Source organism: Cavia porcellus, unplaced genomic scaffold, assembly GCF_034190915.1.
Source record: "Cavia porcellus strain 051 isolate PalLab524CR breed Dunkin Hartley unplaced genomic scaffold, mCavPor4.1 scaffold_1, whole genome shotgun sequence".
NCBI classification, from domain to species: domain Eukaryota; kingdom Metazoa; phylum Chordata; class Mammalia; order Rodentia; family Caviidae; genus Cavia; species Cavia porcellus.
In genome coordinates this window covers 30310550-30382638 of record NW_026947484.1, presented here as the reverse complement: position 1 = coordinate 30382638, position 72089 = coordinate 30310550, and the positions used below count along the sequence as shown (strand labels likewise).

Below are 72089 nucleotides of genomic sequence, written 5' to 3'. Positions count from 1 at the left end.
TTCCTACATTTTTGCAACTCAGGAGCTAATGTTGGAGATGAAATAGTGAACTTTGTTAACTTGAGTATATCGACTGCTGAATGTGTAAATTCATCCTTTCTCAGATAGTCAGACATGACTAGCTAAGCAGCTTCCAAAGGAAAAATGGGGACATGAATAATTCTGCCTGGAAATAAGGTCAACCTTTGTTCTCATGAGATCTGCACTGTGAGCAGAGAGCTACATAAACCTTGTACCTTGAATAACTGAAAATCTGTCTTCCTCCTTCTCCCTAGTACCTAAGCACCCAAGAAATGTAATAGAGTGCTGGAGATTTAAAACTCTTGAGTTTTGCAGAAAGATCATAGCGTATTAAGTAAAAAATACTTACCATATGAAACCATTTTGCAAAACCTAGGGTTCACGTAAATACATAAAATTAGGATATAAATATATATATATCCTAGTAGATATCATAAATATATATATTTATGTCACAGTGGTGTGAATAGTGGTTTTTTATTGATAATTATTGGATAAATATGTTAAATTTTTTCTTTTTTATATTTTATTTTTTACAATGAACATATAATATGGAAAAATAATAAGTTGTATTTCTGATGCTTTTACTGAATTAAAAGGCACAGTTTTTAAACGTTATTAAACTATCAGAATGAAAAATAAATTTGGGTGAGAAATCCAACAAAATTACTTCAAAAATTTTCAAACTTCTAAAACTTTAAAGTTACCATCACAGTCAGTCAGCATATTAATGGTAGATTATGACATAGCATAAACTATATACCTTAGGACTGTTTCAGTTGTATCAGCTTAAGTTAGCCATTCGAATTAGCTTACGTTAGAAAGCAGCCTTTCCTATAAGCATATCAATAGGTTTGATGGTTGGTTGCTCTTGTGTGAGGACATCAGTTGTTTATATTTTATTTTGCTTATATCCCTCTGAGACCTCCAAGTGCTCCACTCAGTGCCTCAACTGGCTCAGCTCATCCCTCCAGGGATTTCTGAGAACTCTGTGCTTCAGAACAAAAGAGATATGCTTGGAATGGCAGTGGACTTCCAGGCACATGTACAGCTGTCTGGTTCTGTTCCCTCCCATTCTACTGACTATTTTGACTGTTACCCTCAAGATACATAATACACCATGGAGTCTATGGGCACACTCTTAGCTGAGCATAGGAAGGGACTAGATTTAGGCTTTTGGAAGCTTTCAGGTCTCTGCTCCTTTCTCATCCCTGTGCATCTGCTCTGTTTTCTCTTACCGCCTTCTCTGCTCCCAAGTTCACAGGACAGAAATACAATCTTCAGCTACTCTCAGGATTTTCACTTGGCAAATCTAGCCATTTGGAGAAAAACTGATCACCCTCAGCCACCCTTCTTTTCCTTTCAGTTCAAACATCTGGAAAGGGAACTGAATGGCCAGTCATTCACATGCTCATTCCGGTGCTAAACATTTATGATTCTATGGAGGCAGAGAGTCATAGTCTCCAGCTATGGCTTCTCCAATTACAACAACAGAATAGAAGCACTGGTAATCTCTCTCTCTCTCTCTCTCTCTCTCTCTCTCTCTCTCTCTCTCTCTCTCTTTCTCTCTCTCACACACACATACACATACACACAAAGATAGACAGAGAGACAAAAACTATTCAAAAATACAAAAGACATACTCATATCTGGAGCCATTCTTTCATAAAAATGATTAGATAGTTCCTAAGACATGAAATTTTGAAACTACTAGAAGAAAACGTTAGAGAAACAATTTAAGATATAGACATAGAAAACAGTTTACAAAGATAGACAGAGAGACAAAAACTATTCAAAAATACAAAAGACATACTCATATCTGGAGCCATTCTTTCATAAAAATGATTAGATAGTTCCTAAGACATGAAATTTTGAAACTACTAGAAGAAAACGTTAGAGAAACAATTTAAGATATAGACATAGAAAACAGTTTTCTAAATTGGACTCTAGAAGCTCAGGAAATAAAGGCAAGAATTGACAAATGATGTCACAATAAATGGGAAAGGTTAATTACAGCAAAGGAAACAACCAACAGAGATCAGAGACATACTACAGAAAAGGAAAAATTCTTTACCAGCTAGTCCTCCGATAGAGCATTTATAAGAACTAGGAAGTCAATCAAAAACTGGGTAGATGATCTAAGTAGACATTTATTAAAAGAGACACAAATGGTCAATAAGAATATGAAAAATGGATATTATATAAAACAAAACATAACAAGTTCTGCAAGGATGTGGACCGAAAGAGACCTCTATGCATTGTTGGTAGAAATGTAAATTAGTACAGCCACTATGGAATTTCTTCAAAAGACTAAAAATAGAACTACTATATGATCATAGGTATGCGCTATTCCACGCCTATGTATGTATCTGAAAGAAATAAACTCAACATATAACAGATATCTGCTCAACCATGTTTATTGTGACCAGGATATGGAATCAGCCTAGACGGTCATCAGCAGATAAATGGATAAAGAAATTGTGTGTGTATATATATATATTTTTTCCACTATAAAAGATGAGATCATGTCTTTTGCAAGAAAATATATGGAACTGGAAGACAAAGTAACTTTTTAAATAAAGTAAACCAGACAAACAAAGATAAGTATTGCATGTTTTCTCTCACACATTGAAACTGGGAAGGAAATAAAAGACTTGAAAGTTAAAAGATGAGGGAAGGGAAAGTGAGTGGGGAGAAAAAAGAAAACAGAAGGAGGATGGGCATGATCAAAGCATGATAGAGCAATGTCAGAGTGAGACCCAGTAATTTTTATAATTAATATGTGTTAATAATTATAATAATAAAACTAACAACTAGATATTTAATTAGCCTGAAGAATCATTACTGCAAGAAAGTATATAATTATTCGCTTAATAACTACAGCCCTTCATTTTAAAAGGTTATGTTCATTTATCCTATTTAAGAAGATTGAGAAAACTTTAGTGCATTTGAGATCTTTGAAGAAGTTGAAGTTAATAGATATTGCACAACAATCTATCTTTGTTTCTGTTTTATTGAGCCAGAGACTTGCTGTGAAGTTTAGGCTGGTCTTGAACTCACTATGTAGCCCAGGCTGGCCTCAAACTCACAGCAATCCCCTGACTTCAGTCTCCTGAGTGCTAGGGTTACAGGCATGTGCCATCACACCTGCCTTCTATTTTGGTTTGTAGGAAGCACTGTACTGGTGACAAATTTATTTCTAATGAAACATGAGGGCAAATGGGTTATTCTGCTCTGGGTCTTTATTAATCCATTTGATAGCATCATTTACTTAAATCACATCTCTTTAGTGCTCGATCACTTGTCTGTGGTTTCTATTATCTATATTTTGGTTTACAACTTAAATACAAAGTCAGATTAATGGCTTTATTTCATAAACTACAATTGCTTAAGTCATGTTTTTTCCTTTCATGTTGATTATAAAACAATAAAATATTGCCTCATAAAATTCAAACTATGGAGAAAATAGTTACACATAACCACATTCCCTACATAAGTGTAATAATTTTCCATATAAATGTATGTCATGAAGTTTCAGTGGTAGTTATATTCAGTATAGTAGTCTTCCTTTTCCATTCTGTCACTTGTTATTCTTGTTAGTAATTGCTACCTCTAAAATGTTTATAAAATTCTGAGTGAATGAACTAAAATAATGGAATATTATTTTACTAATTTTACATATTTAGCTTTCTCTCTCTCTATTATAAAAAGTACATGCCTTCCCAGATTATGTAGTTCCGTATAATCCATGATGTTCTAGGTGCCTGCCATACACAGAGTCTGCCACTGAGGGAAGTAACTGCAGATAATTATGTCTTCATCAGGTTATATAATATGTCATCCCTGTAGCTACCAAGAATCCAGGCATTTGTGCCTTAGCCAAGTGGCGCCATGTGTAACAGAAAGGCCCATGAGATGGGGCTGCAGGGAACTGTCCCCCACTAGCAGGGCACCATATAGGATGGCAGGGAAATGATCCAGTTATCTTCACAGTCTTGGTAAATATAAAAACGAGACCACACAGAGATGTCAGCATGCTAAGTGCATCCCTCTGGAGAAAGAAAAAGATTATCAGGACACCAGAGCTGTCAGCTCACCAGAGCTAGAACCACATTATTAAATGATATGCTCTGTCTCTAGTTCAGTGTAACGCATGGTTGGCTGGCCAGTGTCACACGGCCAGGACTCATAGTCACAGTCTAGCTCTCACCTGTTCATGTCCATCTCACTTCCTCTTAGAAGTGAACCTCCAATATATAGAGTATTTTTTCTTCTTTTCAGTGACATCCTTGGGATGAAAACCAAACTTCAGCATATAAATTTTGTGAAACATTCAAATCCATTCCATAACAGATGACGTCTGTATACTTGAAACTCAGTTGTATCTACAATAGTTTTCTGCTGCTGCTGTAAAACTCCTTTCACAAATTTAGTGTCTTAAAACAACGTAATATATTGTCTTACAATTCTTTATTTTTGTACCAGGAATCGATGTCTTACAATTCTTGAAGTCAGAAGTTCAACCTAAGTTCCAGGAGGCTAAAATAATATTTCTAGAAGTTCTAATGGAAGATCCATATTCTTGGCTTTTCCACCTTGTAGGACCTGACTGTATTCCTTGGCTTGTGGCTCCTTCCATATTTGAAGCCAGAAATAGTCCATCGTTCCTATTTCCCAGCATTCTGAAACTTCCTCTCTTGCCATTCTCTTTTACTATAAGGATGTTTGCGGCTATGTTGGGCTCACCCAAACAGTCTGACAGGAGCACCTCACCTCAGAATTCTTATTTTGTTTTTGTTTTTAGTTTTTTGAGACAGAATCTTAATGTGTAGTTCAGGCTGGCATTGAACTCATTATATAGCCCAGGTTGGCCTTGAACTTGTGGCAATCCTCCTGCCTCAGCCTCCCAAGTGCTGGGTACAGGCATGTGCCATCAAACCTGACTCGGAATTCTTAATTTCATTATATCTACATGGCCCTTTTGTCATGTGAGGTAATATATTCACAGGTTCTGGGAATTAGGATAAGAGTAGCTTTTTTGGGAGGGAGGGTAAGGGTAGGGGATTATTCTGCCAACTACAGTTTCCAAAACTAAATTCATGATATTCTTCTTTGATGAAATTCATTCCTCCTTCAGTCTTTCTGCCTCAATGATTTAAACCACAGTTCATCAGTTATTCACACCACAAGGCTGGACATTATCCTACAATCGTCCTTCTTACTCACTTCCCACAGCCAATCAATCACCACGTTCTGTCATTTCTTCCTCCAGAAGAGCACATCAGTCTTCTTAGCTCTACTTAAATTGTCACAGCTCTGGGCCGGATCCTCATCATCACCTCTTACCTGTTTTCCCGCCGCAGCCTCCAACCCGGCTCCCTGCCACCAGAAGTGATTTATCTCAAAGCACACTGCAGTGCAATTTATTAGCAGGAAGTTTACATTTTTAACACTTCTTCTGCATCATGTGCTGCTGGGAGGAGAAACACGCAGTGAAGGAGAACGTCATGCACTCCCAGGAGAGTTTCCCACGGTCTTACCACAGTTACTCAGCTCCACACTCCTGTGGGTCAGCTCCTGTCACCTTGCTAGTGAGTTTAAACAACTTAGAGTCAGGATTTGAAGAAAAGTCTCATTAACTCCTCCAATTGGTCCTCTACCATGTTATCACCGTACACTCTGCGCTCACCCTTGACATTCAGCATGTCCAGATCTTTCTACAGCTCCCGCTTTCTCTCATTGGTCCTCCCACCTCTCATTCACCTCCCTTCACACTTGCCCATGACTTACCCGATCCGTAACTTCACAGCTAGCCAGGTGCCAAGACTGGTGGATTTCTCTCTCTCTCTCTCTGTCTCTCTCTCTCTGTCTCTCTCTCTCTGTCTCTCTCTCTCTCTCTCTCTCTCTCTCTCTCTCTCTCTCTCTCTCTCTCTTTCTTGTTCTTTTACTGATGGCAGGTTCTGGAGGTTGAATCCAGGACCTCTGTACTGCATACATTGATGTACTGCTGGACCTTTTTAAAAAATGTTTTACCTTTTTAAAATATTGAGACAAATCCTTGTTAAGTTATTGTCACCCAGGCTAGTCTGAAACAGTGCTTCTGCCTCAGGCTTCCAGAGTACTAGAATTATAGGTGTGTGCCATCGTTTGAATTTTCTTAAGAACTCTCTCTTGCCTGTCTCCACAGACCTCACCATGGCCAAAAAGTTCTATTTTACCTCACAAATAATTCAGCTGCTTTGTTCCTGGTCATAGTTCATCATAAACAGCACTGCCAAAACACAGTCTGGAAACACTATTTTTATATTATTTCCTAGATCAAAATCCTTCAGGAGCTGGGCATAGTGGAACATACCTATAATCCTACTACTTAGGAAACTGAGGCAGGAGGATCACAGTGAGTTGAAGGCAGCCTGGGCTACATAAGTGAGTTCAAGGCCAGCCTGCACTACAGAGTGAGACCTTGCTTAAAAAAAAATCCTATCATATTTACCTTGGGCTTCTCTGTGTGGGCCTAAAAGCCCTCCATAATTAGGCTCTTTCTGTCAAGTTCAGGCACTTCCCACAAGTGCCCTAGGTCACGCCTATCTCTGTTTTACTACAAACACCTGCCTTCTCCCTCTGCATTACAAACTTTATTCTCCTTTAACACCTAGTTTAGTTCACCTCTTCCCTGAAGGCTTTTCTCATTAATCAACCCTTAGGGCTCATGTTCTCCTTTGAGCTTACCCTAACCTAACCCTAACCCTAACCCTAACCCTAACCCTAACCCTAACCCTGACCCAAACGCAATAAAATGTCTCACAGTGGGTATTTTGTCTCAAGAACATTAGTCTTTTTGCCTCCAACTTCAGCCAGCTTGACAGGAAGGCTTATATTTCCTGTTTACTCCTTACCATAAATAAGTACAAATTCTACTTGTACTCTTTGGATTATCACCAAACCACAAACTCATTTCTTGTTTGGAAATAATTTATTGGTTTAATTACGTTCAGTTATTTTCAACAATAAATAATTTCACACCTTATTGTATCTTAGTCACTTTCTTGCTGCTGGGACAAAATACTTGATACAACTTGAAGGAGGAGAAGTGTAAACTGGTCAGTTGGCTTTGAGACAGGAAGGTTTAAAATGGCCAGTTGGCTTAGAGGCAGAAAGGCCACAGTTGATGGACCTGGTTGTGGAAAGCTGCTATGTTGGGGTGGCCAGCAATTGGGGTGGGGGTGTTCTGGGGAGAGAGATCCACCCTTCCAGGCCACACTCCCAGTGAGCTACCTCTAATGGCATACTCAGAAGGCTGAACTCCTTCATGTATGAATGAGTTCTGTGGTGAGGTCTGTGGAGCACTGATGAGTGTAACACCCCCAAGGTTCAGGCACCTTCCAAAGCCCTGCCTCTAAGTGTGTTAGAGTTTTGGGGATCATTGATCTAAACCATAATACGGGGTCTTTTTGACAAGTCAGCTTTTGCGTTGATTGATAGCTAGTTCACATAGCTGAAAACCGTCCACAATTTTTGAAGGGAGACAATATAAAAGGTAATATAAACTAAATACAAGCATCTTGACAGCTGATTCACAGACCCTTTGGTGAGCACTTCTCTGTGTCTCAAGGGCCAAATGAAACTGAAATGTTGGAGAAGATGGAAGAAAATGAAAGAGGATCTGACCCACTCCCTGAAACTCAGGAAATTTAGTGAGTTTAAAAGAGTGGTGTGCAGAACAGTCTAAGGGCAGATCAAGACAACGGGCACACAGAGAAGGCTGCGGAAGGTAGTGGGGAAGTGGAATCTGTCGGTGGAGAAAATGTTTGATCAATTCACAAGTGAAGTTGCTGCTCTGAAGACAGTGGTCACATTTTTACAAAGGATAAACACCAACCACAACAACGTGAAGGCAGGTAGTCCTGAACCCTGAGTTCCAGTGTCTAAGAGGACCCACTTAAAACACATATACCAACACATTATCAACTTGCTAGTTTTGCGGATTTTTTTTTCTTTTTACCAGTACTGGGGATAGAACTCAGGGCCTTGTGCATGCCAGACAAGCCCTGTACTGCTGAGCTATATCTCCAGCCTTCTTTGTTTTATTGTATGTTGAGATTGGGTCTCCCTAAGTTTCCCAGGCAGGCCTTGAACTCTTGATCTTCCCACCTTTGCCTTCCAAGTAGCTGAAATTACAGGTGTGCACCCCCACTTCCTGTTTCAGTTGACTAGTTTTGAAGCCAAGTTTTACAGTTTGGTCAGATAAGCTATTTTTAGATTTTTATTCTGAGAAGAGACATGGTTTTTACCCAAACAGTGGTTTTTTAAAGACAGTGCCCCTCACTCTGGAACACACACACACACACACACACACACACACACACGCACGCACGCACCAGTACAACAAACTCAAGTTATTAGCTATTTGAACCCTAAATGTGGAACAAGGAATTCCCCGGATGATTTTTAAATTCCAGGGCAATTACTATGTACAGTTTCAGAGCCAGAAGGGAGAATCTACCTGCCAAGCAACTATTAGTGATGGAATTGCTGTTGCTTCAAAGTGTGTGCTGGGTTAACTCCTAAAGTAGTTAATTACTTTTTCAGATCATGTTATGGTGTCACATGCTAAAGAGAAAGCCACAGCCATCCCAACCTAAGGAGGTGGAAGAGAAGGCAGGTCACGATTTCTCTTATCATTTAGGCTTTGTGTAATGGGACTGGTTTTAAAGAAGAAGCCTGTAAAAACACTTTTTCTTCTCAGCCAAAACAATAATAAGTAACATTTTTTTCTTTTAAGTGAATCTACTCATGGTTGTTTTGATCATTATAAAACATGACCTACATTGAAGCGGCTTGTCAACGACTCAATAGCTAATTTGTTGTTGTTGAATTAATTGCCTTTAGGTCAAATACTGAGTTGGTAATGGGTAAAATTTTCCTTCGTTCCTTTCATTTGAGAAGTACCTAGGGGCTGATGACGGGAAGACTTGATGTAAGGGAAGAAACTGGGAATGGGGATGGGGCACAGGGCCTCTGTACTGTTACTTCCTTCCAGAACCAAGATAATCAGTGCTTCTCAGTTGTGACTCTCTTGACTCCCACCAAGGTTGGAGCTGGCCTCAGAAACCTTATCAACACAGTGCGTTGGGAGGCCACTGCTAGTCGAATAGGATTATACCTGAAAGATAAAACTCATTTGGACTCTGATCTAGAGAGAATATAAACCCAGAAAAAAAAAATCTAGAATTTACACTTATCTTAAGAATATATCTGCCAAAACTTAGAGGAAGAACTCAGGATATACTTAATTTATAGATGATGATTGGCCTCAGGACATTTTACCAAGATATTAAAGTCAAAGGAACCAAAGCCACCTTGCGTTATTGCTTCATTTTTGTAGATCAGGAAACTGTGGAGCTTACTCTGGTGGTCCTTTTTCATCCAGGCAGGTCCTCTTCTACTGTGCTGATCACGAGGCAGCCTCAGCAGATTTTTATCACCCTGATTGTATCAACTATACGCTTATGTGTAGACTTCCATAGATTATTACGTGGGCGATTGTTGCATGAAAATTATTCATCAAGCAATCTTATCGGGCAGTCTAATCACAGCTTACTTCAGGGGTTAATTTAAGGTCAAAAATACAAGACAATTGACAACTGATTTTTGAACAAAGTAAATTTAGTATCTACTTGTAAGAATAAATGTAATTCTACTATAGAGGAAAAGAAGATGAACTAGATTTTATAGTGAATAATATTAGGTTAGATAGGCGGAAAATATAGCATAGATGAAATGATTTATATAGAACAGTTTCTTAGGATTTCAGCATTTCCTGTGCTCACTGAAAATTCCTGGAAAGAGAACCACTAGTGCTTTTTAATGACTCAAAAGAGAATATTTAAGATTCTCCATAGGATCCTTACAGGAGACAATGCAGACACTTGTCTAACTTTATCTTTCACCAAGGGAATTGTCCCAGTCTTGACAGTTTACTTTTTCCTTTTTTACCAGGCTACGTAGGTTGACTTTTCCTTGTTCTGCTGAAAGTCAATAATAACACCAGCCCCCTGTCACATAAATAAGACTTCTCTTACTTTAAACCAGTGGTTCTCAGGCTTGACTCTAGAGAACCATGCCTCTAAAATCATCTGCTTTAGTATATACAAATTCCAGTCAATTGAATCAGAATCTCAGGCTGGGGCCCAGGCATTGCTAGTTCTTAAAACACCAAGTGTTTAATGTGGAAATAAATTTGTCAACCATTGCCTTTAACCAAAGGATAAAATTTAACTGCTCTGGCATCATAAATCAGATGAATGTGGGTCCACCACTATAGTTCAGAGGTCACCAGCACCACCCTCAAACACTGTCTTTACTGTTCCTGATGCACTTCACTATCAATAAACTTCCTTTCCTAGAGCATAATCATAAAAAGAAATCAGAAGAATGCTGGGCTGAGATCCTGGGCTTGTATAGATCTCAGAAGTGTTCTGGAATTGGATAGTACTAGATGGCAAGAAGTGATTGTGTCACATCAAGTTGCTAATTTAAAATCAGCCATGGAGAGAGTATTTACAGCATGAAAATTGACAAACACTACAAATCAGGGCTGATTTTTCTCTAGTGGGGCAGTTGTTAAGCAGAATAGTACTGAATAGAACTCTAGGTCCCACCTCTGGCTCAGCCTAAGAGATGGAAACTTAAAATCATAGTTGACTCATTGGTGATTCTGAGCTGATGACTCTATCATTTCTTTATTGGCAAATCATGACTGGATATTAAGCCAAATAGCAAAAAGTAGGCTACTGCCATTATAATCCTGGTGGTATCACAGGTAAATAGGAGAAGATAACAGGAACTTAATATGAACTAATACATTCCTCTTCCTCATCGCTTTTGCCTCTGTACCTGTCTATTATTTCCTTGGGTAGAGAACCAAGAAAGAAAAGTTCAACATGTTATTGTAGCAAAATCACGGAGATCGTCCTAAGTTAGAGACATGGAAATTCAGTGACTTACACAAGAATGAGATTTATAGCTCTTGTGGAAATTTTCAGAGATAGATGGTCCAGCAATGTCACAGGAGCTGTCCTCTCCACCTCCTAATGTTCTGTTCCCGTGTCCTATCACATCTACATGCCAGCCACTGAGAAGTGGAGGAGCAGGGGAAGTGTGCATGCTCTTGTTGAGCACACCGATAGGAATGACTCATATTATTTCCGTTCATACACTACTGGCTGGAACTTCATCTTATGGCTGCATCCAGCTCTGAGGGAGGCTGGGAAATGTATTCTTAACTGAGAAGGTGCCCAGCTAAACCTCAGAAACATTATTAAAGCAAGAAGGCAAGGGTGGATATTGATGGAGAATGGGAAGACTTTGCCACAACTTGCTCCTCGTTTAATTGCAGGTTTGCGTGTTGTTTTGACTGGGGCTGGAGGCTTAACAGGGTAATGCTTTATAATGTTTTATAGACTACAGGAGCTCCTCAGGCTATTTAGGTCTTCACCTCCCAGAAGTTTCTTGTGTTAATAGAAAATAACGTCTCTGAAAATCTCTTTATATGAATTGGAAATAGTTTTTAGTGTGCAGTTCAATATTCCATGTGAAAATATTGTGTGGTCTAAAATAAATTTGAACTTTCTAATGTAATCCTTTATTTGATAATGCTGTCAAATGCTATTTTATTGAGACTTAAAAAAACGGTGTGTGTGTGTGTGTTGCTGTGAATTAAACTCAGGGCCTTAACGCTGAGTTGTATCTCCAGCCCCTATACTCCTTTTGTGCCACAGGGTGTTGCTAAGTTGCTGGGGCTTGGTTAGAACCTTTAATCTGCCTGCACTGGTCTCCTTGAATGCTGAGATTACAGGCATGCACCACCATGCCCAGCCCCGTGGAATATCTTAACAATAAACATAAAGCTCTGTACCATAACTGTGCTAATTGTAAATAAATACGAAGCAATATAATTTCTAGTCTTTTCCTTTCCAATTCATTTTACAAATAGTAATCACATAATCATTCTTGAAAAATCACTTGTCTCATCACATTCCCCTGCTCAAAAAACTTGGTACCTGTTGTTAGAAGTACAAATGATTTTTCTTGGCAGCTTTTCTTTTGTATGCATGCCCTGGAGACCAAACATCATCTACAGCAGAAAACAGAACTAACTTGGACCCATGGAAATTGGATTCTAGTTCTAATCCTGCCGTTATCTAGTTGGGTGACACTACACCCACCCACTCTGTAACTGATTAAAGCTAACACTCAAGCTGAGATTCAAGATAGGCCAACTGGAAAAAGAGGCTTTCTTACGGTTGCTATGGAAGCAGCTTCTGCCATGACTCTCAGTGAGTCATTCTCCTCACACTCACCATCGTCTCATGGGATTTTCTCAAGTTTAATGTGGGCTGCACAGGACAGTTTGGTTCTAACAAAGCACAGCAAAGAGAATAGCATGTGACTTCTGAGACTAGATTACTAAAGACTGGGCTATTTATTCACATTTTCTCCTTGGCTCTTCTCGCTTCTGTTTGATAAAACAACACGCCATGTTTAGAGAGGTCCATGTGGAAGGCACTGAGGGCAGTCAGTCAGTATCTTGTGAGTGACCCACTGGAGAGGCCCCCCTGGCAATAAATGGCCTCTCTGGTGAAAAGTTAGTGAGGATGTGAGGCTACCAATAGCCATGTGAGGGAGTTTGGATATAGATATTCCCAGGGGAGCTTTGAGGTGACTGCAGTTCGGGCTGATACCTTGATGGAGCCTCTGGGACATTCTGAGGTTAGAGACCCAGCTCAAATGTGTCAGATCCCTAAGTCCCCATGAACTCATAAATGTTGATGTTTTAAGCTACTGCACTTTGGCATAATTTGTTATGCATCAGTAGGTAACTAAAACAGTAACATTAAAGTTCAGGTATCATCTGAAGAAGCGGGAACTTAGGGAAAGTACTACTTGTAAGTTTAAGCTATTACAACTGAGAAGGTGGCAACTGAAATGAATTTAATTTTGAAAATCACAGTCATGGCTAAAGTAAATTTTCAAGTTAAATTAACACTACCAATAAGTCTTGATCAAATGATAAAGATTAATTTCCCACTTTCGACTGAAAAAAGAACCCATTTAGTTTTCTAGAGAAATAAATGTTTTGCCATTATTTAGGAGCCTCTTTTCTCAAGAACTGGGTGGTAAAAAATCAGAGTGTAGACCAAAAATCATTAGCTTGAACCAACTTTCTAATAATTGTGATGGAAAAGAAGAGGAATTTCATTTTTGTGCAGATTATGATGCCGCACTGTTCATACAAGGCAGTAGAGACATCAGGCCTGTGTGCTGTCACTGCCTTCTCTAACAGTATTTGACCCGTTCTCCACTGCCCTGTGGTTATTCCATGTTGCAGTAGGGCTAGAATGCTTGAAATTTTCCTGAGCTACTCTCTTCTGGAGGGTAAGAAACAGTTGCTGCAGTTGAGATTGCTTTAAATGTATTTGCTCATTGCCAGGACCAGCTGCTCCTCTCTGGCTCTTTGACCCAGAGCTTGCTCCCGAGTAGGGGTGAGAGGAGCTCCAGCACCAACATCTGACCTCACACCTCCACCTTCCCTCCTTTGCCCATTCCACCGCAGGTCTAATTGAAAATGCCTCTGTCTTATCCTCCTCTGCACATCGTGACTTTTTAGAAAAATTGTTCTTCTCAGGCACTTTTTAATAACTTTTTTTACTTTTTTATAATTCTTAAAAACATGCACATTTTTAAGTTGACAGCAAAAATTTGTTATCACATGTTTAGGAATTACAAAAAATGTAATCTGTAGTCTATTTTATACTGTATATGTGCTCAAAATATATTTTTGTTAAAACCTCAGAACATTCTGTTTTGCTCATTCAATATTTGGGAAATCTGTGCAGAACCTAGCTAGCAGTCAGTTCTCATTGTCCAGCCAATCAGTTAACTCAGATACCCTTTCGGTTAGGGTATGTCTTTGTGGGATTTTTTTTTGTTTAGTTTTGTTTTGATTTTTCTAATACAGGGGGATTGAATCCAGGACTTTCACACTAAACTACCTCAGAGCCCCTTTTTATTATTTTAGATGAGGTCTTCATTAAATTGCCCAGGCTAAACTTGAATTTATAATCCTCTTGCCTCATCCTCTGAGAGCACTGGGATTACAGGTGTGTGCCACTATGCCCAGTCAGATCATTCTTGATTTAATTTTTTATCTGAAATTAGTATTTCTACATGGGTCATCATGGCAACCGTATCACATCTGAATTTCAATAGTATATAGAAACAGTGATCAAAACTAAAAAATAGATTTAAAAAAGACAAGCATAAGCAAACCAGGCACAAAGCAGTGTGACTCAGCAGCCTGGATGAAATAAGGTCCCCTGGCCCTCAGAGACCTCCTCCGTCAGAGACAGAGGACGGGCATCCTTCTTCTTGTCCGCAGCTCAGTGCCCTAAGGCTTTGTCCTTGCTGTGGGGTCCTGAGTGCACTGCTTGGGGAATGTGGGTGGTGAGAGGACTGACTTTCTTTCGTAAAACAGGAGATCCAACCTTTGAAAAGCCAGGTGTGATGAGGAGAGGACTGGAAAATCACAGCAAAATTTGAGGCAGATCTTTTGAGGAAAGAATACAGATGGAAATCAGCAAACCACAGACTGTTGCCTTGAAGTTGCCAGGGACCCTGTACCCCTTCCAAGGTCTTCGTGCACTTCTGGGCCATGTGGGGAGCACAGCCTTGTAGTACAGCTCTAACCTTAGACCTTCAAGCCTTGTTCTTCAAGAGTTGAAAAAGAAAGTTTTTAAATTTCTCTCACAAAGCCTGGAATTATCTTGCTGTGAACTTAAGAGATTTAGTTTGACCTTCTGCCTGAGTGACGGCTTTGTTCTACTTAGGTATTCAGCCTTTCCCCGAAGGGCTGGAACCCATCCACTCAAGGAAGGAGGGGTCAGAGGACACCAGCACTTGTGGGGACCGAAGTGACAGTGGCTTAATGTTTCCAGGGTATCTTTCTTCCTTTATCTTTTGATTTAAACATGGATTAAACTGACTCTGTTGTAGGACCAAACCAATGGAGATAAACAGAGACTGACTTTTGACAGAAGGAAGCAGTACTGAAATAGTGAGGGATCCGCCTCTTGTAGCCCACATGCTACCTGGAGCCTCCGTCTGACATCTAAATGAGACTGACTGTCTTTTATCCCCTGGTTTTCACCACATCAAAGCACAGAGCTGCCCCCAAGATTCTGGCAAATTGTTTTCTTGTGATTAGTGAGGACAACCTATGCCTGCTTTATTTTGGTGGTGGAGAGGCTGGAGGTTGAAACCAGGTTCTCATGCAAACGTTTGACTACTGAGCTACAACCCCAATCCTATCTTATGTTACATTTTATATTTTACTTTATTATTTTATTTTATTTTTGAGACAAAGTCTCACTAAGTTGCCCAGGCTGGCCTTGAATTTGCAATCCTCCTGCCTCAGGCTCCAGAGTAGCTGGGATTGCAGGTATATGCCACCACACCCAGCCAGGTGCCCAATTTTAAACTGTGTTTTATGTCTTGCACATCAATCCAGATATAAAACTCATCCCCAACTTTGATTTTCACAAGGCGAGGACAAGTGGAGCAAAGGCAACAGGAGCCATCAATGTCACAGGAAAACAATACAGAAAAGAATCCAGTGGAGTCTCAGCAGAAAGACTTGCAGCCTCACTCAGAGATGGTGGCTCTGGGCTGAGCCTTTCTCTAGCCCAAGAAATGTCCTTTCCCTTCACCTTCCTCTGCATACCTGTCCCCTAGTTCTTCATGAAGGACATGTTAGGGTTTTCTGGCGCAGTAAGCAAAAGGAAAGAAAAAAGAACACTTTTATTGAGGATTGGAGAGGAGTGCAGTACTCATGGAGTTGGGCTTTCTCCTCTGCTGGATATAGAGGGGGATAAGGGTAATGTGACTTCTGCCTGCAAGCGGCGTTTGTGGCAGGCATCAGTGACACAGGAGGAGCTGATTGGAATTATCTCCCCATGAACAGGGAAAGGAAAGAGGAAGTTGTAATCAGGGCTGAGGGGGAAGGAGGAGGAAATGGTTGTCAGGGTAAGTGTTGTTTTATTTTGGCCTTCCTCCATGTCAGACCACCGCCATAATGTCCAGTAATTTATGCTAAGGCAGAAACCTTTCAGGACACACAGTATTCGCCTTTTCTTGGACACTTTGGGATGAGTGTAACACCATGTTTCAGAGTTTCGCTGTACCCAGAATCCTCCAAAGCATTCCACAGCTCTCCAAACTCTATTCCCTTTCTAAATTCTAAATGGAATTCTGCTGCCCGCAGAATTATCTTGTTTACTTGAAAAGCACTGAGTGCCCTACTAATTAGGTATGAGCCACCATCTGAGAACCCTCCTGAATGGACTCCAGCGCTGGCAGTAAAGGGATCCTGGAGGGGGTGGAAGTTGGATTAGGGAAGCATCTCTTTTCCTTTCTACATCAAAACTCTTTGAACCTATCCTTCAAAGAGAATTTTTTCAAAATGAAAATATTGTTATTGGTTCTAACTATGAAAAAATATAAGCAATGTATTAAAATCAGATAATCCAAAAGTATAATACAGAACTTGAAATAGTTTCAGCACTCAAAGAAAAGCACCACTGTTCCATGTGATATTTTATCATTTGATATTTCAGATTTATAAAGTATTTATTTACATATTTTACAACAGTGATACTGAGACCTGCTGCTTTCTAACCTCTATTTTTTCTCACTGAATGTATTTCCACGTTAACAATTATAAAGCTACCTCATCACTTCGAATAGTTGCACTGAATTCTGTAGTTTATTTAACCAACATGCTATTAGTGGGCAGTTAACTTGTTTCTAATTTTTAGATAATGCTGCAGTCTGCATAGTAGCACATACATCTGGTAGAATTTTTAAATGTTCCCTTACTCAAAAACTTTTGAAATTAACTATTGTACTACATACTTTATACTTCTGGGAAATTTTCTCCACATTCTTTAGTTCTTTAAGATGCAGTTGAGCAGTCATTTTAGGAAATGGTGGTTATCAAAATAGTCCTATGCGACATCATTAAGTAAAAGCAGTTTTTGAGAATTTAAATAAAGATTTTTATTTACATGTAGTCCAGGATAATATGGCAAGTTAGAAAAATATTTCTCATAATTATTATTGGTAAATCCTATGAGGATAATTTGTATCAATTTGTGGCTCATTTTACCACACTGGGACATATGGACTAATTTAAATCTCCTATAGAGAAATCCAATTTACATCAAGTTATGTATCCATAAAAAAACCAGCTGGACTGTGATCCAAATGAGTGTAATGCAGTTGGTATGGTGCTTAACAATGTAGTTTTACTGAATCAAATTGATGTGAGCTCCAAAAATTCTACCTAGAAAAAAAATTCTTGGATGCCCTTAAAAATGTTCTAATCGTGGGATTTCCTGCTTGGAATGGTGAATTCTCTTTATCATGCTTTTGGGTTAATTTATCTGAGCTTGCAGTGACGTGGTGGCTATAACTAACAGGAATACTTTTCTGTGTAAGAAGTATCAGAAATAAGCTCCTACTACTGTAGGCTCAAGAAAAGATTTGCTGTGTGGGTACTGTGGTGTCTTGTCAATGGGATTTTCAGGAGGGGGAGTTCTGACACAAAGACCAGGCATCTATTCTGTCTGTTGGTCACCTCTGCCTTTACCTGCACACCCACCAGCTCTTCTGTTTCCCTGTGTACTGATTTGCCTGTCCCATAAGGAGTCTTGCCCTGCAATTCAGCTCTCTGAGGAAGGTTAAGGCAATGAATTTTCTACTTTCTCTCCTAATTCTAAATTAATCAAGAAGGGGACTCTGACTGACCCACCCTGGTTAGACCTGACCCAAATAGCTGGGCCTGAGAGGCAGGAACACAAAATGGCCAATGAGGTCTCTGCTGTGATGGAGGGAGGCAGTTAGAGGTTATCATGTGCTGGGAAATGCCTCAGAAACATCTTAGTGAGGTTGAGGCATGGTTGAGAAGTGAGTAGCATGGGAGAGAAATACAGTTGAAAATCTTTCCATTGTTGGTGTTGTTAAAAAATTTGGAAATGAGACCATGTGGTTAATTTTTAACTGTGTAAAATAAGAAGAGAAGGGAAGGAGAGAATCCTGAAGAAATTACATGAAGACTGAACAGAGGAAGAGGAACCATTTATCTCAGGATGAACCTCACACATCAATGAAGAGAACTCCAGGAAAATTCCTGTAGGGAGCTCCAGGAAGGACTGCCAAAACCATGTGCTTTTCTCCCTGGAATTTATCAAGTTTACCTCTTGCTTCCCCAAAGAGAGTTGTTAGATCTGTAACATAAAAATTACCTTCCCACCCATGTGGGCTCTCACTCCCCATCTTAGGTATGATGACTTGGTTTATATTTCCTATTGTATGTTGCCTTCTGGGTGAATTAGGGTTTAGAGCTCATATAAAGGTAGGAGGCCCATTTTAAGAAAAAGGATACAAAATTATAAATACAGGATTAGGCACACAAATTTTATTTTGAATGAGAAAATAAATGACCTGAATTATAAATTTTAAATCACTAACTTATACAAACATCACGAAATCTAGAAAGTCACAAAATTTTAAAAGTGAGCTGTTTTAAATACCTCTAAAATCCTTTCCCCCTGAATTTTTGGCTTTGCAGTTATTAATTGCTTTATTTAACAGTGATTTTGTAATATTTGCTATTGGTTAAACAATCAGTATTTTTTCTGTCATGCTTATTTAAATTTTTAAAAATTGACAAGAAAATTTCTTCAGTATCATAAAAATTATGGATAATGCCTTGTACATGTTTAAGATTGTTGTTAAGTATGGGGAAACTATCACCTTTCTTGCATGAGTTATAAATTTCAGAAGAGTTTTTAATGGAAGAGTTTTCTAGCTCCATACATTTCAACCTGTTTTTCCTTCACTAACCGCATCCATCCATCCATCCGTGGACTCTGTGTATCATTCATATCGTGGTACAGCCTATGACTCTGCTGTGGGGTCAGACATCTAACACAGCAGATGACAGGGAAGGAGTGGTCAAGGAGTCTGGTCTTGGGAAGGCCAATAACTGGAAGGGGAGACAGGGAGGGATGGATAGATTTTTAGGTTAGTAAATGTAGAAGATGGCAGGAAGCACATGACAAATTTTATTATGTAACAAAATTAGCTATGAGAAAAGTGATTAGAAGTAGGGTTGTCAGATTTAACACATGAAAATATGGACTACATTAAATATTGTATGGGCCATACATTAAAAAATTATTCATGATGGTGCACATCTGTGAAGTCAACACTCTAGGAAGCTGAGGCAGAAGGATCTTAAATTTGAGCCCAGTCTGGGCAACCTAGCAAGTTAGTGAGATCCTGTCTTAAAACTTAAAAAACAAAAAATTAAAAAAGGATGTGGCTCAGTGCAAAAATTCTGAGTTTAATCTTCAGTACAACAATAATAATAATTGTGTATATGAAATTCACATTTAACCAAGTGTCCTATATTTTGTCTCACAATCTGAGGTGGGGCCTTTAAAATTAAAATGAAGCTCCGGCACTAAGAGCATGAGAGTGCTAACCAAAGATTAGTATGATGAGGACTTAATTAAAATTAGAAAACAGAAACCTCATGGGAAAGCAGCAGTCTGTCTAATGGAGCTCGGATGCTTAGGTGCGACAGCATTCACACAGCCTGTGCTTACAGAAACAAGATTTAAAATATGTGATCAAAGATACGACTCAACGAGGTCTCTCTTCTTGTATTCTTACCGTTTGTGCTTTCAAGAAAATGTAAAGCAGATATTTTAAAAAGAAAGAGGTACTGATTATGGATTGGAATCCAAATCACAGAATATGTTAACATAAGAATATTTTATTCCACACTTTTCAAATATGCCATAATATATTCACTCGAAGCAATAAATCCCGTGCTGCACAAGCAAATTATAAACAAATGAAAGAAGCTGAAGTTTTCCTCTCAAAAGAGGCTAAAGAACAGCTAATTTAAAAAGAACAGATTTTATTGGAACGTCAATAGTTTTCATGACACAGATACTTAAACCACTCATTTTCAGCACACCCATATAAAGAAAATGATGAAAAGTTTTTTTTTAAAGAAAAGATAATTTGACAGATGGAGTCTTTTTATGGGATCAGTAGAAGTGATAAAATTGAATAAATTACCAAGATTTTATCTCCATTTCTGTAATTCTCCCTAAAGATTTAGAGATGGCAGATTGAATCAACTGGGAAATAAATTTGCAAGTTTATAACATGTCTAAAACAGGAATTAAAGACAAACTTCTAACTTTTTTCGAGAGTATTTTGCCCTGAGGAAAACTGTCAGATTTCATCAATGGGATACCTATCATCACCAAAGTTATGCAAATATAGCTTCTATGACCAGCTTACTGTTATTATCATTCACGTAAAAGAACAAATAAAAATAATTATAAAGTAAAAGAATTGGAGCAACAAAAAAAAGTTCAGAATAATTTTGTATGTGATTTATTGTCAGACTAGAGTGTAAATAAAATTAAGTCATGATCTTTTTTTTTTTCTTTTTGTACCAGGAATCAAACACATGACCTCCCACTTGGCAGGCAGGCACTTATACCACTGAGCCAAATCCCCGGCATAAGTCATCTTTAAGGTTGCGGTATAACTAACTTTTAGGACATTGGAGTCATGAGAATAAAATTCTGCTGAAGAAGGACCCTGTCTGGGTGGTAGTGGGATGTTTCATGGACAGAATATTTGTATCTGGCTTTAGGAAAACAACAGCAGACCAGATGTGTCTCCTACAAAATCCTAGCATTGCTTGTGTCCTAGTCCATTTTCTGTTGCTTTCATAAAATACTCGAGCCTGGATATTTGATAAAGAAAAGCAGTTTCTTTAGCTTAGAGTTTTGACCATAGAAGGTTCAAAATTTGGCTCCAGTAAAGGGCCTCATGGTGATGGCATGACAATGTTGAGAGAGCAGAGTGGAAGAGATTCCTCGGTGAGGTGGGAAGCCAGGGACACTTTGGGACCAAGCTTGCTCTTTTTATAACAACTCACTCTCAAGGGAACTAAGTGGGATCTCTTGAGAGCTCCCTAATTCTTTCCAAGGGCTGTATTTCTCTTTCCAATGACTTAACCACCTTCCACTAGACCTCACCTCTTCCAACTGCAACTACCTCAACACTGCCACACAGAGGAGCAAGCCTTCAGTGCATTAGCCTTTAGAGGGTGCATTCAAACCATGGCAGCCCGCAAATCAGCAGCTCTGGCTTAGACCAGAAAAGGAGTGGGGGAAAGTGGTAGAATGTGAAGTTTATATAGAATCTTGTGAAGTAGTATTTGGGAGAGGCTGACAAATCTTGTGCCCTTCGCATGATAGGTGAGGAGCTTCAGACACAGAGATTCAGAGACTACCAGCCTTACACACTTACCAGCTGAGTGGCAGAAGTGGGGCCATCTTGGTTTACTGAAGTTCAAAGCCTCAGAAGGTAGAAACTTCTTTTAGAGACCTAATGTAGCTCAGCTGACACTTTCATTCTCTATTGATTCTTGGTGTATTCTAAACTCAGAATTTACATAGAGAATATTTATTTATGTTTGGTGTTTTTTGTTCGCTTGAATTCATTTTATAATAACATCTTTATCAATTTACTTTATATGATTATTAAAACAAGACTATGGTAAGCAAGGAGTAAAATGAATTGTCTTGTGGAATAAAGTTGTTGACATTTTTTTAAAAGAATCTTTTGGGGAGAACAGGAGACATTGTGGTAGCCATGGTTGATTTCCTGTTGTCTTGTCTTGAAGTCCTATATTGCTTGCATTTTTTGGTTCTCATCTGCTTTGTTCTGTTCTTTTTTTGTTTTGCTGTATTCTCTTTAAAATAAAAAAAAGTAGAAAATCAACCCTTGTTTCATAAACCCTCCACCCCATTTACAAATGTTTTTCTTTGTTTATCTATGCAAATCTTGTAAAATATAAATGCTATACAGAAATTAAGATTTTTTTTCAGTGCTGGAGATTAAACCAAGGGCCTCTGTCCTAAGCTACATCACTAGCTCATCCTTCCTTCCTTCCTTCCTTCTTCCTTCCTTCCTTCCTTCCTTCCTTCCTTCCTTCCTTCCTTCCTTCCTTCTTTCCTTGAGACAGGGTCTCAATAAATTACTAAGTTTTCCAGGCTGGGCTTGAACTTGTGATCCTTTTGCCTCAGCCTCTCAAAGTGCTGGGGTTACAGGCGTGTACCACTATACTTGGCTACATTAAGATTCTTAATGCTAGATATCTAATTTTGCAGTAATATATCTAAGTAGAACCACTTTATCTCAAACTAAATCCATAGTAGGTTAAAAAAAGAAAAGAAAAACTATTTTGGAATTTGTTTTCCTACTTGGCATTTTCTCTCTTTGTATAGAATTTCAGTTCCCCAAGAAAATGTGGTGGTTGTGTACAGAAGAGAAATGTGTTGGAAGAATGTGGACCCAGGGAAACAGGAAATTGGAAAGAAATTGGCGTCCAGGCTAAAAACATTGATGTCTTCCTTTGAGGAAACACTGGGATATTATTTGGATAAGACACGGCACTAGAACAAACAATGTCAGCTTGGCTGCAGCTGCAATGTGCAATGTGGGGGTGGGGAGGACCCAAGAAAACAATTACCCCCGCGTTCTCCTCTCCCTGCTTTACCAAGAGCAGCGCGTCTTTGCTGTCCCAGTTCATGTGGCAGAAAGCACGTCTTCCCTCACGGGGAGGCCTCTGGTGTCCCCTGGTCTGACAGCCAGTGGTCTGTGAGAACTGGAGAACTTCACTTCTTAAATGAGGTGAAAGAAGCGAGGCTGGGGAATCAGACTGGCTCTAACTCCCAGCTCCGTCTACCTGGTTTGCTTTGGAGAAACCACTTGCCGTGCCTGAGTCTTCATTTCTACAAATGTAAAACTGGAATAACAAGTGCTTAATGTGCAAAGATACTGTGACTCAAGTAAGGCAAAATTGATAAAGCGCTTGGCAGTTTCTGTCTAGAAAAGGACCTTCATGTGCGTCAACTTCTCTTTACCTTTCATCCCTCAGCCCCATCTTTGATCCCTTTCACCTTTCATCTCTGGTCACCAGCTCTGCGAGAAGCCTGTTATGTCTTCTTTTCCTGTTTTTCATTTCCATCTCTGTGTCAGAGTCTACCTGGCTTCTCTCTAAATATATTATTATGTCATGGCATGTACCTATAGTTTTGAAAATGTTCCTAAGCCAGAGATCTCAAGGATGTTTTATCTCCATTTCCCTCTGAATATTTTACTGCATTGTCTTTGTGATCCCATTGATAATTATGATTTTCACTTATAGACAAGGAAGCCTCCCAAGTCAGTGTCCCATCTTGTTTCCTCAGGCCAGTCCATGTGCTCTGTGTTTCTAGATCTCAACTATTAGCAAAAAGGCATACAATTAACAATTAGTCATTTTGCAAATACAGCCTCTATATGCATATTAGCCTCACAAACTGAGTGCCTAGTGGAACCATGTCTTTGAATCAGGATATAATGCAGAGGGAAAAAGTTACAGATCCTGTCGTGGGAATTCCTAGGTCAGAGGGCTCCAGCATCAGATACTACAAGCTCTACATAGAAACAAACATCTCTAAAAGAAAAGATATTTCCACGTAAACACTAAATAACCTTGGCCTTTAATGCTATCAGTGGAGCACTATATGGGAGGGGTAATGGAGAGAAAGAAAGTGTATTTAAGAATAGAAAAGGAAGAGAGAAACTGACAAAAGAAGGATATCACAGAAATGCTCAGAGTCCTGATATGTCTAGAAAGGAGATAAATGTGAACTGCTCCAACCTCATGGGAAGCTTGAGTTTCATCTAGTGATTCTGTCACTCTCCTGTGTGAAAAATTCCAAGCTAGGAAACTCCCTGGTGGATCCTCCTGGAGCCTATTCCACCTTAGACCAGGATGACTATGAGTGCTCCTCTAATAGTATTTAGATCCTAAAATTGGCTTCCCATGGTTCTTTTGACCCTGGCCTTCAAACCCTTGCTGAGGGCCAAGCCTGGCTCTCAGATTCACCCTTAGCAGTTCCCTTCTTAGGCACTCCACTCGCTGGGGCTCCTTTCAGTTCCTCCAGTTCACTGGGCACATTCCTGCTCCAGTCTTCTGAATCCAGTGCTTGCCTCCTGATCTGTGCATGAAATTTAATTTCCATGTACTTGACGCTTGTGTAGAGGAGCCTTCCCAGATGACCGTAGCTAAAATCTCTTCCTTTTTAAAGGCTACACTTGATGATATTTTTTAAAAAACTGAACAGCAAGGCCTCTGTGAGCACCTCCCTTCTTCACCAGCCTAGTTCTCGGGACACACATAGTGCCCTTAATATGCCGGGACAGCCCAGTCTTACACCTGGATCCAACAGCTCCTCTCCCTGTCTCTCCTAATCTCTAATTGCAGCTCCTCTTCCTAATCACATGTTTATGCAGATGATAGCGATATTCCTTGAGGCCCTCAGACTTGTTGGAGGCAAGCAGACACTAAACAGTTTTTATCTTCTTAAAATTACCTGTGTCCCCACTCTTGATGTGTCTCATTTTGGCTACTTGTCAGACAAAATACATGCTGCTCCAGGGGACGTTTACAGAAAGTATGTGGAGGGTAAGAAGTAAACCTAGCCAGAGAAAAGATGCAAGCGCATATATCAAGGAGGGAAGTTATGTGGTATTTTTTTTAAACCACATTTTTTAAAAAAACAAGGCAGAAAATATTTAAAAACTAGGAGGGAGGAGTGTAAGCTCAGAGACCAGCTCTATGTCTAGTAAAACATAATTCCATTTACTTTCCTAATCCTTCTTTCCTTCTAATACAGTGGGAATGAATGTAATTCCCAACCTGCTCAGATATGCTGTTTGTGTTCCCCAAAATCAAAGAACAAATTTTAAGGAACTTTGGAGGTTAAGAATAGGAAAAGTTTATTGAGAGAGATAGCTCCTGAGAGATAGGAGGGGAACCAAAAGTGCTGCTAATGAGTGCACCTCTCAAAGGAAGTTTTGTAGAGCAAAATTATGAGGTAGATACAATGTGACTCAAAACTATGATCAATCAATGAGATTATCAATATAGTTGCTTAGATAATATTGATCCAATGGAGGAGCATGTTATGTAGCAAGCATATGTGGAAAGAACAAAGAACTTTTTAGGAAGGGATGGATCACCCACCTGGATGACTGATGTCTATCTGGACTTTATAGGACCAGATGATACCAATGAGCTTATCACCTTTATGTAGGCTTAGTCATTCTGCCTTTATGTTGAGGACTGGCCTGTAACAAATGCACCTCCAGGAAGTTTTAATGTGTTCTTATCCTCTGCACTGACTCCCTCCCTATCAGAGGGCCTATCTGACTGTCTATAGTAATATTTCTATTTTAATTTAGTTGTCTGTAATATTCCCTCTTCTAAAGAGGTACTATTAATGCCCTGAGGGAGAAATGACCTCAGGGACACAATGACCATTCTGGCTATTTCTGGCTGAGGGGTTGCAGCTGTGATCTGCAATGAGAGATGCTCTCCAGGGGGTCTGTCTCAAGGTCTTTGCTAGGCTCCAGGTGTTCTCATCCTGGGTAGGAATATAGCTTTATGTCTGAATGAGACAAGACCAAAGAAACAGTTCAATATGTGTGTGCCAAAGTGAAATTAACATGAATACAGCCAACAAATGTTTCCCCCAAGAAGAACCAGTAAACCATCCCACAAACACAGTAAGGAAAAAGTCTAGGGAATTTCACAATCTGGTGTGGCATTTACCTATTGTTTAATATTTTAAATAACCATCAAGAAGAATCAGGAATGTACACAACATCCAGTATTTACAATTGCACAAGTATACCCTTGTGCCGCTTTTAGGATGTCTAAATCCATCTGATTTGGGAATACAGCTTGCCTCATTAATTTTATTTCTTCATTTAAGAGAGAGAGAGAGACCAGTCAAGGTGTTGTTTAAGGCCCACCCAGTATAGTTAGCCAAGGCCTTGATGTGTTGCATGACATTGTTTAATTCTAGGGAAGGGACAAAGATGGAAGCCAAATGATCATCTCAGGGAAACACACTCCTAGATCATTGATGTCATTGATGGGGTATGTTTGCAGGTTTGTCAATACTTTTTATACTCCTGTCTTGAAACTATGTAAATTCTAGCATGCATCTCCCTATCCATCCAAGGAGTGGACAGGGCCACAAATTGGTTCAACAGGACCAGTGAGTGCCACTGGAGGCTTCCCATCTAATATTCCAGCATGATTAAACCAGTCTGTAGCAAAAGTCTTCAACATGTAAAGTTATGGTATATGTACACTGTGTGGGGGTGTCCATCCCAATTCTATAGTAGGGTTAGACCAATAAGAATAGGAGTGGTTTCTTTGTTCTGAACACAAGTACTAAGTTGTCTTATAGTTAGAATGAACCACATGTATTTGAAAGTAGCTATCTTGATATCTATGATTGTTGTCTCTCATGATAGGATTATTACTTTTACTAATAGGGGTTCCACTAGAGTCTGTAGACATGCTCAGTGACATCCTTGGAAAAAATTCCATTATGTCCAGGATCATTAAGGGTGGGGTTTATAGTCCACTCAGTCACCTTGTCATGGTGGGCTAACCTGTGAACTACTGAACACTTTTGTGTCTCACTAATCTAGGCTTGTAGTTTATCTCCTTGAAGTAAGGACCTGCCAAGGAAGTCCTGTTGTGTTTGCAAGGGAGGCAGGCCACAGAATGCTTATTATAATGACTCTGTATATTCCTGTGTCCACACTAGAAAGGAATGGCTCTCTAAGTGGCAAAGTAATTAGGAAAACAGTTAAAGAGTAACAACTTAGATTACTTATCTAAAGACTTTGCTTTCTTTTCAAATAAGAATTTTCAGTGTTCTATGGATTCACAACAGTATTTGGATGGTTGCTCACACTCTGTAACAGTCTCTGGTTCCCAGGGATTAAGTCAGGTGCAGTGTATCCAGGAGTCCAGCAGGATGATCAAGGGATTCTTCTCAGATGAGGGAGGCCTGAAAGGAAGGCCTTCCAGAAACTTCTTTTGCAGCCACGTCAGCCAGTTAATTACCTTGAGATACTTCATCAACTCTTTTTTTGGTGCTGTCTACAGTGAATTACTGCCACATTGGAGGGCATATGGATGGATGATAAAAGTTCACCTGTCTTCTTATGATACTTTATGGGGGATTCATTGGCTGTTAGATAAGTCCTTTCTTTCCATTTGGTTGCATGGTCATACACACTAGGAAAACATACATTGAATCAGTGTAAATACCGACATTATGTGTTTCACTGAGTTGTAAAGCCCATGGTAGAGCTGAGCTCTGCTATCTGGGCACTAGTTCTAGGGACAAGTGAGGAACTCTCAAGCATCTGATGTAGAGTCATTGGAGCATACCCTGCCTTTCTTGTCCCATTTTCCGCGAAGGAATTGCCATCACAGAAGAGGGTCAAATCAGGGTCAGAAAGGAGCGTCTAACAAGTCTCTGGCTTTGCACATATGGAGAATTACCTGGTCATAGTCATGTCTTTCAGCCTCAATTTCCTTCTTTTCTGGTAGAAATGTGGCAGGGGTTAAGGAGAACCTGTCTTTATTTGAATTACTCATCCTTCTAGAAGTAGAGCCTGGTAAGTTGACTGTCTGATAGTCATAGGCTCCTTTTGGAAGGAAAGATTCCTGCCACATTGTGAAGTATATGTAATGCAGTGAGATCTTTTCCCAAAATCAGCTCAGATGCCTCTAGCACCAGGAAAGCCACAGCAGCCACAGCTCTAAGGCACACAGGCCATCCCTTTGCTTCAATGTCTAGTTCATACTCAGCTACCCTGCAGGCTTTTGGGCAAGTCCCCAACCCTGCAGAAGCACTCCCAAAGCCATGTCCCACCTTTCATCAGCCTACAGATTGAGATGATGTCCTGTTGGTAGGCTCAGTGCTGGGACATTTAGAAGTGATTATTTAAGCTTTAGAATGCAGTTTGCGAATCAAGTTCCCAGGTTAAAATATGGGTGTCTATCTTTTGAATTTCTTTTATAAGCTGATAGAGAGGTTGTAGGATTTCACCGTGCCCTGCTATCCAAAGGTGACAAAAGCCTGTAAATCCTAGGAATTCCTTTAACTCTTTTATGGTCTTGGGCTGTAAGAGGAAGATATTCATTTAATTCTTTCTTGCCCCAGCCTTCAAGTTTCCTTACATATGATAATACTCAAATATTATTTTACCTCAAGGCTGCAAAGCTGTGCCTTCCACCTAGAGACCTTTTACCCTGTGTCTGCTAGAAAATTTAGCAGAGCACAGGTGTCCTGGCTAGAGAGTTCTTTTGAGGGAGCACACAGCAATGTAACATCTATATATTGCAGGACTGTGACTTGGGAAAATTCAAAACATGCCAAGTTGTTAAAAAGCACTTGCCCAAAATGATGAGAACTGTCTCTGAACCCTTGATGAAGCCTGGTCTAAGCTCGGTTGAGAGGCCTGGTTGTGAAGATTTTCAAAAGCAAAAAGAAACTGGGAATCTATATGAAAAGGAATACAAAAAGAAGGCATATTTTAAATTAGGATCTGAGAAAGAAGAGTGTATGTGTAAGTGCCCCAGGTGGGTTGGTACTATTGCCTCACTTATCAACCTGCGGTCCTGTATCAACTTCCACTCTCCAATGGGTTTTCAAACTCCCATGACTGGAGTGTTACAGCAGCTATTACAGGGTATAAGTATACCTTGTGCCCTTAAGTTATTAATTATAATCAATAGTCCTTTTTAAATGTCAAGCCTAATATATTAGGCTTATCTGTCTCTGGTGAGGAAAAATAGAATATTTGAGATGTATCTGCACTGGGGAAGCTCTTATTGCTCTTCCTATTCCATTGTTACTTTCCCATACTTCAGAATTTGTTTCTGTCTCCATGAGAAGGAGGCAGTACCTGACCTGGGTGCATGTGTATTACAGAGATAAGACATCTTTCCCCAGGAGGGGAACTGAACTTTGAGACATAATCAAGAAGGAATGGGAGAAGCAAAAGCCATTCCAGTTAGAGCCTAAGGGTTGTGGGAAACAGCAATTTATCTCCTCTCCAGTGACTCCTTTCACTGAAGTATGATAGCTGGAAAGAAGGCCAGAGTTGAAAAGAAGGAATGAGAAACACATATACCTAAAGTCTAGTCATTTTAAGGCTGCAACCAAAGCAGTCACTTTCTCCTGGTCTCTTTGTTTTCTTCCCTTAACCTCCTCCTGGTTTTGATTATAAAATACTGAGGATCTTGTTTGGTCTGAGAAAAAAAGACACATGAACATGAGTAGGGCCAAAGTTTTTACTTACTTCCTGTAAGAGATACTGTCCTTAAGGAGCTTGCACAAAATGAGATAGGGATGGATACATCCCAGTAGAGGCTTCAATTAAGGTTGTGTTGGAAACCTCACCTGTACAGTCCAGAGGTCAAGTATGGGGAACCTCAGCCTCAGTGATAGTAGATGCTCCCAATTGTGCCTTAAGGGCCAGAGGTGTCTGGGTTTCCTGTGACTTATGTTTATATTTTGTACACAAGTAAGAATTATCCCTTAATGCAAAGAAAGTCTGAGCATAAGATCATTCTTACTATTTTCCCTCTCTCTTACAATATAATTCTAGTTGTGAAATAACATCATAATCAGTACTTCCCTCTGCATTCTATTTTGCTGTAGGGGAGAGGTGGGCCATGCATGGATGCGGAAAAATATTAAACAGGATGTGAGGGTCAATTTCCAGTGCTTAAGAATACATTCCAAAGGAGTAAGAGAATTGTACATTGAGTTTCCCATCTCCTTCCAAGTATCTCAATAGGATCTCCAAATCTTATAGGGGAAATAAATGTAATTCCATACCTGTTAGATGTCAGATATGCTGAGTTCATGTTCCCCAAATTAAAGAATGAATGCTAAGGAATAAGGAGGATAAGAGTAGGAGATATTTATTGAAAAAGATAGCTCCTTAGAGATAAGAGGGGATCCAGAAGTGGACTGCCAATGAGCCCACCTTTCAAAGGAAGTTTCAAAGAGCAAAATCATGAGGTGGGTACAATATGGGTCGAAATTACTATCAATCAATAGGATTACAAGAGTAGCCACTTACATAGTACTGATCCAGTGGGGAAGCAGGTTATGTAACAAATATACATGGAAAAAACAAAGAACTTTTTAGGAAGGGATGGATCAGGAAGTCTGGATGTCAACACAGATTTTGTGGGACCAGGTGATATCCCCTGCGGAGGTCTGTAGGCTTGATCATTCTGCCTTTATCTTGAGGCCAGGCCTCGTAGGTGCATCTCCAGCAACAGTTGTAATATGTTCTCTTCCTCTGTACTGACTCTCATGAGGGCCTACCTTTATCTGCCTATAATATTTCTACCTAACGTAGCTGCCTATAGTATTAAAAGACATGCTGCTCCTGGGTTGGAGAAAGTTTGTGCAGGGTAGGGAGTAAACTGCCAGCAGGGGAGATAACAAAGTCATATATCAAGAAGAGAATTTGTGTGTTTTTACCACATTTAAAAAAAATAGAGAAGGCAAAAAAATATTTAAAAACTAGAGGGAGGGTGTAAACTCAGAGAGGCAGCTTTGTGTCTAATAAAACAGGATTCCATATACTTTTAAAATCTTTATGTCTCTACTTCCTTCCTTCTTCCTTCTTCCCTTTCTTTCTTTTTCCTTTCCTCCCCTTCTCCCTTCCTCTATCTTACCTTCCTTTTAGTCAATAAAAATTCCTGGAGGCCTGTGGAGACACACGCTTGTCATCAGCTTCTCCAGGTGCCTCTGAGGCACACTCTGCCTTCACTGGGTTTGTGATCAGGCTTACAAAGCAGCGAAGCCTCCCACCATCCTCTCACAGAAGATTCCAACTCAAATCACCATGGCTTAGAAGTCACTTTATCTTAAAAATGGAAAGGAGGATTGAATGCTGATATAGTGTGAACAAAGGAGGCATGGGAGAACCAGCCACTCCCAATCAATCAAGGAAATTCTGAAGGCCCACCAGCCCCAAGTCCCTGCATAGACCAATTCTGCTTCCTTTCCCAATAGGGCACCATACTTGGAGAAAAACATAGGAGACAGAAGGTGGCTGAAGCTGAAAGAGGCGGTGCCACAGTAGACCCCATCAAAGGGGAGCCAGCATGGAATTGGAGAAGCTTACATAGGTAGGTTCATCTACAAAGCCCAGAAGGCTCTTGCCTGCCATGGGGGACCATAAGGGGTGTGAGGTGTGGGGTTGCACTGCCAGAACCCTGTCCTTAGCCTCCTGGGATTTTTACCAGCCTCCAGGAATTTTTACCAGGTTGTACCCAAGAGAAGCCAGGCTATATTCCTTTTGGCTCTGATGGCTGGCAGAGATCTGAATAGAAATGTGATATCAAAATTTCTGAGTTCCTTTTGAAGGTCTGACTCTGGGCAAAAGCATGTGAGCAGTCCCACAGACACATGATTAATCAGATGGGAAGGCTCATGGCGTCTGGGGTATCATGAGGAATGTATTTGGTCTTTGTCCTGTCACAGAGATCCTAAAACCCTTGGAATTTACTGAAGGATAGGAGTCTTTTGTTTTTTATAATAAGCACCATTTGATAACACTTGAGTTTATGCTAATGAGCTGATTTAGGGGAACCCTAGATAGCCTCAGTGTGGGGCCAGTCACCAAAAAAGACCAAGAGGGGAGAGGATTAGAGAGTAGGAATGTCCAGCCCCACCCACAAGCCCTAGAGAAGGGGTGGGGATGGTGGCGATTCAGCTCCATAAAAACTGTAGAATCACAGACTCATTGAGCTTTGAAGTCACTGAATGCATAGAGGGTGTCTTGAGGATGGAGTGCAGTACCCAGAGAGGGTACAGAAGCTTGCCCCCCACCATGCCTCACCCTGTCCAACTCTTCATCTGGCTGTTCACAAGTATGTTTCCTTAAATTCTCAAATCCTCCTAGCAAATTAATGGAACTCAAGGGTAGGGTAGTGGGAGGTGAGATTTACAGCTAGTCAAATGCATTGGTGATACCTAGTACTTGCTGTTGTCATCTGAAGTAGGGGCTGTCACAAAAGCTGGACATAGTTGAACTGAAGGACACCAAGTGCCCCTTTAGGAGAAGGATCAACTCGGCCCGTGTTGCAGCTACACAAAGGTCTTGCCCTTTAAGAGCTCTGATGTTTACAGTTCCTTTACCCCTCTACCAGCCATTCTTTTTCTTGCTGGAAGTTGCCTTTTCAAAAATAAAAATGAATCATGTGCCCCCACAGCTGAAAATTGTGCAGCATCTCCTAACCTCACTGCAAAAAATGAGTGAATGTATCCGTGGGGAGTAGCATACTGTTTCTGTAATGGGGCGTGTAGTAAACACTTTAGGCTTTGCCTGACTTACGGTTTCTGTTGTGCTGTGGTGATGAGCTGCACTGGGAGGCCAGAAGGAAACAATGTTTAGGGGGACAGTCAGTCAGAGTCATCCCAGGAAGAAGGTTTCCATAAATAATATGCAGAACAGCTGCATAAGCGCCTGCCTTGCAAGTGTGCAGTTGTGAGTTCGATCCCTGGTACTGATAAAAACGAAAAAGACAAATAATAATAATAATAATATGCAGAAGAACAGGCACAATGGTCTCCAAAAGGCTTTATTTATGGATAACACTCATGGTGTTACTGGGTTCTGGGGTTCTGTAGACTCTTTCTAGGTATCCCAGACAAAGAATTTGACAAGATGCATGCAAAAGGTAGTGAGGTTTTACATTTATTAAAGATAGTAAAAGAAGTGTGCTCTAGAGAGTGAGAGAGGCCACTAAACTCACAGAAGTTAACAAAGGCCTTTTGTATCCTGCATCCTTTCTGGCTGATGTCAGATCTACACCATCGTATCAAAAACCTGCTTGATTTTGTGCCAGAACTGAAGATAGCTGTCTGTGATCCGTCCCAGGTGCAGGGTTTGGGAACTGTATTCTGCCAATGTGTCTCAGTCTCTGTAATGACAGGCCATGCCCGCTAGCTCAGCTGGCTGGCCATGCCCTAATTGCCTGCCTCAGAGAGATTGTAGGCACCAGCTCCTGTGTTAAAGTCTGCACTTATTCTGTCTCTGTCTTGGAATACTGTTTTCTAATTTTCATATGGATGACCCTAAGTACTAAATAACTCAGTGAACAGATTAACCATGTATTTGGACAGTCAACAAGGAAAAACCTAAAAATGAAAAAATAATTTGGAAACAATTTGACTAGGGAGAAGTTAAACTTTTTCTTTTTCTTCTTTGCACTTATTTTAATTCTTGGCTGATTATTTTTGTTTCAAATTACTTGGTGTGGAGGGAAGGAACACACTGTAATCTCAACATATTTAATTAGGGCCTCACAAGTCTCAGGGTAGCCCTGTTGGTTCCTTCTGGTAAACTGTGGCCTCTGGACCAATATGACTTTCTCAGGGAAGATTTCTTGGACTCCACAAATTTCATGATGCATGAGAATTTGAACCCAGGACCTTACAAATGCTAGGAAGGCATTCTATTGCTGAGCTACATCTGCATTTCCTTTAAAAAATGTTATTTAACACAGGATCTCAATAAATTGCCAACCTGGTCTTGAACTTGTGATCTTTTGGCCTCAGGCCCCTGAATAGCTGGGATTACAGGTTTGTGCTACCACATTCAGCTTTCAGCTATTTTATTTTCTCAAGAATGTAATCACTATGTAAAATTACCATGGTTATTTGTAGGCTTTCTTATACACTATCTTCTTTTTGCATTAAGGCCTCAGAAGTGCAGAAATCCTATCAGTCAGCTTTGTCTTTGTATCCAGTGCCCAGTATGTGCCTGGTACACAGAAGCATGCAAGAAAATATCTGTTGATTGAATGAATGAGTGAAATGCGTGTCTAATTAAAGGACATAAGAGAATAGGAACTAAAACTATGTCAATAATGAGATCCAATTAGAAGGGAAATTCTTTGCTTGTCCTTCACGTGGACTAAAAGTGACTTTAAAAGCAGCTTGGGGAACTGAGTCAGCTATAGCTAATGGAAATATATCAATTTGGGCAAAAGCAAATTTGTGAACAGAAGAATTTAGCCAGGTCAAATTTGATAGAACAATTTGCTATTACTTCATAGAGAGATATTTTTCCAGCTTTATCTTTTATTAATTTGGTCTGTTTTCCAAATTAAAAAAATAGTTCTTTCCTGTCTACTTTTATGTAGGTTTTAATGAACTTTTGGCTTTACTTTGAAGAAACAACAATTTAAACATCTGATAAGACAGAATTTATTGAAATTAACCAAATTTTCTTTATTTCCATGCATGAATATTGAAATAGAGGAATGTGTAAAGCATTCATTCATTGGCTGATTATTTTTATTTCAATGTTTCAATGTTTGTTTCAATATAATGAACAACTGATTTGATCAGGCCCTATTCTGGGCACTGGAAATTCTGTCATAAAATAGATCCATTTAAACAAATCAACCAAAATGTCAAGTTTTGATGGGGAGTGTGAAGGAAATAAACCAGAAGCTAAGATGGAGGTGCCTGAGAGGTCAGGAAGACCTCTTTGAGGAAATGAGAATAAACCACCATAAGAAGAGCAGGGAGAAGTGTATTTATTCCAGGATGGCAATGTCAACATATGTGACATTGTTGAGGTTGGCATATTCCAGAACTGCAAGGAAAGTGGTGAGAACGCACCACAGTGAATGAGGAAGTGGAGGTGATGATGAGCCAATCACGTGCTGAAGCCATGAGGATGAGTTTGAGTCTCCTGGTGTGCAGGGTTTCATCTATGTTTTAGGGTGATGGCTCTGGTTTATAAGTAGAGAATGGGCTGATGCAGGGCAAGTATAGGGGAAGGGAGGTCTAAGAGCGTCTGTTGCAGCTGTCGAAGTGGGAGATGATGGTGGAGTGGGCTGGAACGGCAACTGGAGACAAGGAGCAGAGGTGCAGTTGGAATTACAAGTGGCAGGACAACTGGCAGGATTTGCTGATGAATTCCATGGAGGCACTGAAAATCTGTGAGCCTATCAGTGGGTTTCCAGCACAGAAAATAGAAAACCACTGTAGGCATTTTAGATAGAGGAAATCTAACACAAGTTAGTGATAAACATGTTGGAAAGATTGGAGGAAGAAAAAAAGGACAAGATATGGTAAGGTACAGAGAAGTAGCTGTGGGAGGTCACTACCACTTCCGTGACTGGAGGAATAAAACGAGGTGTGATATTCACAGCCTTGGACACCGTGGGATGCAGTGATGCAGTTAGAGCTGGCCACTGCCCGGACACCCATTGCCATTCCTGAAACTGCTGCAGGCTACCAGGACTCCACTGCTGCCAGCCAATGCTTTCCCCAGCCACTGCCAGAAGCTTAAAGTGTGTGGGGGTGAACTCTCCCTCATTTCATGCAATTTCCCACCAGTGCCTCCCACTGGCAGCATGGAACTGGGCCAGCTGGCAAGGAGATGTGGGAAACGCTCTTTCAGATTGTGGCCACCTCCAGAAACCCAGAGCACAGAGTGTCAAGAAGGGTACTTAGTTAACATAAGCAGTGACCAGCATTGTGGGAATTAAAGATCTGTTATCAAGTAGGAAAAGCAGTCCCTTATCCTTTCAATTTTTTTTCTATAAAAGTAATATATGGCATTAGAAATAATAAGCAAATAATAAAACATCAAAAATTTCTATATTCCCACTTACCTAGAAACAGTCACTAGTAACAAATTAGTGTATCTCATTGCCTTTCTCTCACACACACATGCACATACATGTTTATCTTTTATCCTACATATTCTTATATATACATATTCATATATGTAAGAGGATATACTAAATTTATGTAATAAGCATTTGGTGGGCACTTATTTGTGCCAGCTAGCTTCTGGTAGTAAGTATGTATGATCTACCACCATCGTATTATAAATATTTTAAAAGGAGCTAATGCCATTAGTTAGCAATTTCATACAAGTTTGCAATTTAAGAAACAGGTTATGAAGACTATAATCAAATGACTTCCTATTGGATTACCATGAGATAGAAAGAGAAACTCACTGTTTTAAATATCAGGTGGAATGCTGTTTTGTTGCTCTGTTGGGGGAAAGTTCTGGAAGGGCACAGTGTGGAGATGGAGGGAACTTTGGCTGCAGGACTACACTAGAATCATCTGTTCCCGGTGTTGGTCTGGTGTCTACTGAGTCCAGCTTCTGATGGAGAAGCTGGTTCCCTGGAATGCAGGGGCTGGAACCCAGGTGAGACATCTTCAAGAGCAGAAGCTGCAGGGCGACCACACATTAATTACTTGGATGTTATTTATTACAAAGCTTGTAACTGCTAGTAACTACAGGCATGACTTACACAGGCTTTAAAGGGGAGGAAATGTGTTCTGCCCCATAACTGGAAGTCCCGAGGCGGGACAGGCTCTAGGAACTGTAAAACATGCATCAGGTTCCCAAGTTCTTTGAACACTGCCTTGCCTTCCTCATTTTGGCTTCATCCTGAGACTAGGCACTTTTCATGGTGATGAGGTGGCTTCCAGTGCGGGCTGAGTTTCCTTTCTTGTTGTTCAGCAGGAAAGAAAAAAGACACTTCCCCCCTCTTCAGTTCAAGCAGGCTAGTGATTTTCATGACCGCTTGTTTTGGTTACTTTTTTCTTGTTGTTGAGACAAAATACCTGATGCCCAAAATTAGAGAAGGGAAAGTTTATTTAGCTTACAGTTTCTTGGAGATTTTAGTCCATACTCAGCTGGCTCCAAGGCAGGGTGGTGTTCATGCGGCTGCAAACAGCAAAACCAAAAAGGACAAGAAAGGGGAAGGTACACCTCCTTCCCTCCCCTATACAATATGCCAGTTACCCACCCCGGCAGGTGCAGCACTCACACTGCCAATCCCAGCGCTAGACAACGACTCAGCCACCCCTATGACTGCATGAGGCTTGGTGACCACCCAGACATAAACCATAACACTGCTGTATGTTACAGTCACCAGGATGCATTATAATTTGCTTATTGCTATTACTTTATGTATATAATTTATTACATGCTATTATTTATTCAATTTTTTAAAATGTCCATGTCTAGGATTTCCCTTCAGAAGTATGAATCTGAGTTGGGGTCTGGCTGTGGCCTATTTTTAGAACCTTTCAAGTAATAGTACAACCAGGGTCCAAACCACTGAATTTGGTGGTATAGGTCACCTGCCCACCCTTAGACCACTGAGTCATCATGGTTATACCGTGCATGGATAGATTAGAAGAATGAGTCTCAAAGTGTGGTTCCAGACCAGCAGTAGCAGCAGCTCCTGAGAACTCATCAGAAGTGCAAGTCAAATTGGATGGGATGGTACATACCTGTAATCCAACATTCTGGGGGGCTGAGGCAGAAGGACCACTAATGCAAGCCCAGTCTGGGAAAGTTAGTGATTTAGCAAGGTACTGTCTCAAATATATATCTATATCTATGTATCTATGTATCTATATATCTATCTATCTATGAAGCTAACTTCATGCAAAGACCTGTAGCTCAGCGTGAAGGCCTTGGGTACAATCCCAGTACCATGAGAAAAAAGAGCTTGAGAGAAAAAGGAAGCAGGAAGGAAGAAAGAAAAGAAGATAAAAGAAAAGGCAGGCATAGTATGGGCTCCACCCAAGCGTACTGAATCTGAGCTCTAGGGGTGGGGCTCAGCAATTTGTGTTTAACTAGTTTGCCTGGTGATTTCTCTGGACAGCAAAGTTTGATATCCATAGCCAATCAAGCCTTTCTCTGGAGTAAGAGAGGAGGCAAATTGGTCAGCAAAAGCTGAGTGCTGATAGAACAGTGAAGCCCTGAACTGGTGGTGCCTGGCACTCTGTGCCATGCTCCTGCCACCAGGACAGGAGATAGGAGGGTAAGGTCAGCTACAAGAACTCCAGAGTCCCTTGGCTGCACAGAGATGACCCCCAAATGATCCCTCCAACATGAGCTGATAGGAAGGAAAGAAGGCACAGTCTGTGGGTAGCTATCCTTTTCTACCCTGGGATCTCTAAACCAGTCTCTGCAGGAGCTAATGAGCTAGGAAGACTAATGTGGGGCTGGGCATGGTGGCACATGCCTGTAATCCCAGAACTGGAGAGGCTGAGGCAGGAGGACTGCTTTGAGTTCAAGGGCAGCCTGGGCTGCATTGTGAAACCCTGTCTCAAAAAAGAGAGAATAACTTGGTATATATTTCCCTGAAAACACTGTGAACTTATTTCAACCACTACACAGTTTCAACAGGATCCTGGAAAAGGAAAAGATCTTTAAATATAAATGAATGAAATGTGATCAAAACAAGGACTTTAGTTAATAATTATACATTTCTATGGGTTTATAAATTATGGCAAGTCTAACCATACTAATGTATGATGTAACAACAGACAAAACTGGCTGTGAGTTATATGGGAACACTGCATATAAATCTTTGTAGCTTTCTATAAATCTGAAGCTATTATAAAATAAATTTATCCTAAATAAGATAAAGTAAGGCGTAAAATGCTAATGAATAAAACACCTTAGGAAAGTCTCTATGAAATTAAGCAAGAAAGATTCTTCAAAGTATTCTACATTAAAATTTCACACTGCTACATTTTTATGATTGATACAAAGGCTTTTTAAGTGTTTTGACTTAAAAGAGATAAATTAGAAAAAGTAATGACTATTCCTGATATCACATTTCCCAGAACCAGCACATGGCTAGAATTATCAAATAACAAATGAGACTGAAACGTCTAAATGCTGGGAAGCAATTGAGGGCTGATATAGAAAGTTGCTTTTTTTGTTTGGTACCAGGGATTGAACTCATAACCTGGCACTTGCCAGGCAGGTACTGTGCCACTGAGCTATATCCCTGGCCAGAAAGTTGCATATTTTTGCCAAGCTCTCTAATGTGGGAAACAGTAGAATAGTTCAGCTCCACAGAGAAGGGGACACAGTCAGAAGGTTGCTTAACCCAATCCGTACTAGTGCATTGAAGATCACTGAAGTCACTTTGGGCATTCTTACCTTGTTTCATTGGTCACACTGAAACGAACTCCCTGTGTCCTGAAGGGTGAATCATGCACCCAGCAGACTGAGGTGTAGCTCATTTCTTTTTTTGCTTTTTCGTTTTTATTGGTACCAGGGATCGAACTCACAACTGCCTGCAAGGCAGGCGCTTATGCCGCTGAGCTAAATCCCCAGCCCCTCATTTCTAATGTTCCCAACAGAATTTGTGTTTCATTCCTGGAAACCCTGGGCCATGATTGAAATAAAGCAAGAAGCAAATCCTAATTTGTAGTTTGGAAAATGACTGCTAGTATAGTCAACTAAGTAGTTTATGGTAAATTTTGCTTATGTTTCTTCTGTGTCAAGTATCAACAAAAGGGCCATCACAGATAAAAGTATTCTAATTAAGAGTTACAACAGAAAAGAATACTTATGGGGAAATATATTTCTATGCCAGACTCACGGCTTAGCAGGATTCTTCTCCCCTCATCTTACTCCAGGGGCTTTCCCCTTCATTCTGCACTGCTGTACTTTCTCCTTGTGAACTTAGTTTTTCTGTGTCTTATTTTTGTTATTTGCACAATGGAAGATAACAATGCTATCTACAACTTGGTGTTATTATAAGAGCTACTTGAAGTAATGTTTGCAAAATTTATGGTATAGTATCAAACATTACAAAAGTGATTAATGTCAGATAATCCTTGCCTTAATTAAAGTTATTTAATAAATGATAAACCTCCTTTTAATATGGTATATCAAAACACACACACAAAAGAATATTCAGGTACCACCTAGGAGGAAAGAAGCTTGGACATGGCAGGACTTTGATGAGACACAAAAAATGCAGACAGTTTCCGTCAACAAATAAAAAAATGTGAAAAAAAAAATCCCTCTCATATTCATGGGATATGAAATGGAAAATAATTTGGTGTCTCCTTAAAAAGTTAAACTATGTAGAATTATCATATGACACCAAAGTTCCACTCCTAGGTACATTGAAGAATTGAATTGAAAAGAGGTACTAAATATTTAGGCACACATGTTCATAGCAACACTATTTATAATAGCCCAAAGAACCCAAATATTCACCAGCTGATAAAGGGATAAACAAATTGTGGTATTGCCATACATGAAATATTACTGAACCATAAAAAATACTCATACATGGTACAGTGTGGGTGAATCTGGAAAACAACCTTATACTGAGTGAGAGAAGCCGTATACTGTATAGTACGACTCCATCTATAGGAAATATCCAGAATAGGTGAATCCATGCAGGCAGAAAGTGGATGAGTGGTTGCCAGCTGAGGATGGATAACAACTGCATAATGGGAATGGGGTTTTCTTTGGAGGTGGTGGAAACATTTTGGACATGGAGGGAGATGGTGGTTGTACAACTTTGTGAATGTATGAGATTCTACTGAATTGTTCACTTTGGAATGGCTAATTTTAATGGTTTAATTCATGGTTTCGTTTTAAAGGCTTCTCAGTCTTTTGGCTAAAATTGAGTGAGATGGTTTTATGTTTTGTGAATTTTACCTCATTAAAATAAAATGTGTGTGTCCGTAAATAGGAGAGAGAGTGAGTGTGCTCTCTTTGTAAGAGCTGAGAAGGCAGAAAGAGCCTAGGTTTCCTCTTCCACTCACCAGAGTCTTCTCACCTAGGAAAGTTACCAGTGTCTGGCCCCTCTGAGCCTTTTTTCCTCATCTGCAAAAAAAATGAAGTGGCACTAAGATCCCTTTCGGTTCAAATTCCAAGGAAAAGAAATCCAGCATCCGTCTTTCTCCCCTCTCCTTCACTTGCTCAAGATGACTGCAAACATGTCCTGGAAGACAATGTTGTGACTAAATGTCATGGATACTAATTTTAGTTATTAATATGAAAATGTATGTATTTTAATATTTGTTATGGTTTAAATCATAAATGTTCCCAACAGGCCCATATGCCAAATGCTTGGTCACCAGCATGTGATGCTATCAGGAGGTAATGGAAACTGTTAGGGGTTTGGGCCAAGCATCCACAGATTGAAACCTTTGAAATCATGACCCCCCCCCCAAAAAAAAAAAACTCTTTTCTCCTTATAAGTTGATTATTTCAGATATTTTGGTGACAGTGACAGAAAGCTGACTAGCACAGTATTCATTATGAAAGTGATATAGGTTAATGGACAAATACCTGGAACCAGTGCACTTGAACAAGCAGCTTGGGGTTTGCCTTTCTACCCTCAGCCTGAGCCCATGTCTGGCACCAGCCTGTCTGTGCCCCTCTGTGTAATCGTATACTTTAATTTTTGCCAGCCCCACCATCTCTGGTTTCTATGCCAAATGCAGTGCTGGCGGCCTCAAGCTGATTGAGGGAGCCTTGGTTGATTAATAAGTGCTCCTGCCAAGTACGGATGGTGCCATTGGATTGAATTCCACTCTGAAGCATGCTTTACAACCAAAGTCATCTAGAACAGCTTAAGGCTGCATCGCTAGAAATGTGTGTAGACTACTACTGTAACCAGAACAACAGTGTAAACAAAGTTTTGGTCACAAGACTAGCTATGCTTTGCTGTGAAATTATTGAAATATTATTTCAATCCTAATTACCCAGTCATAAGGTTTAAAATCATAGGCAAAAATGTTCACTCTGGGAGGTAAGTTTATAATTTTCTTTCTTTCTTTCTTTCTTTCTTTCTTTCTTTCTTTCTTTCTTTCTTTCTTTCTTTCACCAACATCTTCACAAGTTACTATAGGTTTCCAGTCCTTTGTAAACCACCTCCAAATTATACTCCTAGGAGTATCAGTGTATGTACAAAGAACCTTCAACTAGAAAAGTTTTGGCCAGCTGTCAAGGAGTATCTGTCATTCTTCCTTTTTAATTCTAGCCCTCTTTAGGGATATGTGTTTCTGATCTCTGCAACAGTACCCAAAGCTATGAAAACCACAAGCTACTGACCACCACAGCCCACATTCAGGCTGCTTCATAGCTTGGTCATCCCTGGAGGAGATCATTAAGGGGCCAAAGTGGTTCTTTGGGTTCAAGCAGAGACACCCTCCCTTTTGTTACTACATCTCCATTTCACTCCAGCAAGTAAACAGCTGGCTGGCTTTCACACTCGGTTTCCCATCTTGGAGCTTGAGCATCCACCGTGGCTGTGTAGGGAGACAAAACTGAGAGACAAATGCCCCTCACTGGCCTCTGAGGTTTTGTTTTGGGCCAGGCTAATAAGCTTGACACTTCCTGCAAATTCTCCTTGGGAAATATTCCCAGTGCTTCTTATAAGGGGACTTTTTTTTTTTTTCAGGATTAATCCCACAATCTGTGTTGGTTGCGTGGCTCAGGGTCACCAGGAACTATGTGAGTTACCAGCAACTATTTACTGGGCATCTGCTATGGTTAGCCACTGGGGTTCCCAGGATGATGACTCTCATCATGGTTGAGCTGCTGTGGGATTTTAGAGGGCAGCTGCCTGAGCACTGGCCAATTCCAGCCTTTGCCTAAGGGGGGGGGGGCACCTCTTGCTGAATGATTATGCCGGAGATGCCAACTCATTACTGGATGTGCAGGGGCCTTGTCTCAATATAACTAGAAATATCTTCAAAGATTCTCAGAGCCTCAACCGTCCCTCAAGAACATCTCACAGGTCCTTGCTTGATCATGGTTACTCTGCTCTTACTGCATAGCAACACTCTTTCCTCCTCTGCCTGTTTTGTTCTTGGCCTGAAGTGTACCACAGTGCCCTGCTGAGTGTCAGAGAGGTGAGGGTTACTAGAAAGAGAATAAAGCAAAAAAGCGGTAGGGGATCGTGTACAAAATAATATCTGACAGCCCAGGATATTTATTTGTTCAATTTAAATGAAGAACATAAGCACACAAGAATGTAGAATTAAAAATATAGAAATGGCTTTGGCGAAATTCATGATTTTTTTTTTTAAATTCTGATCTGTGGTGTTCAGGAGGAAAGAGGATCAAAAATCTTAAAAGCAATTAGCTTATCTGTGAATAACAGAAAGTCTGCCAGGCAGTGTCCGGCCGTCCTGTGAGTGCAGCTGCTTGTGGAAAAAGTGAGGACAGAAACCTGGAATACCCTGTATCCTTGGGGGGACACGGGGAAGGGCGGACGTCAGTGTCTACTGTTACAGGAGCATGTGATTAATTTTGAAGGTAGAATTTCAGAACATCATATTTTAGTAAGAAGTTCAAACAGTAAGTGGATAAAAATACCTGGCAGACCAAAGTATAGATTTGCAAGGTTCAGCAAATGCTGTGACCCAGCGCTTCCTTACTCTGCACCATCCCCCTTGCCTAAGCCTATAGGGCCTCAAGCACCCAGTAGCGGCCAAGGGTGATAGCTGTTCATGCGTTATTCTGATTTTTAAATTTGTATTGGTACATGTTAACATTGCATAATAATTACATGCATTTTGGGAAGTTCTTAATCCTTCGCGTCTCTTCCCTGGCCAAAATCTCCTGACCTGGATCCAACAGCAGAGGAAAGATAAGGCACCAAGTCAAGCTAGATCAAGACCACTGTTTTATCAGTGTATTTGCTCCTGTGTTTATTACTGTATTGTATAAATGTGCTCTGGAAAGTGACTAGTCCTGAATGTGGCAGTTAACTGTGCTGTTAATTGCATTTACATTTCAGAGTGAGAGATCCAGGTTTTCAAGTTTGCTATGGGATTATACAAAGCAGTATGCAAATCGAGCACCTTCTAAAAATTCCATCTGTTCTCCAAGCCCTCCCCTGGTTACAAACAACTGAGGGAGGCGCACGCTCACTCGCCTGCGCCTGGATCCTGCGCGCAGAGTAAACCAGGCGGGTGACCAGCCCGAGACCGGCAAGGGAGGGCGGGGTGAAGGGCGGGGGAGGGCTGTCCCGGAGGCGGTCCCGGGGCGGGGCCGTGACGGGCGCCACCCACCGGCTCCGGGGCCGACCTCAGCCCTCCCCGCCTCGGGCCACCGCAGCTGTGGTAGATCCACAGCTCCGAAAGGGTCCCTCAGACTCCTCACTGGGCCAGTCCGGCGCTGGGTGCTGGAGCCCTGAGCAACTCCCGCGGCTCCCTAAACGGGGATTCCTTCTCTCCGGAGTTTGCGAGCAACTTTCCCCTCCCTTCCCGGCGGTGGCTCGGCGACCGTGGCCGCCGCAGGTTGCTGAACCCGGGACTCCGCTCCCCAAACCTAGGCTTCGCGCTCGCGTAGGTCGCTTCCTCTCGGAGTGCACCCTGGGGGTCCCCGACCTCGAAGCTGAAGGCGCGATGCCTCTGGGACACATCATGAGGCTGGATCTGGAGAAAATCGCCCTGGAGTACATCGTGCCTTGTTTGCACGAGATCGGCTTCTGCTACCTGGACAACTTCCTGGGCGAGGTGGTGGGCGACTGCGTGCTGGAGCGCGTGAAGCAGCTACACTACAACGGGGTCCTGCGCGACGGCCAGCTAGCCGGACCGCGCGCCGGCGTCTCCAAGCGGCACCTGCGGGGCGACCAGATCACGTGGATCGGGGGCAACGAGGAGGGCTGCGAGGCCATCAGCTTCCTCTTGTCCCTCATCGACCGGCTAGTCCTGTACTGCGGGAGCCGGCTGGGCAAATACTACGTCAAGGAGAGGTCCAAGGTAGGACGCGCTCGGGAGCGGGAGGCGTTCGGGGTCTGTTGTGTGCTGGGCTGCAGCGAACTTGGGTTTTTAACAAGTCAGTTTGGTTTCTCTCGTCCCTCTACCACCCCTGTACTCTCACCCCAGCTCCTCTGAGCAAAGGCCCTTGTTAAAGGGGGCTCCAGTGTGTCCTGATGGCCTTCTGTGACTTTGAAAGCATTGCTCTAGTTGGTGATACCAGCTGAACAGCTGTAACTTTTGGTTCGACTTGTAGACAGAGATTGTCAAAGATGCAAAGGAGGGAAAAGATATTAGACACATTGTATGTGATCTGAGACTCGTGTATTCAGAACATGAATGCCTGCTTTAGCCACCTAATATCGCCCGTCCTCGTGGTCGGAAGGGATTCCTACAAGAGCACTCTTAATTCCGGAGTCAGTTGTGATTTTGCTTGGTGGTAGCTGGTTTGTGGAGGAGCGTGGCAGGAGTGGGAGGGACGAGTTTGCCGTGCGAAAGATGAAACTCCTCTTCACTTCTGAGCGCTGCCCTTGACCTCTTGGACTTGGGACACTTTTAGCCCATCTACTTGACAAAATTGTCTTCCAGGGCACACCTTCTTTTTGCTAAGGATTCCTGACAAAACTCACACAAAGAAACCAATTAAGCACTTAGGAAAGAGTAGTCAAACACTTCTAGATAGAAACCGTGTTTTAATTCACCTGGGCATAAATGATTCTTTGGGTGATTGGTTGTTTATTTCAGAAACATTGACAGGTAGATTGGCAGAAATACAGGAACAGGTAGACGTCATTATGTCGATGCGTGTCTATTGGGACAGTCTTGCTAGTAGGCTATTCTTCAGAGTCCAGCCAGTTTTCTAGTGGCAGTTTTGAGTGAACTGCCCTTGTATGTGTCGTCAAGGGGAACCCAGAAAGTTGGAAAGCTTTTATCGAAAAACAGCGAAGTAGAGTGTATTAGCATGCGAGGGAAGGTGAACATTCAGCTGTGTGCCATCCTTTGACAATAAGTGTAACACTTTCCTTCTCCATGTAACACTGATCTTGTGATAGAATATTGTTTAATTTCTCCAGCAAACTGAAAGGAACTCTTAATGAAAGCAAATAGTAAAGACTAAAAATGTTAGAAGCGAAGGGGTCTAGATGGGTGTATGGAGTGGGGAGCTGAACATTGCTGACACCTTAGAGCCATGAAGACTTGGATAGAATATTTGAAAGCATCCTTGCGGGTGAACACAAATCTTAGAGGAAAGGTGTTGCTTTTTAAATTTTACTTTGATTTGGGGAAAGTTCAGAGTTAGCTGGTCTGCTTAGAATGATGGCAATGTATTTCTTCTTCCATTTGGTGCTGGATTAGGAAGTCATTTGTCTTTAGATCAGTTTTGTTTTTGTACCAATGACCTTGCTTGTCTGGTGGGTATGGAGGGGAAATCCCAGAGTGATGGGGGTACTTGTGGCTTCAACCTGGACGAGCAAATGGCTTATCAGGTTTTAAGTTTCTTCTAAACTCAGGGGTTGGAAACCCCCCCCCCCCAGGGTTCTAGATTTTGCTCTGAGGGAGGTCAGAATTAGTTGGGAGAATGATGTCAGAAACATACTTGAAAGTTAAATATTTTTATTTAACTTTGACTTAATGCATGAGGGTAGGATTTCAGTATGGAATTTAACTGAAACGGAATGAAAAGCACTGGGTAAGTCAAGGTAAAGAAAAGAATCTTAGATAAGATTCTTGAATTTTGGGTTATCGTCTGGGTGAAGTAACAACTTTTCAGCTAACTGTGTCAGAAGGTGACTGAGGTGATAAGAGCAGATTCATCTTCTCCACTGAAGAGACATCTGTTTATTCCCAGGTTCCAGCTGTATTTCTGCTATTTTGGAATACAGCACTTCATTTTTGCCCTTTAGAAAAATCACCTCTTAAACATTCCTGGCCAATTAGAACCAAATGCAAACCAAGCCTCAGCAAATGATTTGTATAACAAAAACAAAACAAAAAATTTGATTTGCTTGAATAAAGGAGTCTGTGTCCCCAGGTCTGTCATTCGGTGTTCATCATTACAGCATTGTGGAAACACATTCCATTTCTATAGTTTCACTTGAACTAAGCTTTTTCCCCCTCATGACCTTCTTTTCCTCTCTACTTTATGTTGTGCTGATTTCCAGAGTAGTGATACAGAGGGATCCCGTTTCTAGCTGCATCCTATATGCAGGTTTTCAGTAAAAAGTAAATTTTGCAAAGGCAGAATTTTGTACCTATATTTTGAACTTGTAACCGTTTATTGAGAAAAATTTCAAATACACACCAATGTAGAGAAGCTAGTGTAATGAGATCCCGTCCCAGCTTCAACACTTGCTGGTGTATACATTTAGTTAGATCAGTTGTTTTTGAGGTACTTTAAATTTCTTGATGTTATGCTTATGAATGCATGTACCCTAACAAAAAATATTTTTGGTGTTTTTGCTGGACTTTTAAAGGTCACTGAATAATGCAGTAATGCTATATTATCGCAGGGAAGCAATAGCTAACACACAGGGAATGAATGATACTATGTCTTGGACCTAAAATCAAAATAGTGGATGAAAATACACAGAAATATTAGGCTGTCCACTTCCTTGCGAAAAGAGTTGCTGTTGGCCAGAATTTGTCTACCTTATCTTGCTTCCAGGAAAAGCATAGGGTGCTAAAGACCCTTGGGGAAGAAGTTTCCTATGATGTACAGCAGGATGGCGCCCCCTAACTTCAAGCATGATCATTGCTTTCAGACTCTCAAAGGCGTTCTTATCTTACTCCCTTGGTGGGGGGGGGGGTTAGGCTTGATCCAAGATAAATACTGGTTATAATTTGCTGCTTTTTCTTTGGCTGCCTAGATCTCGTAAATGGCTGTTTTCCAGTGAACGTGTAATTTACAGAACCAAAAGTCCCTCTGCTTAAAGCATTTCACTGTAGACTCGCCAGTGAGTGATTCCAATAATAATAATATGAATACTTTTTATTGAACAGTTTGCTCTGTCTGGCATTGCACTAAGCACTGTACAAATGCCTTCCTAATCTTCAAAATCACAATCTTAACAAATTGAGGGTTTAAATAATTTTCCCAAAGTCTCAAAGTCGGTGACAAGCAGTTTATGAAAGGGATTAGGGATTTATAGGCTTGAAGTTAACTCCAAAGTTTGTGGCTGCAGATAAGTTGCTTAGGTTTCAACAAGTGTAAATGCCTTAGACAGAGCTTGAGGGGGAAGGAACATTAAATACTGTAATGTGCATGAAAAGGTGTTAGCAGAATCCCCAACCTTTGTCCATGTTCTAAGGCTTTAAATGAGATTTGAGCGTGTGACCGGGATCTCTCTGACTCAGGAGTCTGTGTTCTTAGTTTTCCTGATTGTCTTCCTTTCATGTGCTCTGCAGGTGTTTATGGAATGCTCATGCTATGGGCTGCTATGCAGGGTTTGGAGGTAGAGGGAGTGGTGAACAAGCTTCCACTCATGTGTATCTTTGAATTGCAGGATCCTCTAGTTCACACTTGACTAACTCTCAAATTTTATTTAAAAAAAGAAGACTAAATCTCCAGTGAAACGAATCCATTGAATATATAGGAGGAGTAAATGAAGTCGGGGTCAGGTTTCCCTGTGGTTATTTTTAGGACAGTCTGAATTACCAGGGTTGGTGGTTAGGATCTCTGACCGAAGTGGCTGTAGATCCCAGTTTTGGGAGGGTTACATTGCAAACAGACAGATTTGTCCTTTCCGGGCAGCAGTATAGAGGAGTGATGAAATGGCACAAGATTTATGAATAAAACAAAGTGGGTGGCAAGGTGGTAGGCTTATTTCTCTACTCTTGAGCAATAAGAGTTTTGGCTGCTGCTTCTCATGTGATGTCAAGAATTCCATCCCTAGTCACAAGCTGCTGTCTGCAGAGATGGGATAGATTGTGAAGATCAGGATATCTCTCAGGACCCAGGAGCAGGAAATGTAGTCAATGGTCTCAGAAAACTGGAAGTCATCATGTAGAGTCCTTCATGTCTGGGCCAACTGCTGTATTCCTTCTTTGAGCTTTATGGCATCTGTTTTTGCTTCTTGGCTTACGTTCTTTATTTCTTTCCCTCTTTTGTTCCAATCTAGCTTTGCAGGTATTTCACATACATAGCTCAAAATGGCTGCCCTGTTGTGGCCACTTCAGGGAGAGCAGAGGCTTGAGTAACATTCTGGAATCGCTGTTTTCCTCACCATGAGAAAATATGATCATCTATCTTGGCTTGGAGGCCCTGGAAGTTATGGTTGGGGGTAGGGGGAGGAAGAGAGTATATTGTCATGAGAATGGTTGTCAGAGTCCATGAGAGGTGTGGTTCTAGCACAGTATGTGGACTGGACACCATACAGAGTATCTCTGCAATGAAAATCTTAATGTGTGTGTGGACAAAGTGTGTTAGGGAGGGGGCACTAAGGTTCAGGCACTGAACCTTACATCTTCTTGTAAAGATGTAAGGGATTACTATAAAAGGTTTGATATTAAAAATAACTTAGCTCCTGGAGGAAGGAAATGACTCCAAGGAAATAATTTATGGAATACAGCCCGAGGGACAGGGAAGCAAGTCTCTCTGTCTGGTGACTTTGCATGGTGTTCATTGTCTATTTTGTTGAATGTCACTTGGGAACAAAGAAGGAAGAGTGAGGTGTATGTGTATGTGTTTAATTTATGTTCTTTTGTTCAGTTTTTGTGCTGACTATTCAGATACGATCTTATCTGCTTGTCTAGAAGCCAGAAATCAGAGTACCAATTTAACTCATCTATTCGCAAATCCTGAATGCCTTCACTATAGTAGACCTGCACATGGGTGGACTAAGGAAGGAGGAAAGCAGGAAGCCACCTGAAGAAGTAACCTGATGGGGGTGGTTTTGGTTTTGTTTTTTCCTGATTAGAAAGCCCACTTTTGCACTCATTTGTCATTGTTTTTCTTTGCACTTTCTCAGGGCCAGGGATTTAGCTCAGCAGGCATAAGTGCCTGCCTGGCAAGCACAAGGTCATGAGTTCGATTTGTGGTTCAAAAAAAGAAAAATAATACTTCTTTGCACTTTCTCTAATTCTTAATTATTCCAAGTGAAATGGCCAGTATAAGTGACCAGACTATTCAGAACTTTAATAATGTGATTTATTTCTTTTTTTTTCTAGAGCTAGAGAGGTATCAGAAATCACATCTATCCAGCCCCTCATTCAGCAATTAAGTTCTTCTGTTTGGCAAGGCAACACCTTGACCAGGTCCATGGCAAGGGCCTGGCACATGTGCTGGCCCAAGGACAGGGGCTTCTGGCGACAGCTACAGTGGTGGCAGATAGACTGTGGCTCAGGGTGAGGTGAATTCGGCTGCAGCAGGATTTTATGAGAGAAATGTAAATATACTTTTAATGACATTCAGTGAATACCCTTAAGTGGAAATATGTAGTTTATTTCTGTATTTGTCTCTTGGATGTCAGGAATTATCCATCGTTCACTGGGAATGGATCTCAGCAATACTCTACCACTGAACTGCATCCCTCCTCCTTTTTGTGTGTAACGAAAGCTCACTACATTGCCCAGGCAGAGTGAGAATTTGTGATCCTCTTGCCTCAGCCTCCCTCACTGCTGGGAGTACAGACTTGTGCTACCATACTTGGCTTCCCTTCCTGACTTTACTCAGCTTAAGCAAAATTGGTAATTTTTTCTCAATTCCTGACTCTGCCTAGAAACCCTTCTAATTTCATAAACAATCCCTCATCTTCTGTCCTTAGAATACTCCATTTACCGAAGATGCCTCTGATGAGGCTTGAAGGTGGAGGTGGAGTTCTAGAGCTCCACTGCGATGTGGAGACACTTCTCTAAGTCCCCAGCCTGCTGTGTACCCCGAGATAAAGCCCAGAAGGCTCCGTCTTGTGGGCCACACTTTTTCAGCTTGGCAAAGCCTCTGCCTTTGGCTCCACATTGTGGTCCCAAGTGACATTTTGACTTGTGGCCATTTGAAGACCAAGGAGTAATTTACAGGTTAGCAGTATGGACAAGGCTATTAGTTTTTTGTTCATTATTACAGCAGCAGACTTGATACTTCCTTCTTAATAGTACTTTGTAGTTGCTAACTGATACTATTCTAAGAAATAAGTGTCACTTTTCTCTGGTGTTTGTCAAATGCACATGTTCTGACAGTAATGATAGTTCAAATGTATTCTGCTGGGCATCTGCCAGGGGTGCCCAGCGGGTAGTTGAATCCAGAGGCACTGGAATTGTACATACAACAGACAAATCACTTTATGATGCCAGACTAAGGAATTCAGCTTTGGCAGATTGCCAGGAGCCATTGATTTGGCTCCAATTCAGAGCTATGTGTCTGTTTGCCAAGCAGGATTAGCTGGTTCCATTAATTATACACAGAATTTGTACCCCCTTTCTCTCAATTATTTCTATCTTAAACCAGTAGGACTCTTACTTTAATTTTGCATCTTCTTTATTGATTTGTGGTTGAATTTCTGTTCTCGTTTCTGGTGAGCTGGTAGTAACTACATTTTTTCCTCTCTAACCTAATCCTAACCCAGTCTCAAAGCCCATGGCTTTGCTGTTGTATAATGCAGGCCTTTAGATCTTGTATTGAATTTGCTTGGTACCTACTTACTCAATGTCCCCTCTGTTCAGAACATTATCAATACCCCCTTCATAAGTCAAGTCTGGTTTTGATTCTTTAGAAGGTACAGAAATCAGCATTTTTGAAATTCTGGAGTAAATATATCTTCTGTTAAACATATTTGCCTTCCAAAATGAAGATCAGAATAATGACTATTGCTCAAGTTGGGGGGGACCCCAAATACTCAGAACCATAGAATATGATGGTCATGATTATTTGCCAGTGGAAAGAAGACAAAACAAGACATTGAATTTAGGGTCAGTACCATTTAGTTTTGGTTGTAATAGGAGGATGTGAAATGGTTCTGAAGTTTTTAGGATAATACTCTTCCATCTGAGCATGGCTTGGTAGGCTAGCAAAGATACACTGTGCTGAAAGTTTACACATCTTAGAGATTACTCTGTGCTTTCCAGACTGGAAACAGATGCCACCTGTGGGCCTCTGTGCCCAACTCTCCTCCCATTCTTATTCATCAAGTAATCGAGGGCAAGATCAAGTGTAGCCAGACCTGTAGTCAGAAATGTCAATACCCTCCGCACAATTGGTGAACCTTTATTTCTTTTTCTTTCTGCATGGCTTCTTTCATAGTCATACTGTTTTGTGGTGTGTATTTGGAGTGGATCAACGAAACCCTCTTTACACATCAAGTCTTAAACACTCAGGCAGGGAGATGCCATATGATTAGTCAAAAATTGGCCTATTTTGCTTTTGTTTTGTTTTTCAGTTTCACTATGATACTGCAAGTTTTGTCTCCTTCAACCTAAATTTTCCTTTTCTTAGTAGAAATTCTTCAGGAAGGAAGCTTTTGAAAGAGACTTACTTTAACCAAAAATCACCTGCCTTTGGTTCTCATTCCCCCTGTAACCTCCCTTAGATCTTTCTGCTAGAGTGTGGTCCAGACCAACTCTAACCATGCAGCCTCCAGTCTTCGAATCAAAATACAAACCAACCATGCGCTTTCCCCTTCTCTACAGACAGCACTGTAAGCTTCTTGGTGAGGCATCAAAGGCCTTCCACCTCTGGCCTCTCTGGACTTGGTTTCCCACTGCCTGCCTGCCTGGCTCCCTTCCCTTCCCCGCTGAAGTGCTAAGAGACCCATCGGCAGGCAAGGCGAGCTCCTTGCTGTCTTCTCTCTCAGTCCACCTCCAGCCCTCTGCAGCTCCCTTCCTGAAGCCTTCCTGGTGCTCCTAGGACGCCGTGGGAGCTCAGGCCAGGCTGTCTTAGTACATTTATTTGGCTGCTTCCTCGATTCCCTGTGGATTCAGAAATTCCTTGAGTGCAGAGCCTGTTGTGCCTTGTGTAAACTTTTAGTGTTTAGAATGGTCCCTTAAAAGAGATAGTTACTTTCCGGCTTAGTTTCATCTTCAGAAGGAACTTCCATTTCAGTGGATACCAGAGTGGTAAAAAACTATAAATATTTTGTTCAAAAGGGGAGTTTGCAACATGGTCCCTAATCTGATGCCAGGGTGTTTAACTATTTCAACAAACTGTGAGAGAACACCTCATAGGGGACCCCCACTTTGTAAGTTTTTCCCCTCAGTTCTGAAGCTCTGTGCTTCGTCCTAGAAATACTTGAATCTTGTCCAGACTGTGCAGCTCATACACACAAATCTGGCTTGGAGAAGCTGAGAATCCCAGGGGGATCCAGTTTAGGGGGGCTAAAAGCCAGGTTCTAGTTTGAGGTTAGCTCCAACAAGGGATAACTCAGCTCTCAACTTCCACTTCTTTATGGATGAGTTAGATATTTATTTTTAAATTTTAACTTAAGTTTGGTCAGTACATGCTAATAGGTGGTAGGATAGACATTTGACATTTTATTTCATTTCACTGAGATCTTGGCCAAATCAGTTCTGTGAGCTAACCTCTTTCCTTCCTTCCTTCCTTCTTTTCTTCCTTCCCTCCTTCCTTCTTTCCCTCCTTCCCTCCTTCTTTCCTTCCGGTTGAACCCAGGGCATTTGCACTGAGCTATATCTCTGGTCATTTTATTTTTAATTTTTGTATTAGGTTTCGCTAAGTTATTAAGTCAATTTTCAGTTGTCCTGACTCAGCCTTCAAGAATGCTGGCATTGCAGGTGTGCACCATGATGCCTGGTCCCACTTTCTTCATTTGTAACACCAGGAGAATAACATATCGGGGTTGTAAGAATTAAATGAAAGAGAATATGTCTATCTGAGAAGGAAAATAATTGCTTCCAGCATCTCTTATTTGATTCCTGGAGAGGAAAAACTTACCTACAGTCAAGCCCTGGCACTGACGTGACAGTAATCCCCAGAGGCAAAGCCCCACACAAAACACTGTGGCCAGAAAGTGACAGCGCAATGTTTCCTGCCATCTTTGGGAATGACACTTGTAAACCTGTGCCAGAAACAGCCCAGGAATTTCTCTCTCTCTCTTCCTGCTCTGTCTGCCCATTTTCAGTTCCCCAAATTAACTAGTGCAGCTGGCTAGTTCTCTTTTACCTTTTATCATCTAGGGTGAGGTACTGTACAAAAACTTGATTGTGGTGCAAAATAGTTATGGTTCTCAGATGTTCTTCAACCGGCAGCACCATCATCATCAGCTGGGAACATGCTGTGAATGCAGATTCTTGGGCTTCTCTCCAAGTTACTGTATCAGAAGTGTAGATGATTCTCAGAATGCTAACCTTGACACATGAAGAGAGCCCAGGTAAGCGCGGTGGTGTATTTTCCTACACTTGCTCTGTTAGCAAGAAAATTGATATTTAGTTAATCAGATCTGAGTTTACTCATAGCTAAAATTAAAAAGTATAGGTCTTTAGCTCATTTGTGAGTTTTTGGTTTTGTTTTAGAAAAACTGTGTTAAAAAATATATATATATACTTTTCTATTTGTATCAATAAACTCATTTTCTACAACTATAAAATTGGAGTGAACTTTGGAACTGACTCCCTCTATTGTGGGGAATCAAGGGAAAACAAATCTTTTCTAATGGCTTGCAGGCTGTTGCTTGCTTACGGACATCCATAGCCTTGCAAGGACTGTAAGCTGAAGGCCGAGAGAAAGACAGAGAATCATAGTGACTTTGGGAGAGTGCAGATTGGAAAGTAATGTCTGACAGGTAGATGATTCAATAATGAGCACCTATTTGTTCTGTGAGTGCCACCCAGGAGCCTAAAGTGGCCTCTGGTCCTCCAAGACAAGGTGGCTTATCCCTAGGAGGCCAAAGAAGGCTGAGGTTTGGGACTCTGGGGAAAGCTTGGCAAAGGAATTAAATTCAGCTTGATTGGCTTCAAAGGTGTGATTAGGTGTCAGTTAGTGAGTGGCTGTCCTTTGCCTTTTCCTCCTGGGTATGGAGGGCTTGATTTTCCATTTCAGGGTGAAGCTGTGTTTGGTAAGTCAAGAGACTTATCTAAGTATCTTTCCTTCATTGCTTATCTCAGGGTTGAAGGAAGACAGTTTCATTTCTAGTACCTCTAAAATATTAGCAGCTGTTTTCAGGTAACACTTTTTTCCTGATACCTTGAAAGCAGTGTTTAATGGTGGAAAGCCTATGGCTCACCTACTTCTAGAATAGTATCCTGTCATTCTTTTGCTTCTGATTCTGTTTCCACACTTGTAAAGTGGGACTTCCGTCTATATGGGAGGAGGAGCATGGACAATTAAATTAACCACATCCTTACCCTCCAAACTCAGACATTCCTTTATTTCTGATTGGCTTTCAATTCCTCAAAATAGTATAGCTTTTCTCTTGGAAGAGCCTTCTACTTTCTGCCCTTGTAACAGGTCTTCTGGATTTCAACTTGCTAAACAGTCGGTCTGTACCAGGGAATTCTAATTAACGTGACTGAAGAAAGTGCTGCATCCCATGAATTCTAATTACTGCAGTAGTAGTAGAGTTCAGATGTCTTCTAAGTAAGATTTGTGCCTAAGTAGGGAAAATTGTTCTCTTTCGTGGGATTTATCAGGTGATTCTTTTCTTCTCAGGGGACATACTCTTTTTTTTTCCTTTTAAATTTTTTATGCATTGGATATTTATTATCTGATTTTGAAACAAGTCTGAAAACCATTGCTTGTGTTGACCTGACCTAATGAAGGAAGGTACTAGAGAGGGGGCCAGTTTGCTTCCACGGAATGTCAGGCAGGGGAGAGCATTTCAGCTGTAGCCTAGCCTTGGGATAGATGAAGACTGTGGACCGACAGCAGCCTGTGGGGGGCCCTATCTGCTTAGTCAACAACAGCCCTGGTTTTTAGACTGGTGGGATTAGGTTTGGATATTGCTGGATGGAATATCCCAGGCCAACACATCCAGGACTCTCGAGCTTTGTCATGGGATTGAGGGTCAATTTCTATTGCCTCTGGCTCTTGTTAAAATTCTACCTTGAAGCCTTCAGTTTCTAGGTGCAGTTTTAAGCACTCATTTTTTCATGTCTGTAGTGTTTTTTTTGTGTGTGTGTTTTATAATTTTCTATTTTTATAGAGTTGAAGAATCAAACAAACATACTTGGTCTTCCATATCTTTAGCCTCAACCAATTAGGGATTGAAATTTAAAAAAAAAATTCAGTCTGTTCAGAACTGAACAGATGTAGACCATCCTGGTTATTATTCCATAAACATTACAGTATGATAACTGTTTACATGGCATTTAAACTGTATTAAGTATTACAAATAATCTGAAAAAATGATTCAAAGTATACAGGGTGGTATGTTTAGATTGATGCAAATACTAGGCCATTTTATCTAAAGAACTTGAGCATTTTTGGGGTTATTGGTATCCAGTGGGAGTCCTAGCACTAATCCCATGTGTACACTAAAGAAAAACTATTCTTGAATTAGAATCACAGATCCTAGTTCTCTCAAATATGAGATGTAGGTAAACTGGTTAATGTCAGACACTAGACTGCTTCATTGGTAAAGCATGATGTGATGATTCTGACCTTATGCCTTTTAGCCAAACCAAACTGGTTTCAAAAAGGCAAAAAGCCAACCTCCTTGAGCCATCATTTCCTCACCTGTAAGATGGAGAAAATGTCCTCTCCCTATGGGGTTATTGTGGAGGGAATGAGGAGGTGACTGTGAAGCACAAGGAATGGTGTCTGGCTCATAGAACTAAGTGAACAAGCCTTTGCTCAGTTGAAATAACAGGGCTGCTGGATCCCACAAGTTCTGGTCCTCCACTGCCTTCTCACGTATCGTTCATTTCTTTCATTTAGCAGACATCTTTTTCCGAGCGCTGAAATGCAAATGTAAGCTTTTTCCTGTGTAAAGAATATTGTTTCAAGGCATTTCTCATGACATGTTTGGGTTGGTAACTATGATTTAAATTTATTATCCATTAATAAAATCTTGTCTTACCAATTGTATTTAAGTTATCAAGGATTCCTTCAAGTATTTGTGGATTAACTCCGGATGAAGGCATAAAGAGACCCATATCTAATTTCTGACAATCCTGCAGTCATAACATTCCTTTTCTGTAATTATGTGCAAAGCCTTTGGATAGCTACAGGTGAAGTTTTATTTTTCTGATAAGGCTGTTTTCTCACATCAAAGGGAGTTAAATGTTGTGAGTTCCTCCCATACTGCCTTAAGGGTTGCACATAAATTTTTTTCTAAATAAATGCGATAACTTCCAGGGCCAGGGTTAATGACTTCCAATGAGGACTCGAGAGCAGTGTGGCTTGGGAACAGGCGGCTGCTTACCTTGTGTGGGACCAGGAAAGTAAATGAGAATCGTGTTAAGTGCCCCGTGGATCCATGGCCTCTCAGGACCTGGCAGCTGTTAATATTTGATGAAAGACAACAGAAAGGATATGGTTAAATCTTGTCTTATTTTATATCCTCAACATTGGGCTTGACTGGCTCTCACTGATTTTGTAATTGCAAGGAAGCCCCTGTTGACAGCGTTTCTTTGGTGACTCGTAGTGCAAGGGGAGGAGAGAAGGGCTCCCTGGGCTGCTCCCTCCTCGGGCTGCCTGGCGGTGTGCTCGGGTGTGGGCTGCCTGCCACCCTCACGAAGCGCACGTAGCCCTGTCACTCAGCCGTCACCCAGCTGGCTTGGAGCCAGGCCTCCACGGGAAGGGCGGCTTTCCCAGCTCAGCAGCCTGTATTGATATGTCCATGTTGCTGGGCCTGTTTACTGTGCCTAATTGCAGGGTTCCGCTGACTCCTCTCCAAGGAGAAGAATTAGCCCCAACTGAGAAAGGAATGACAATAGTCTTTAAAATGCCCAGCTCTAGGAGTTTCAGTGGCTTCTTCTGGGCTGTGATTTACTCAGAAGTTCATGCATGAAGTGCAGGATCCTTGGAATGCAATCCTGACCTACTACAGTTAGACTTTATAGGCTTGTGTATCCCCTGTAGTTCTGGGCAGACTGTGTGTGTGTGTGTGTGTGTGTGTGTGTGTGCATGTGTGTAAATATTTCCTGAGGGAGCGGTAAGCTCATCTATTTATCTTAAGAGTCTCAAGGGTCACACTAACCTGGCACATCTGCCATCATGACCCTCAGCAATTAAACTGGAAGGTTCCAGAGTCTGGGTAGTTGATAATGCTTGTCTGCATGATCCCAAACCTGGTGCCAAGTTCATATGAGGACAGGTTTTAAAGTGGAGAAGGTAAATTCTCTATCCTTTCCAGGACAGTGTTCCATGAAGCTAAAGCACCGCTTCACCAAAGGTACTAAGTCAGTTAAAACTTCAGTTTTTATTTGCAGAAGCACTGAAGTTCCTGCTTTGTTATACAATTCAGGTGTAAGGGCAGGATGATAATTGTTCTATATTGGGAGGTGAGGTTAATGACTTTGTAAGTTCAGGGAATTACTTTTAGTGTGGACTCAGGGCAAATGAGGAAGGTAGAGTAGTTTTCATTCCTATTTTTCCCTTGTTTCGTAACATCAGTCTCTAACTAGATAGAAGGAAGTAGCTTGGCTTAATCTTAACCAGCAAGGTAGGTAGCAAGTAAGATGCAGAGGTAACTAATGATAACTTAAGCAATGTGTCCTACTTTTATCTCTAAAATACATTATTTACAACTCTCCTCTCTCTCTCTCTCTCTCTCTCTCTCTCTCTCTGTGTGTGTGTGTGTGTGTGTGTGTGTGTGTGTGTGTATATGTGTGTCTATTACTACAGATTGAACCTAGGGCCTTTACATCCTCAGCTCTTTTTGCTTTTCATTTTGAGACAGGGTCTTATTAAGTCTCTAAACTGCCCAGGCTGGGTGATCCTTTAAACTTGCAATCCTCCTGTCTCAGCCTTCCAGAATGCTGAGAATATAGGTATGCATTATCATCTCTGGTTTACAGTTTGTTTCTTTATCCTGATGTCTTGGTTACTTTTCTCTCCTTGCTGAGATAAAATACTAGATTAATATCAGATTAAAGAGGGAAAGGTTGATTTAGCTCACAGTTTGTGGAGGTTTTGGTCCATAATCAGCTGGTTCCAAGACAGGGTAGTATGACACAGGGACAACAGTTCAAGGTGGCAGAAGACAGCAAAAGTAGCAAGAGCAAAAGAAGGGAAAACAAGCCTCTTTTCCTCTTTTATCGTAAACAGCCTACCACCCTCTAAGATGGGTATAGCACTCACACCATCTCCCTGCCCTCCTCTTGTACAGGATGAGAATGTTTACAAAGTAAGGGCCCTGGCCCCCTGCTAAGTCACTTGTTTAAACTTCTAAACATCTCAAGTTGACTCAGTGTATCAACCATTACACCTGGTGTGGGTAAAGTTAGAATGAATGTATAAAAAGCCTGCATATTCCAGGCATGGTGCCCTCTCCCATAACACCAGCACTTGGGAGGCTGAGGCAAGAGGATCCCCTTGAGTTTGAGGCCAGGCTGAACCACATAGCGGGACTTTGTCTCAAAAAAACAAAACAAAAAAGTCTGCATAAATTAGTGGTGTTTCATCATCCCATGAGACCTTGCTTTTTTGTTAAGTTGCATATAATGGATAAGTGTGAACTTTGTGTTGGTGACATTTTCTTGAGCTTGGGGAGCTTTGCCTCGTTGCCATCATTTTATGAAAAGGCCCGGTGAGTGTTGTATTGTGGGAATTTAATCAAAATAATAACAGTGGATGCCACAAGGTATTCTTGAAGACCACAAACCCCTGAGCTAGGAAGGTGACAAAAGGCTGAAGTAAAGATTCCAGTCAGCTTTTCATACCCTCTGCATTTAATCTGCAAAGGAGCTTTGGAATTCTCTTAATCTTTGTCAAAGCCAAACGAAAAAAAAATGCAATTTGACATTTTGTCTTAATTCGTTTGGCTTTTTTTTCTTACTGTGGCTTTTCCTGAGAGATGCTTATGGGTGCATGTAACAGTTTAGATACTTAAAGTGTTCTCATTTTTGTTTTTCTTTTTTAAATAAGAGACTTTTGATTTTAGAGCTGCTGTTAGCATCTATAACACCTCTGTTCTTGTTTCATGCTGGCCTTCTCTGCCTCGATGGATGAATTATCACACAGTCGACCTCTATCTCAGCAGGCGCCTTTCTGAATGCAGGAAATGAGGTGTATGACCACGTACTGCCCTGCTCACTGTCCACGTTCAAGACTTGTGTTAAAATACATGCTGAACACAGCCAGCTAGAAAAATGACCCCGAAGTATAGCCTTCGGCTCCTCTACCCACAGACGACTGAAAACATTGGCAAGTCTGTCACCTAGGCTGTTGCCACTTGAATAAAAATGAGATCTATTTCCAGCTAGAAAACTTTTGCTTTCTCTAGTGGGATGAGTTGCTTGGCTGTTTTTCCAAGTTAAAGAAGGCACAGAGTCTCGTGTGCTTCTCCCCAACTCTTTCACCTGCACTATTCTGTATTCATCCTTTATGAGGAAGAGAGGGTGAGAGTTCTGGGTTGGCATTGCTTTGTCGCCAGTGACATGGAGCAGTACTTGAGGAGGGAGGTGTGCAGGAGGCTAGATTGTGGGTGGAAATTATGGAATTGGGTTGATCTTAACTGGATATCTGAGCCTGGTGGAGAGAAGATGGGAAAGGTCGCCATTTGTGTCTTCGGAGCTATCCCAGAGAAGCTTGGGAGTCCACAGACTGTGATCTTCAGTCACAGCCTGATGTATTTTTTTTTTTTTTTTGTGGTCCTGATTAAAAAGTTGGGGCCAATAATATTTAGGAGAACTTAAATAAAAATAGGATCGCTTGTTCTTCTCATAAAACCTGAAGCCCTTCATTGCACATGAGAGCAAATTTGCTAATATCCCTAACATAGCACACCCTTCAAAATCCTAATACTTGTGTACCTGATTGGCTTTGATTGTGTGTGTTATAGGCAAGGGTTAAAAGCTATTTGGTTTATCAGCCCTGAATTTGCAACTACAAAGAATTTAAGTATAACTGGTTCTGCAGAGGAAAGATATTTTACATCCCCATAAGGTGACAAAAATGTAATCATCAACCTTAAAAACAGCTTACATTTGTTATGTATGCACTTAGCTGGACCTTATGCGAAGCATTTTACATGGATTAACCCTTGAGTTTTTATGGGCCCATTTTTACAGATGAGAAAACCAAAATGTAAAGAGATTTAATTGAGATTATCCTATACCTAGGTTGTATTCTATTCAGAGCATGCCTGTACAAGACCATTCTTAACTGAAAATAAATCCTGAAAGAGCTGGATGGTATTTTTTTAAGCAGCTAGAGGGATCTAGCATTTGTTAAACAGTGGACTTTCATTTACTGCAAATTTTGCGCAGTGAATGATTAATATTTTAATTTGCTGACATAAAATTTACATAAAATGCCACTTTACTATAACTTGTCCAAGATCAAGTCATACTAGTGACTCTGATTCCAAAGTCATAATTAATGTAAAATATGCTCCCACAAACATTATAGTATGACATTTTTAAACCTTTTTTTGTGGGCCCGAGCCTCCGCCCCAGGACCTTCTACTACCTACCCCCTCAGTTCCTGGTATGATTTATTAGAGAAGTAATAAGACTAAGCAGAGGGTGGAGGTGCCCCTTTTCTACCTGTGGGTCTCAAAAATGATCACCTTTGCTGAATGGACAGTGAAGGTTGCTGATACTAATCTTGAGAAACGGTTTTTACACACATACAATCAAGCTATAGTTGACTGTACTCAGGAACATTTTGTTTAGGCATCACAATGAAAATCCTAGACTTCTGTTTTTCAACTGTACCTTTTTATGGTCTTTTTATGTGGTCAGCCCTCCAACAATTCTTAACAATCACTGTTTTCTGTCCTGCTAGTGACTTTTGGGGAGCAGAGTTTGATACTTGGATTTGGCTGTTGCTGTTCTGTATGTTTGTGTACATTTCAAACAATGCACACATTTCCTGCTGGAATACAGCTGCATAGGTAGGTCTAGAGCACACATCTCTGGTCTAGAGCCAGCCCCGGAACACCTGGCTAGGCCTTCCTGTCATTTCCTGCGGCTGCAGAGCTATAGTGAGACCTCTGGGAATGGGAGGAGGGGGAAGGAGAGAGAATGGTGATGCACAGGTGCTCTGTGGATCCTTCCGCACACCTAAGAATAGAGCAACAGGACTACACAGTGTGCGCTACTGTAGGTGACACTGAGGTGTTACTAACCTTATGTAAATTTCTCATATTAATCCAGTCTGGAAGTTTTAGTAAACAAAAAGCCTTTAATAAAGAAGACATCCTTCTGATACGTGGCATTGTTATTGCTTGGCGTGTCTGTTGCATACGTTCTCCATCTCTGCTCTTTTAACAATAAAGCAGTAAGTATTTTCTTCCATGAAACACTCTAGAACCCTTCCTCGGCTTGATGAGGCTTAGATAGCAACTCCGTTGAAACGATCAGTTTCCTGAGTTTGTTACTGCCCCGTGCACAAATTGGCACAGAAGTGAATGGCTATTTGTTTAATAAGTGCGGTTTGCTCAGTGGATCCTTAGCCTCGTAATTTTAGACCCTGTTAAAGATCAGCAAGCAGTTGGGAATGTGCCCAAGCCAAGACCCATATCCTGTGGCATTCATTCAGAAAACTCACTGATGCCATTGGACAGTGTTGTTTCTACAGGCCCACTGAGGCTCGCAATGATTTCCTTCCATTGTTTCCCACTTGATGCACGTGGCTTCTGCAACTAGGAGAAAGGGTGCATATTAGGGAACACGATCTCTTCCTTTCTGTTAAGCAACCAGATACTTTACGTACATTTGGGTTTTTTTTTTTTTTTTTTTTTTGGTCCTAATAGTAGGTCTTTTAAAGCAGCAATTAATAGGACGGGCTTTTATGAAGTTCTTTCTTTCTTTCTTTTTTTTCAGTATTATCATCTAAGCTTAATTCTGAGGTGAATAAGCAGTTCAGAATGCCCTGAAAAACTGTTGCCTTCCTGGGGTTGTTGCTTAGTTGAGCTCTTAGGTTTTCTTTGATGTTGGGAGCCATGAAATCCCAAGCCCTCTTTATAAGAAAGAAACTGAGCCTGGCATCACACAATTAGTTGTAAGTTATAGAGTGTAGATGGCAGGCATCCAGTCCACTGACCTTTTGCTTAAGAATATAACAGAGTGTGGATGGAAGATTTTTCTTGTCAGACTCAATACTGGCAGGAGGCTGCGATGGGGGAGGGGAATCTAGCTAGTAGTTTGTGACCTGAGTGACTTTCGTTATTGGCATAGCAGTGACACTTATAAACCTAGCTACTTCCGGGGCTGGGTAATTCCCCACTCCTTACAGGTGACTTCACTGGTCTGCTTCTTTCCGGGTAGACCCATCAGTTCTGTCTGCTCCCAAGGCGTGTTCTGCTTGTTGGTACCATCAGCTTTAAAACTTTATTACAAGTTACCTCAAAATTTCAGAAAAGTATTGATGTTACATTCTAAGGAATGACACTGCAATGACAATTTCAAGGTAGAACATGGGTATTGTTAGGTGTGTGGGGATATAAAGTATTGAGAGATACAGTGATAAAAACATCACAATTACTGTAAAGCCAGGTTACCATTCCGCCTTATCCTAGGAGGCAGATGTGTAGTTCCATGCTTTCAGGCTACTGTTGGGAGTGATAACAGCTACATTAAGGCTGATTCATTGAACTGTTAGTGCATTAGTTTGGGGCTATACCCAATTGGTCATTTTAGCAATGTAGCAGCCTGCTATTTATCAGGACATAGTACAACCTGATATCCCACATGTATGCTTAAAGGTAGATTTTTTTTTTTTTAATGGCAGAAAGAGCTACTGACCTAGGTAGGATGTAAAGTGACTTTTTAAAGAAAGAGCCATTCACCAATTGTTTATTCATCACATTTTCAATAAACACCTTCTATGAGTCAGGCACTGTCCTAGGTGCTAAGAATACATCAGTGACCAGAATAGGCAAAACTTTCCCTGCCCTCATTTGATGTTATCAATTCCAGGATCTTCTTTAGACTTACAGAATTCCTTAAAAATGTTTTTAAATATAGCTATGTCCTATAAAGAGAAGAAAAGGCTTTCTGTATTTTGCCTTTTTTCCTATTTTCTGTTATAATTTTCCATGGATCAATTAGACATTTGTTATTGTCTAATCTTAACTTTCAAATATTAATTTTCACTGGAACTTTTAAAATGGCTTTCTATTTTATTCTGCCACCTGGTTGGTACAGGTAGCAGCTAGACAAAGGAAAAGAACTTCAGATTAGCATCTGACTTGATAATTACCAGGTAGGAGGGAGACAAGCATTAAGGAACACCTACTGAGATACTCCTGTAGCTTTTTCCCTGAAAGGGACCTCCCTCTGTGTTCTGGCTGTCAGGTTAGAGCATAGCTTCTGATTGACTCCTCTCTCCCTTCTGCCCTGTGTGTTTCAGTGAGTAAGCCTGATCTTTCTTTCCTTTGTGAAATCTCTCTCTTTGTAAACAAGATAACATGATTCCATAATTTGGGGTACTTCTACGTGGGCATTATCCCTAAACTCCATACATGGTGATTTTGATTTTGTAGTTCTAGGATAAAAACCTAGAAACTGCTTTTCCAAAGGGAATATTAAAGAAAGATGTTGGGGATGGTGAAACAAGCTTGTACTTCTAGCACTCTGGGATGCTGTGGCAGGAGGATCATAAGTTTCCCTGGCCCTGGCAACTTAGTGATTTAACAAGACCCTGTCTCAAAAAAAAAAAATTTAAAAAAAATTCTTAGAGATGTAGCTGGGTTTGGTCCTCAGAATCACTTAACCAAAAAAAAAAAAAAAAAAAAAAAAAAAGACGAAAGACAGAGCATCTTAATACTTTAAGAAAAACTGTCTAAAATGTTCTAGAACTGTGAGAATATTGAACCACTTTCCACTGGGCTGAACCATGGGGGGTGACCTGCCTGTAAATCTTAAGCTATGTGAATCTTGTTTTAATAGTCTGAATTTATGTACTGTGCATGTAGTTAAGAAGCCAGCAAGGATATAAATGTCCCATAGCACCCAAGACGACTTACTTCTCTGTTCAGCAGTATGTGGGGAGAATTGTATCAGCTTTGTTAACCAGCTCTCTTGGCGTTTCTCTGTAGGCAATGGTGGCCTGCTACCCAGGAAATGGCACAGGTTATGTTCGCCATGTGGACAACCCCAATGGTGACGGCCGCTGCATCACCTGCATCTACTATCTGAACAAGAACTGGGATGCCAAGGTACTTAGGAGAAATGAAGGCGTATACAGGGCTATGTCAGACGAGGAGCAGATAAGGTGGCCTAAGAGTTTAGCAAAAAGCCTGTGCAATTTCCACCTAGGAAAAGAATTTAGATAACCGAGAGGAGAGTTTTTGAGTTCCTAATAGCCTTGCAATCCATGATGAATCTTTTCTATTTCTGTTTTATATTTTCCCTCCCCCTTGCCTATAGAATTAGTAGTAAAGTTGATGAGGTAAAAAGCAATGGATATGAAGTTAATTTAGAGGCGAGTAGGTAGGGTGATTATTAGGGTGTGTGGTGGGAGTGATGAAAGGAAAATAATTTGATATTAGAATTAAGAGTCAGTTTTTAAAGTCTGTTCAGGGCCACTGTGATTCTTAATGGAGAATAGTATATACACTTCTCCCTTCCAGCAACAACATTTAAGAGAATGCCATAAAAATAGAACTGTAGGATATAAAGCCATCTCCCAGAAAGATTTCCCACACAGTTCTCTTTCTCAGGGTGACACGTCTCATTGGTGGCTGCTTGCCATGGCTTACTATAGTTTGTGAAAGCCAAAGGCTTTGTGTATTACACATTACGGAGCATATAGTTAGAGATACGAAGTCTGGTTCCACGCTAATAAACATTTGTCTGCACTTTGTATGCTCTCTGAAAGTTAAGAATGATTTAGGAGTCTGGGAAGTCAGAGAACTTTTCAAGCTTATTTGGCTTTTGAACCTTCTGCATCTCCATTTCCTGTTCATTAGGGCAGACTCTGGCTGTCATAAAGCAATGATATTTTATCTGGGGTCAGAAAATGAGAGCTGGGAAACCAGTGAATCAGTGGAAAGGCTTATCTCTTGTTGTTGGGTAACACGACTGGAATATACCCATTAGTTCTCTTTTAAAATTCTTAAAGGTGCTATAATGTGCAAAGTTATCTGGTGAGTAACAGTAAATTGCAAAGTATGAAATCAAGAAATATTTGAGTTCCCGTTAGTGTTAGGCATTGAACTGTGGGGGAAATAGTGATGTGTGGAGCCTGAATTCAACCCAGAATTTGGTTATTCTGGTAGGACAGACTGGATATACATTTTTAAAAAAGTCATAAAATGTACAGATAAAGTAGTCTGAGAGTTTAGAAAAAAGAACATATACCATTCAACTAACAAGGTCAGAGAGGAGTGAGTGTTGAGAAGAAAGCTATAAATTCTAATTGAAGGGGAAGTTATATATAGTGAGTATCTTAGGAAGCTGTTAATATTAAGTAGAACCATATAAAGTTTTTTTTTAAAGTCAAAACCAAATATTAGCGACTCTGAATAATGCAGCCTAATAGTACTCTTTTTGTGTCTGTGGCTTCATGAGTATAGGAATGGGAAGGCTTTTGATAAGGTGAATAAGGATATATCTCTAGTTAAGTTTGAAATTGGGTGCAAAATATGAGAGTGAAGTGAAGATTTGGGGGTAAAGTACACTTGGAGTGAACATTGCAAGATGGCATTGTTTCTAGATGAGGCTAAAGTACACTTGTTGACAAACTATATGTGAAGTTAAGAAATAATCTGCCTTCTTTGTGATCCTCAGCTACATGGAGGAGTCCTGCGGATATTTCCAGAAGGGAAATCATTCATTGCAGATGTGGAGCCCATTTTTGACAGACTCTTGTTCTTCTGGTCAGATCGCAGGAACCCACACGAAGTTCAGCCTTCCTATGCAACTAGGTAATAGCATGGGCTCTGATTCCTCTTTGGGAGCTTGTTGTACAAATCCCAATTCCCAGAGAACTCTATAAACTTGTGTCCTGTGTGTATGAGGGACTGGTCACACTTGAAGGTGATACTTGTTTGGAGTTACAAAAATAAAAGGGGACACTTTGGATATTTTGATTTGTAAATCTAACTTCAGTTTGAAATTATTTTCTGTTAAGTGAGCATATTGGGTGGCAGATTTCTCAGTGGTTTTCCTCCTTCTCCTCTTCCTCCTCTTTCTTTCCTCTTCTAAAACAACCTAATGTTAAACTACCTCAAAAGAAGGTTAGCTATCACATACTAGGAATTCTATGTGGTTTCTGCAGATGAATTAATAAGTTGCCAGTTGCAAGCAGGTAAAGAACCTTGAGAAAAGAAGAGTAATTTGTTCTGATTTCTTTTTCGTATTTACCTGTTTTAGTTACTTGTATTGTTGCTGGAACAAAATACCTGACACTCAAAGCTAAAGGAAGAAAGCTTTATTTTGGGTCACAGTTTTTAAAGGTTTCAGTCCATAATTGGCTGGCTGTGAGGCAGGGTGGTATGGCAGAGGGCATCACAGAGCAGAAGACAAGCAGTAGCAACAATAAGCACCAAGCAACAAGAAGTGACCATAGCTCTTCCTGTCCCTTATATCTTCCCTAGGCTACTTGCCCTTAGGGTGGCTAGCACTCACACCCTTAATCTTAGCATCCCTTGAATCAATCCCAGAATCAGCATGAACCCTAGCTCCAGGCATCTCCAAAAAACCCACCTATGACCACATGAGGCTTTGAGGGGACATGTAGCAAGCCATAACATTACCCTTTCATTAGTTTAAAGCTGGCTTGGGCTGACTGTATCCAGATCTCAATAATTAGATACTTTTTTAAAAGAAAATTTTTTTACAACATAGATATAAAGATTATCAGAGTAACTTAATGTTGTTTAATATTAATCTAAGGAGTTCTTGATAAAAATCTTAACGTGTGGTTCTGCCTTTTATTTGCCTTTGTTTTATAGCCTAAGCTGTAAATTGGGTAGTACTGGAGTGAGGCAGAATACAGCTTGTACTGGGTATAGCACATGAGGGCCAGGGGAAAGGGCTTTGGTAGGATGATTATTAAACCTCAACAAATCTAATCTGATTAAAACCCATGTGTATCCCCCTTCAGAAATCACCCATCTGAGCTCCAGAGTTAATTTAAATATTACATGCCAAGTTAGAATGTGCTCTAGATGAACAAGTAACTACATGTACCACTGAAGTCTGCTTGTGGCTTGTTTTATAGGGCACAATAGTGGCAGTATCCTCTAGTTATTTCCTACTCCCACAGTGAGTAATTTTACAGACAAAACATTAGCAAATGTTGATGGAAAGCCCTTGGGGAGACAGATCAAATGCTATAGAAATCATTATGGTTATAATATTTATAAAGTGAAACTTTTAAAAACACCAGCATGAAATGGCCCCTCTTTCAGTCTATCCCAATGGGATAAAGCAGATTAATTGAAATACAGTAGAAAGCTTGGAAGCATCATTATTCATTACATTTTTGCTTCTATATTCAAAACTAAAGAAGCAACCCAAGAGTTCTAATCATTCTGTGATTTAAATAAGTTATTCTTTGGGCTGGGGATTTAGCTCAGTGGCATAAGCGCTTGCCTTGCAAGTGTGTGATCATGAGTTCGATCCTCGATACTGATAAAAAAGAAAAAGACAAAAAATAAATAAGTTATTTTTCAAACGTTATCTCTGTTGCTCTGTTGTCTCCATGCCACCTTGAGCCTCTCAGTCTTCAGCAGGATGACTCCCTTTCAGGCTTAGACTTGTGCACTGTCTGTTAAATCCTCCTGCTAGAGCCTGAAGTTCTTGAGGAAGCTCTGTTGAAGAGATCATTTGAATTTTCGGTGTCCAAAATAATGCCTGACATATACTTGGAAATCCTCTTGTGTTTTATTACATGTTAAACAGAATTGAAACCAGAGAAATCAGTGTTAAACTTAAATTGGTACTGGACTTCAAATAATAGGTAAAACTTTAAATGTTGGTTTTACAAATGACTTTTTGGAAAACTTATAATAAACTTTTTTTTTTTTTGGTACTCCAGATATGCCATGACTGTTTGGTACTTTGATGCTGAAGAAAGAGCAGAAGCCAAGAAGAAATTCAGGAATTTAACTAGTATGTATCTGATATTTTCAGTAATTTTTTAAAAATTAAGTTAATCCATGAATTTTATTTGGCTTTATATATTTTATAATATACTGTTTAGTCTCAGTTCTGGCTTATTTCCATAAGTGATGACATCTAGATGGGTTTAATCTTAAAACCTTGGCCTAAGCACCCTTAGAAAAATCAGAAAAAAATACAAAGAATATCCCTTCTATATCCCTTCCAATTATGTGATGATTTTGAATAGATGGAAATAATTACCTGTAATCATTTGTTTTAATGTCACATATTATGTTAAATTTTGGTATGTTACAAAGAAAATATAAAGAATCAGCTAAAATGACTAATTTATCATATTGGCATGTGACTGTGACTCTCAGTTTGAAAGCAGGGTTTATGCAGTGTTGGACCAGGCAATGTTTATTGAAGAAACGGATGTAACACAAGATGTACAACTATATAAGAATTTACAAGATTGGTTTACAATGGCCACCCACGGAGTTGAGTGTGGAAGAGTGCGTAGGGTGTGTCTGCAATCTGGAAACCTAACAATACAGTTGAAGCCTGGAGCTCAGTGCAGTGTCCCATGTGAGTCTGAATTGGAGTTCTGCAATGGAAGCCTGAAGAATCTACACCAGAAAGCTGAAGATTCTGCTAGAAGAAGCTGAAGAATCTGAGCTGGAAGCCAGGAGATGGTATCCAAGGTGAAGGAGAAGACTGGAGCACCTGTGAAGACACAAGACGCAGAAGCATCCTCCTTCATCCTTGCTTTATACCGTCCAGGAGGGGAGACGCGCTGGAGTGGGTCCTCCACGCACACCCGTGGGTGTGGAATTGCTGAGCCAATTTAATTGAATGTCCCTTATACAAGTTGACACAGTCAACCATCACAAATATAAATTAAATATAACTTAATTCCATTCTTTTTTTTTCCAACCAGTATGGTGAGACAGCTTTTCTCAAAATACATTGTACTAAAACACTAATCCTGCCAAATTGGCTCATAAAAAGGTAAATTTCTAGTCCCCCAAATGTAGGAAATACTGCATACTGCATCCTTCTATTGAATAGTGCTCGTTAGCATATTAAGCTAAAGCTCTAAGAAGACTTGCAAAAGTGGCTGCAGATGTCGCTAACTGCTAGAACACTTGTCCAGCACGTGTAGGTTCTGGATACAATCTCCAGCATTGCCAAAAATAAAAGAAAAAATTCTTGCGATGAAGAAAGAATTTGTAACATTGCCTACCTAGCTCATGACCCATTTGAGCTGTACACCTAATCAAGCACCAAAAGAGGACATTTTTGTGAAGCTGTATCAGGAGGCTTGCTTTGCTTTATAAAATGAGAACTGTTTACTGGAGTGTTATATTTGTGACATAAAATTCACCAGAGTTGACCCTCAATCTTCTTTATTCTCTTTTCTGTTCCCACCCAGGGGAAACTGAATCTGCCCTCACTGAAGACTGAATGTGCTCTGAAATCTGCTGGCCTCCTTCATTTTGGTATCAGCTAAATTCTCTGTAACAGTTGAGATCCAAAGATGGCCTCTTCAGTGACCATAGATTACTCCCTCCTGCTTCCATCATTTGCATCCCTGTCTTGTGTGTGGTACTTCTTGTTTTCTTGCCAGGACTGCATTGATCTCCAGACACACTCTTTGCCAGACATGAACTCACTTGAAACTCCAGAAATGCCTACAGATATCCTTGTTGGTCAGCGGTCTAAGGATAGATTTGGTGATGCTGACTATCAAAGCAAGAGCCCGAGAACACAGGAGCGAATCTTACTTGCACTTTATTCTTCCTGATATGAAAGGAGGAGGTTTGCAAAGAAAAAAAATTTGGTGATAGAGGCATCAGTGAAGCCTGAACAGCAGAAAACTGAAATTGTGTCATCTGAACAATTTCCAGATGTTGTTAATCCAGGGCTGTTGGGGTTTCTGGAAAATTACCACAACATAATGACATGATTACCTCTAGAAAGGGCTGATGTCAGAGTGATCAAGTTATTAGTGTCCCGTGGGTGGACACTCCTTTTTCCTTTCCCACCACTTGGACTCTTGGCCTCAGCCCCATTTTCACTGAAAATGATTTTCTAATTGAGAATGACACAACCACTTGTTCTATATGTTGACTTTTTACTGGGAGACTAATTACTCAGAGGCTAAAACTAGGTATTAGTTGTTTTGGTTGCTTTTTTGGAGTTTGAATTTAAATAAAAAAAAAAAAGAAAACTACCTGATAGTTTAGTGTCAGGCTCCGGTGACAGTGTGGGAAAATTCAGGTCTGCTGACATACAGTAAAAGTGTGTATCATGAAAAATTTGAGAGGGAAGATGGAACTGTAAATGTGGGTATTCCCATTTTTTCAGTATTCCTTTTTAATGAGCTCACCTTTCTTTAACAACAACAACAAAAAAAAAATAGGGTGCTATGTTTTAAAAAGGAAATGGAAATAAAAGAATTATCAAAGCTGTTTGACGTCTTCTGTATTGTCTGTCCTTATGAGAACCAACACTCATACGGACACATAGAGCCAACACTTTATTGGCAGTGTGGCCAGAACCATGGAATTTTCTAGAACTGGGGGAGGTTCCACACCGTGCTTTTCTACTTCAGTAGGCAAATTTCAACACCTCAAGAACTCTTATTTGAGTCAGCATCTATTTTATGAAAGTTACCCTTCCTAATTTTCAGCTCCACTTTCATATTTCTAAAATCTCTTCAGTTTCCTGCTTGAAAAGCCTATGAATGTTAAAGGGCCAGAAATGTTTTCTTTTGTCATGTGTGGAAATACAGAGTTTCCAATAAAGAAGTTTATTTTCTCCTTTTATGGTTTTGGAAAATTTTCAGATAAGCCCTGTTGTCATTAGTTCTCACAGTTGCTCTATTTTGTTTTGAATAGTAGTCCTGATCACCTTCTAGTTGACTTACTATGTAATTTACTTATTTATTATGTTTATGGTTTTACACATAAGCACAATGAAGACAGGATTTCAAATGTTTTTAATCAATACAATATATTTCCAACACCTAAAATAGTGCCTTGCACCTAGTAAGGGCTGAGTGAATATTTGTTGAATAAACTTAGTCTCTTTTGTTAGCATTGCATGGTTTGATTTATTTTCTTGTCATTGACAGAAAAAGCTTGCTTATTGTTGTTGACTTGTCCATTAGGCTAAGAATTTTAGAAAGCTTTGACTGTAGTGTCATTCTATGATTTTGACCACAAGGAATCTAAAAATTGAGTAAATCAATTTTGTATTTTGGGATTAGAAGTAACAGAAGAGTAGCTTCAGTTAGGACAGAGTACTATCCGTTGGGACATTCCTCCTTCA

The 72089-nt window shown here is 40.6% G+C and overlaps 1 protein-coding gene across 1 annotated transcript; it reads left to right on the top strand.

Annotated features, from left to right (window-relative positions):
• Positions 1–43962: 43962 nt before the first annotated feature.
• Egln3 (egl-9 family hypoxia inducible factor 3) lies at positions 43963–71857 on the top strand. The gene is made up of 5 exons (XM_003471918.5): positions 43963–44657; positions 64742–64861; positions 66435–66571; positions 68689–68762; positions 70189–71857. Exons 1-5 carry the CDS (start codon positions 44301–44303, stop codon positions 70218–70220), a joined length of 720 nt encoding a protein of 239 aa, XP_003471966.1. The 5' UTR covers positions 43963–44300; the 3' UTR covers positions 70221–71857.
• Positions 71858–72089: the final 232 nt, after the last annotated feature.

What these genes read in the sequence shown, in the direction of transcription:
- Egln3 (XM_003471918.5), top strand. Translation starts at nt 44,301, where the DNA reads ATGCCTCTGGGACACATCATGAGGCTGGATCTGGAGAAAATCGCCCTG. An exon ending in ACGTCAAGGAGAGGTCCAAG is followed by an intron (nt 44,658 to 64,741) that starts GTAGGACGCGCT and finishes GTTTCTCTGTAG; the next exon opens with GCAATGGTGGCCTGCTACCC. An exon ending in ACAAGAACTGGGATGCCAAG is followed by an intron (nt 64,862 to 66,434) that starts GTACTTAGGAGA and finishes TGTGATCCTCAG; the next exon opens with CTACATGGAGGAGTCCTGCG.